Genomic DNA, 72,089 nt, shown 5'->3' on the forward strand with positions numbered 1-72,089 from the left:
ATGGAAGACAAAGTTAGTAGGGTGATGCGCACACACAAAATAATAATTTTAGCCAAAATTTAAATCTTGATAAATAGACACTTATAGAACTTAGGCACTGATGAGAGAGACGTCAAGGACATCCTGATGGTACACTTCATATAAATCCTTGAATTGCATCCCCAGGAGTTTCTTACCTTCGCAAAAGAAAAATCAATCGGTTTAACACGAAGAGCTAACATGAGCCTTTCCTTGGCAGACTAGTCCATATACCATTGATGGAATTCGTACATCTTCGTAGAGAGCTTACATACCAATTCAAGCCTTAGTAGAGGCTTGCCTACCTCAAAGGGCCATTTAGGTACAAACTTTTCTGGAGCTGGTGGTTCAACTTGCCCTAGAACTTCAGCAAGCAACATACCTGTATCTTGCATAAATGTAAGGACTTGGATTTCTTGTTCTAAGGGCATTGCTGCTATAGTTTGAGCGTCTTTATCTGCGCTCCCGAGCTAGGGGATAGTACGACTGGAATATGATTCTCCTCAATTTTTCTTCTGATCAGACTTCACTAACAAATGCTCGTAGTTTGATAGTAAAGTCCTCTTTACTTCTTTTGACATGCCAATAAAAAATTTTTAGTTTCTTTGGATCTACTAATTTTGGCTCCATCTCCTTTGTTTTTCTTTGTTCAGTGCATGTTTTGGAGAACTCCCTCACCGTTGCTTGCGTTGCCTCCCGCAATTCCTCAGTAGTCATATCGGCTGGTAGCTTCTGAATGGGTTCAGACTTCTTTGTTTTCTTAACAGGTTCTTTCGCCTTTGGCTACCTTGGCTTGGAAGGTGGTGGTTACAGCTTCTTCAGAGGTGTTGTAGGTTCCTTGCTCGCACCAGAGTTTAGTCCCAGTGATGGTGATTGGGGAGGGGTATTTTGGTTGTCGTCGCTCGCACCATCAGGATTCGATGAAGATGGAGATGGTGATCGAGCAGGATGCGACGGTCCTAGTGGTGAAGACGGTTCTGGAGGTGGATGTGTTGGAGATGATGGTCTTAGGTTTTGAGGAGATGGTCAGTGCAGGTGATCTACGGGGAGCAATGATGCCTCCTTGGTGGGGATGATGATGTTGCATTTGTGCCATAGAATGATCCCATCAACTGCATCTCCTAGTGTCCTTTCCCCGTCACCTCTTGGGAGGTCGAGCTTTAGGTCTTCATATTGACTATCACAAATCTGCTCTAGGCCAATACTGGAGTAGCCGGTAGAATCTCCATGCCATGGGTTTTTTGTCCTGGCAGAATTAGTAAAGCACTTCCGTATGCCACCTGTACATATAGGAGAAATAAAGAAGTTATTAAACTCCCAAGGCATGGATCAATTGAGAAGATTGCATAAATTATATATATGTATACCTTAATAGTGATGTTTCCAAATGGTCTATACAGCTCACATGAGGTGAGCTGAGTGATGTCATCCATAGGGTACCATTGGTTGTTCTACGCAACCACGGGTAATCTTGGCATGTTCTCATCGGGGACCCTGTGGAAGCACAGCTGCTTCGGGAATGAGAAGGGCTGACAATGTTGGGATCCGGTAGTGCTCCAGATTGGGCCATCTCAGTAACTACCAGGGCCACTCACCAATTAATTTCTTCCTCCATTCTTACTTCATGTGAATGCACCTTAGCTTCTAACATGCGCCGCCAGCTCTCCTCTTGCTGTTCCTTTCTGCCCTTGCGGCTTCTGTACATGTTGATATCCCTACGGAAAGCAAACTTCCACAAAATGATCCCGAAACCTCGGCAACGTCCTGGGTGATCGGGATTCCCAAGCGTCAAAGTGAGCTCATCGTTCTCTCTATCAATCTTCAACTTTCCCACTTTAGCATCTTCAATGTTTTGGATAAGCCTTTCGGCCTTCTAACATTTTGTTTCATTGAACATAAGTGTCCCATCCTCTTGTCTCAGGTTGCCTTCGTGAGCATAATACCAATTCTTCGATCGATCGGGACAGTCAATAGTCGCTGGTATGATACCTCGATCGAATAGGTCTTGTTCCATCTTTTTCCATTTGGGAATTGGACTCAATTAACCACCTCGCCCTAGACGATGATGGTACTCCTTCTGGGCATTGGTTGAGTTGACACGAACCTTATTCGCACTACTTTCACTCACCTTGTATTCCAGAAATGAGTTCCAGTGATCCCTTAACTTTAGCCACTCATCAAAATCTGGAGTTCGGCCCTTCTTGATAGAGTTGGCATTCAGATTCTTCTTGAAGGTCTGGAATTGGGTTGCCATCTTCTTTAGCATCCACTCTTCACAACTTTTTCTTCGACACCTTCAGGAAGTGTGAAGTGTTTCTTGACATTTGCCAACAACATATCCTTTTGTATCCGCGGGAGCACGTATGGATCATTTTGTTTACCCTTCCATTCCCTAATGTTGATGGGCATGTTGTCCCTTACAATGGCCCCCGCATTGACTCACGAACTTTCTAGCTACATTTTTAGGAGCAATTGGCTGGCCCTCTTCTGCCACTTCGATGATGTGAAGCCTTCCGTCCTTTATCTTTGTACGACTTCGCGGCTTATTTCGCTTCATCGATCCAGAGGGCTAACAGTTAAAGATTCTTTAATTAGTACATAGTAATAATGAATACAAAATTATAGATGGGGTAAAACAATGAAAATGATATATACCTCGCTGGAACCTTCCATCACAGTAAGGTTTTGTTCCGCATTGTCATCAACGTGGTGCTCAGGCTCATCATTGCCATCACCGGACATGTTGAGGAACATGTCCGCCTAGCTACCCTCATCCTCAGTGTAGGTTATTGGAACGTTGGAGCTGCTACCACAAGCAATAATCTACTCCATTATATACCTTGCATCCTCTTCGTCTCTCATCTCAACTAATAATGACATTAGTTAAATACACATGTAATCATAGATACATTAAATTAAAAATTGTATCATAAAACGTACAAAAAAAACTTGTGAAATATACACATGAAATATAGTTGAGACCCATTAATTTGGAAGGATAAATCTTCACAGTAAGCTTCTAATAAGCTACTTATGAAATATAGCGTTGCTTACATCCAAACATTAAAATTGTCTTAGTTGCTCTTGAAAATTTGTATACAAGATACTGTGAAATATATGATGCCTAATATTTTGACATTGATGCCAAAAAAGCCAAGTGCATGACTGTATTTTCTAAATGACCTTCTGTTCACATTAACTACCAACAAGTTCTGAAAATCAATATCACACTAATGACATGTATATACAATTAAAAGAAACTTGTGACATATACAATTTTCCTAAGTATTTAAACTAATTTGTACAATTTTTCTAAGTATTTAAACTAATTTGTATAATTTTTCTATAAGTAGTTAAACTAATTTGTACTAATTTCTCTACGTATTTAAACTAAGTTGTACAATTTTTCTTAGTATTTAAACTAATTCATACTAATTTTCTAAGTATTAAATGTTATTTATACAAATTACACATTAAAAACAGTAATTACACATTAAAATAGTGATAAAAAGGGTGCTTGCGTCAGCAAGCTTCGGTGCTTGCATCAGCAAGAACCCTTTCGGTCAGGGGGCATGCCCGACCGACGGAGCGAACGGACGGCAGGGCGGCACGGCGGGCAGGTGCACATGGCGGCTGGGGCGCACGACGGGCTGGGCGGACGGGGTGCAGGCAGACGTCGGACGGGGCGCAAATGACGGCGAATCGGGTACGGGCGTGGGCTGACGGCGGATGGGGCGTAGGCACGAGCTAACAACGGACGGTAGCCGGGGCGACCGCGGATCGACAATGGATGGGGTGCGGCTGACAGGGCGTGGGGTGTGGATGGCGGTCGGGGGAGACGGCGGACGGAGACGAGTGGACAAGCGTGGGGAGTCGGAGATCCAGCAGAGTGAGAGAGACGAGGCAAGGGAGAAGGGGTGGATGTTTTAAACCCCCTAGTCCCGGGTTGATTTTGCAACCGGGACTAAAGGGCCTTTAGTCCCGGTTGCAAATTCAACCCGGGACCAGCAAAGTGAGGGAGATGAGGCAGGGGAGAAGGGGGCGGATGTTTTAACCCCCTAGTCCTGGGTTGACTTTGCAACCTAGACTAAAGGGCCTTTAGTCCCGGTTGCAACTTCCAACCGGGACTAAAGGTGCTTTTCGCGTGGGAGATGAAAAAGCACCATTTAGTCCCTATTGGAATTTGTAACCGGGACTAAAGGCGCCCCCTTTTCATTTCCTGCTGCTTTTGCAATTTTAATTTATATATGTTTTAAGTTGTTTTGCACTTATTTTGTTAAAAAAACTAAAAACTTTACATATTTTGAACATGCAAAAATATATTAAATTAGCATGTATATTTAAAATAAGTTTAAATCATAGTTGATTAAGTTTCTAAATAATTATTTTAATGCAATACTATCATCAACAAACTCTTCAATTAAATAATTTCAACGCGCAAAAAATGCAATTGATGTATGTGAAGTTAACACTGTTTATATTGATCGAATAAATATTCACCATAGAGTATTACAATATAATTCAAAGGTTCTGATGGCTATATAGGAATACATAAAGGTGTACCATATTTAGTTCATTACAATGTAACGTTAAAAAGTTATTGACGAAAGTTCGTTGGTCATGATCGCGGCATAAGTACAGAGTTTCTTCTTTGGCTAGCATGGTGTTTGGGTCAACTTCGACAGCGAATGGAGGCATGCCATCAAACTGATCATAATCATCTGAATAGTTTGTTTTGTCCTCGACTCCCATGATTTTTCTTTTACCTGGAAGAACTATGTGGTGCTTTGGCTCCCATAGTTCTTTTAATTTTTCCTGGGTTTGCTAGACATGTCCTTCACATAGAAAATCTGATGCACACCATTGGCAAGGATGAATGGTTCATCATTGTATCCAATTTTGGTCAGGTCCACTATTGTCATTCCACACTGATCTTTCATTACACCACCTCCAGTTAGCTTCACCTATTGGCAACGAAATAGAGGGATGTTCAGCAGTCCGTATTCAAGTTCCCAGATCTCCTCTATGAAATCATAATACGAGTCCTTGCTCATGTTGCTGTCTATGGCATCTATGCGGACACCACTATTTTGGTTGGTGCTTTTTTTATCTTGGGCTCTCACGTAAAATGTATAATCATTTATCTCGTAACCTTGAAATGTCACGATTGTGGTAGAAGGTCCCCTGGCTAACCAAGCGAGTTGTTCGTGAATCGCGGAGTTACCCATAAGGTGTTGACACAACCAAGAGGGAAAAGTATCCTTGTGATGACATATAATCCAGGCATTGGATTTCGTCGGGTATTGGGAACATAGAATATGCTTATGTTGGTCGATATACGGAGCCACAAAGGATGATTGTTGCAGAACAGTGAAGTGTGTTTTATGGAACAAATCAGTATCATTGCTCAAACTTGATTTCCTTCAAAGGATGCCCGTTCCCCATAGCCTCCCCTCGTGGTGTGATGTTGGAACCCCAATCAATTTAATTGAGTCAATAAAATCAACATAAAACTCAATAACCTCCTCTATTCCATATCCCTTGGTGATCCTTCCTTCTGGACGGGCACGATTATGAACATAGATTTTTAGGACTGACATGAACCTCTCAAAAGGCTACATATTGTGCAGGAATACTAGACCGACAATAATAATCTCTTTGATTAGGTGAACCAGGAGGTGCGTCAAAATATTGAAGAAGGATGGTGGAAATACCAACTCAAAGCTGACAAGACATTGTATCACATCGTTCTGTAGCTTTACTAGCTTGGTTGGATCTATTGCCTTCTGTGAAATCGCATTGAGAAACGTGCATAGCTTTACGAGCGCCAATCGTACATTCTCTAGTAGAATACCCCTCAGTGCAATCGAAAGCAACTGGGTCATTAACGTGTGGCAGTCATGAGCATTTAGATTTGTGAACTTCTTTTCTTTTATATTTATTATTCCCTTTATATTTGAGGAGTACGCATACAGAACCTTGATACTATTCATGCATTCAAACATGCTATCCTTCTCTTCCTTGCTAAGAGTGTAACTAGCAGGATATAAGTAGTGCTGTCCTTTATCTCGCTTTTCCGTATGTAGGTCATCTCATTGCTTCATACATTTCAGGTTCTATTGTGCTGCCAATGTATCTTTTGAGTTCCCATAACAACCTATGAAGACTAGCACGTTCACGCAAAGAATCTTCATCAGGTGCATCACGTCTATTGCGGTCAGACCTCTAGGATTTCCCAATAAGGTAGCTCACAAAATATAGACTTCTTCTACATGGGTGCACGTCTGTTATCATCATTCGGAACAGGTTCACTACCAAGACCCTTTCCAAAGACTACCCTTACATCTTTTATCATCTCAAATACACGCTTTCCATTACGGTGTGCAGGTTTTTTACGATGGTCTGGTGCCCCTTTGAAATGCATTCCTTTCTTTCTTAACAGGTGGTTAGCAGGAAGAAATCATGATGGCCCATATTGACAACCTTCCTATAATATTTCAAATACATGCTATCTGTGTTGTCTAAATAGTGGGTGTAGACCCGATATCCCTTTTTTGTCTATCTTGAAAAGTTACTCAGCGTAGACCAATCATTGATGGCTATGAATAACAATGCTCATAGGGGAAAGCTCTCTTGTTTATTCTCATCCCACACACGTACATCTTCTTCTTTCCAGAGGAGTAAAAGTTTATCAACCAACAACCTTAGGTACACGTCAATGTTGTTGCCAGGTTGTTTTGAGCCTTGGATAAGAAATGACATCATAATGAACTTCCGCTTCATGCATAGCCAAGGAGGAAGGTTGAACATACATAGAGTCACAGGTCAAGTACTATGACCACTACTCAACTCACCGAATGGATTGAATCCATCAGTTCTTAAATCAAACCTTATGTTCCTTGCGTCACTTTCAAAGTCTGAGAATGCTCTATCAATTGATCTCCACTAGACCCCATCCGCGGGGTGTCTCAGCATATCATCTTGCTTACGTTCTGCATCAACTTAGCATTCGTCTTGTTTCTGAACAAACACTTCAAACGTGGTATTATAGGAAAATACAACATCACCTTTGCAGGAACTCTCTTCTTGGGAGGTTGCCACTCGACATCACCAGGATCATCTCGCCTAATCTTATACCGCAGCGCTCCACACACAGGACAAGCATCCAATTTCTCATATTCATCACCATGATAGAGGATACAATCACTAGGGCATGCGTGTGTCTTCTGAACCTCCAATCCCAGAGGGCAAACAACCTGTTTAGCTTCATATGTTGTGGAGGGCAATTCATTATTCTTGCGAAGAATGTTCTTTACAATTTTCAATATCCACTGAAATACCTTATTGGACACACCATTTTTTACCTTCCATTGCAGCATTTCCAGTGTGGTACCTAGTTTTTTATACCCCTGCTTGTAATCTGGGTACAATAATTTTTTGTGATCATCTACTATGTGCTGCAACTTTTTTGATTCTTTCTCAGTTTCGCAATCTCTCTGTGCATCCCGTAGCACCTGACCAAGATCATCAATAGGGTTGTCTTCTACAAACTCTTCTTCATTAGCCTCGCCCATTGTAGTATCTGCAAAGTTTGGCCTATAGCCCAGTCTGGAATGTTATTATCATCCTCCTCTTTTTCGCCATCTTCCATTATAACCCCTCTTTCGCCGTGCTTGGTCCAAACCAAATAGTTAGGCATGAAATCATATCTAAACAAGTGGCTGTAAATAGTCCCCCAAGAAGAGTAGTCCTTCTTGTTATTGCATTGGAAGTATGGACAACATATGAATCTCTTCTATGGCTTGCTAGCTTTGGTCACTTCGAGAAAATAATGCAAGCCATCAACAAACTCCTTGGTACGTATGTCCGCATTATACATCCGTTGTCCATCCATTTGCATTGTATTACATGAAAAATGGACATAGATCTTCGTATTAGATAAATAACTTGATCAATATTAGGTAGGGGAAAAAATAGAGTAAATGTGTTTATAATATTTAGTCCTTGCAATAAACATGAAATAAATAAATTATTACGTGAGAAATGGACATAGTTCTTTGTATTAGATAAAGAACTTGATCAATATTGATAATTTACACCAATCAACCTTCATAAATATAAAACAATTCACATGAAAATTACACCAATCAACATTCATAACATTCACTAGGTCGACAAGACAATAAAGATACATATGCACTAAAGATTACAGATGCTCCATAGTGGACTTCATGTAGTAAATTATCCTAAAATATTGGTACAACATAGTAGAATGTTCGTCCTCCAAACCATCTCTGCACATGACTCAATCTTGTACGAAGTATATGGAGAGTCACCTCCGCTCCTCTAGTACCAGAAAATAATGGTACAATAGAAGATCTTTGAATCCACATACTCGGGCTGAATATCATAGAAGAATCTTGAAATAATTGTCCAAACATCTCTTGAAGCAAGTGCCACATTCTCATAATAGAAGTATGGTGGCACACACACAATAGCCCATCCAGGCAAAAGATCTGTTCACTGAGCATGGCCCATGGTGGCAAGCCAAAACCAACCAAAAGCTGCTAGGTCAAGGTCAGTCAACAAATCTCTGCCTGAAGAGGATATTGGGCCAACATACTTCTATTACGACAATTAGGCTCCAAAAGGCGTTTGGAATACTATTTCAAGATTCTTTTATGATATTCAGCTCAAGTTTGTGGATTCGAAGTTCTTCTGTTCTACCATTATTTTTGGATTTTTGACTCCATGAAGTCCACTATGGAGCATTTGTATGCTTTATTAGTGTATCTTTGTTGTCCTGTTCCACAATTGTAGCATTAACTTGACCAGTGTAATTTTCATGTCACTCTAATTTAACATGAAAACTTTCCAAAAAATTGTAGCAATGACCAAATTCTTTTTCATATGCCTACAATATATTTACAAACTAATCATACAAACTAAAATAATGGTACAATATAGTAGAATGTTCGTCATCTAAGCCATCTCTACACATGACTCAATCTTTTACGAGAATCACCTCCGCTCCTCCGATACCAGAGAATAGTGTAAGCACATTCATGCCATGTGCAGACATTGTTCTCTGGTATTGAAGGAGCGGAGGAACCAGCTCTTTAGAATTTTCCTCCAATACCAAAGAATGGAGCGCCACCTCCGTTCCTCCAATACCAGAGAATAGTGTAAGCACATTAATGCCATGTGTAGATACTGTTCTCTAGGATTGGAGGAGCGGAGGTGGTACATCCATTGCCGATCCATCTGCATCGTATTACGTGAAAAATGAACATAGGGCTTCGTATTAGGTAAAGAACATGATCAATATTAGGTAGGGAAAAATAGAGCAAATATGTTTATAATATTTAGTCCTTGCAATAAACATGAGATAAATAAATTATTGGTCAAAGAAATAGAATTATTGTTAAATTACAGTGACATGAAAAATTGTAGCAATGACCAAATTCTATTTCTTACACCTACAATTTATTTACCTTAATTTTATTGCAATGACTAAATATTAAAAATACATTTACTCTATTTTTTTCCATATCTAATATTGATCAAGTTCTTTACCTAATATGAATCATATAGAACAAGCAAGCTATCCATCCAATTCTAGCTGAAAAACATGTATAAATAAAAAGCCTCTCCATTCTCCCTCATTCTAAAAAACTCATTTTTCTCTATCTCTAAAGCATAAAACAAAGCATAATAATAATAAATGAAGGGAGGATGAAGTAGCTAACCTTTACAACACTTTGGATGAGTGAAATCCCCACGAAAATGAGGAAAAAAATTGGGCAGCACCTGCCCTAAGGTTGCTTCCTCGCCATGGAGAGGAGGAGGAAGAAACTCTCGATCTCTGGTGGAGTGGCTCGGGCTCGAGGAGGAAGAAGAGCTCTTAGTCTGGTGAATTTATAGGCGAGGAGCTTTTGTCCCGGTTGGAAATTCCAACCGGGACAAAAGCCCCCCCCCTCGGGAGGTTGGAATTACGAAATAGGACTTGGGGGGGGGGGGGAGGGCGAAACGGGACTAGGGGGACTTTTGTCCCGGTTGGAATTTCCAACGGGGACAAAAGCTCCCACTGTCGTGTAACGACCCCGGTTAAATCTTTCGAGTTAATCTTAATCCAAGTCCCAAAATTCCTCTGTCTCAGCACTTCCCGAGCAGGAGTGCTCCACTCCAGTTCCCAGTCCCGACCCCTGAAGACCCCAACCCACCCCGCCAGTTCCTTCTAAGTCTCAACAACAGTGTCCCTTTCAATCTGGAGTAGAGGAGAAACCGAGACTGACGGGTGGACCCGCAATCTTTTCCCCGGATCTCCCGAAGCAGACGCACTCGAGCGGCCTACACCGCTTCAGAGCTCCCCCGCCGCGTGGCTCAACTTCTCCGATGCTCGCCGCTTCGCCCAGTCGCCAGCCGCGACAGGATGGATTCCTGCGCCCTCCTCCCCAATCGCAGCGGAAGCCCCTCTACACCCCTTTCTGCAGCGCCTCGTCTCGCTCGCGCCCTCGCCGGCCGCGCCTTGGTGCTCTGTCGCCGCTGTGGCAGAGCTTTGCCGCCTGCTACGTCAAACCGCCTCGTGGCTCGCGCCCATCATCATCTCACCGGATCCCCGGTTGCAAGGCCCGATGTCTTCCAGCTTTTCCGCCGCCTCTACACAGTCGCGCCGCCCACGAACTCGCTACGCGATGATTCCTCCACCACCAACCCCGACTCCGGCCGCGACAGTTCCTTGTCCGCCTTGCCAGAACTGCGCCCGGCAAACCACTGTTTCGCGCTCGCCCGAGCAGCCGTAGCCCGCCTGTCTTCTCACCTGTTGCAACCTCGCTTGTAGCGCGGTTCTCCCTGTCACACCAATCAGATCCACCGCACGATGACGCCCGCCTCCGCCAAATCTCAGCCCCGGCAAAACCGCGCCTGCGCCGCCCTATCTCCAAGTGCCCAATAGCCGAGGACGCTATCTCCGAAGTCCTGTTCCGCCGCCCATCGCTGCTCAATCACAGCCATGGCAGCGCACTCCCTCCTTCTCTTCCGATCTCCGTGCCACTCGAAATCTCTCTCTTCCGCGCCGCTATAAAAAGGGAACGCCAGAGTTCCACCGGAGTTCCTTCACTTTTGCTGTTTCGCCGCCCCTACTCTGAGAGCACTTGAGCAATCCCACTGAACCTCTTGAGAGTTCTCCTTCTCGGCTCAGACCCGCTTCGTCCCAATCCACCCAGCCGCCTGCTCCTCCGCACTGTGCTAGAGCTTCCTTGTTGCTCACAAGAAGCTCCGCCGTCGCCGGAGCACCGCCGGATATCGCCCCTCCCAAGCCTTAGTGCTTAAAACCTTCCGCCCAAGTCTACTCCTTCCCGACCCCAAAGCTCCACCTATAAATCGAAGGTAAGCTGCGACCCCTCACCGGTTCGCTCGACCCCTTTTCCGTCTCGCCCGACCCTGTCTGTTAGCCGACCCTTATCTGCCTTGCCCGAGGACTCGGCTGTATCCTTTCCTTGACCTGAGGGTACATGTGTAAAAGAGCGGGGACTTCTCTACGTTAAGTCTGAGGACCCCCAGCACAGCTATTCCTCTAGTTTAAGGGTCAGATCATAAGTTTCTTCCCATCCGACCCTTTTATCTTGCTCTCCACCAACGAAAGTAAATTTCCCCACCTTTTTTGTAGCCTTGCTGCAAGTGTTCGAGCTTGACGGCAAGTGTTGTTAAAATAACCGTCTAAACACTAACTCCTGCATTGCATTCGTGTAGAGTTTCATCTTGCTGACGGCATCTACGAGCTACACCCGGTTCCAGAAGACGGAGCTGTAGCTGAGCTACTAGTTCCAGAAGCCGAAGTCACCCCAGCTGAAGACCCACTTCCCTCCCCTCCACTTGAAGTCAAGCCCCGGAGCATGAACCCCAAATTTTTTCCCAAACTTGCGCATGCCTTCTTTCTCATGTTTGTGCATTTACGTATAGGAGTTGTTTGCAACCTTAGATGCATGACATAGTTCCTTTGATCTGAACACTAGTTTGTTGGGTCGAGTAGTTGCACTGCTTAAATAGGTATCGGTAAAAGCCGAGTGATTTCCTGTCACTCGCGAGTTATAGGAGTTGGTTGTTTTCCCTCCTGTTACAACTATAAGGACGATGGACGGGGCAGGGTTTTGGTTAACTCTTTTGGTGGTCGGCCAATCGTCCCGTCTGTCTATGGAATCTATTAAGGCCCGACAGTGGTGGTGTTCGTGATCAAGTGTTTGAAAGTACTAATTTCATACCTAGTATGGGATGGGGAAGCCTAGTACCTGATTGAACTAGGGCATGTCTTATACCCCTGCTGTCCCTGGAACGAGGTTCCCATGGTGCATCATGTGGGTGCAAGTGCGGTCACAGTACGGTAGAGGCCGGGACTGTGGAGCATTGCATGCCAAGGGAAGTTTGGACCTGACACGTGCCTGGGAATTGATGGGGATGGCCGACACAGGAAGCGACCCTTGTGGTGCGCGGATGTCGTGAGATTAGGTTCGCCATGCATGGTTAAGAAACTCGAATCGATTCATCTGCCTCTCACAGTTTGAGACTGCTTGATCGCTATGCTACATTGAGTAATGAAAGAGTCTGATGATGACATGGTCTTGATGATGAGCTTATATACATAAAGTTGGATCTATGTTTGCTTAGAGTAAGCTGCCAACGTAGACTGGTTAATGAACTTAGAATTTGAGCTAAAACTTGAAAGCAAGGACCTAACATAGTAGCTTTTGGCAAATAAACCCCTCAGCCAAAGAGCCTTGCATGTCTAGACGTGGTGGAGTAGTTTTACCACCGGTCGGTTAAGTCTTGTTGAGCTTAGCAACTCATCCTTGTTTGTGGCTTTCTTTTCAGGTGAAGTCGCAACTCCTGAGTTTGCTCCTGTTGGCACTTGGTCGCCCCAGCTCCCTCCGGGTTGGACGGTTGAGTGGGGTCCTTCCTCGGACGGCGAGGAAAGGGATCACTGATGTCCTGATCGGCCTCGTCAGGGACATCCGACCCCGGCGCTAGCTTCCGCAATTTTACCTTTCCGCTGCTTTTGAATCTTGTAAAACTCTGACTTTCGTTTGATGTTGAACTAAATTTGTCAAACTTGTTTAACCCAGTGGATCTGTTGTATTCCCTGGAACCACCCACCTTCGTGTGAGTTTTGCTAATCCGGTCCTGTTAAGTGGTTAAATCGGATGAAATCCGACGGCACTTCGAGTTAACTTGATTAAGGCATGAGTGTCGCGTGTCAGGCGACTTAACCGTGCTTTAATCAAGGTAATCCGAGGTGGTTCCGCCACATGTCGGTGCCTGATTTTTTAGCCATTACAACCGTGACTAAAGCTCCCTCCGTCGGTGGCCTTCGGTGGCTCATTTTTGACCCAGGACTAAAGACACTTTAATCCCGAGTCCAAAGTCGACTGGGACAAAAACTCCTAGATGGAAGGTGAGTTCTCTAGCAGTGAGGGTTACTTTATGATATATTCATAATGACAGATTTAGATGTTTTTTTAGAAAACACAATATACATCTAATGGCTATGATGATTTAAGACTATCAGATTGATGGCAAGATGTTTATGATTTTTGTAAGAATTTATATGATTTTTTTCAAATGCGTCATGTGCGGATTAACATGGGGACTCACTACGGGAGACGGGAGATTTGCTGAGTGCCCCAGGTACTCGGCAAAGTCCTAAAAGCACTCAGCAACCACTTTGCCGAGTGTTGCACTCGGCAACCAACACTCGGCAAAGATGTTAACGGCAAACATATTTTTGCCGAGTGTTTTTCTTCGTGCACTCGGCAAAGCCTATGCCGAGTGCCAAAAAACACTCGGCAACATTTTTTGCAAAAAATAAAAAAAAAACAACCACGGTCGGCACCACTGGCCGCCGCCACCACCGGCCGCCGCTGCTACCCCACGCCGCCACCACTGGCCCCCGTCACCACCGGCCGCCGCTGCCACCCCACGCTGCCACCACTGGCCGCCACTGCCGCCCCACGCACATGCCCGCCGCCGCCGAGCCCCCTCCTCGAGCACACGCCGCCGAGCTTGGATCTGGCCGCCGGTGGGAAGAGGGAGGTCGAGGGACCTCGCCCGGCTGCCAGATCTCGCCCACCGGTGGGGAGAGTGAGGGGGCGGCGGGAGAAGGAGGGGAGGGAGGAGGGAGAAGGAGGCCGCCGAGCTCCGGCCGGATTTGGCCGCCGCCAAGCCCCCTCCTCGAGCTGCCGCCACCGGAGCCCCCTCCCTCGAGGCGCCTCGCCCGGCCGCCGGATCTTGCCCGCCAGTGGGGAGAGGGAGGGGCTTGGCCGCTGGATCTGGCCCGCCAGTGGGGAGAGGGAGGGGTCGGAGATGGAGGGACCGGGCTGGCTCAGGCATGAGGGAGGCGAAGGGGCGCCGGTTGCAGGGAGAGGGAGGTGGGGGAAGGAGGGGGCGCCGGTGTTGCGGAGGAAGGAGGGGGCGCTTGGGGAGGTGGAGGAATCGAGGGGGCGCGTCTGGGCGTTGGAGGGGGGGTGGGGTGCTGAAGTAGATTTTTTTGATGTTTGCCGAGTGTCCCGATCTGGGACACTCGGCAAAGGTTTCTTTTTTCTTTTTTTCTTTGAATTTTTTTTGCTGAGTGCGGAAAAGAAAATACTCGGCAAACTCTTTGTTTGCCGAGTGCTAAAAAGAAAACACTCGGCAAACCTTTTGTTTGTCGAGGTAATTATTTTGCTGAGTGTTTTTCACGAAACACTCGACGAAGAGAGCTTTGCCGAGTATTCGAAGGAATACACTCGGCAAACAAAAAACACTCTGCAAATTAGAGGTTTCCGGTAGTGACTGTAAAAGGTTTCTCCAATTAGTTATAGCAAAATACATAACTGTTTACTAAGGTCGGCAGAATATTAGATCTTAAAACATGCCAGTGGTCATTGGGTAAGATCGAAATCATAATGTCTTAAACACAAGACTATAGGCATGTTTGCTTGAGACCCTTGGAGACCTTTTTAGTCGAGGCAGCAGCACGAGACGTTGGATTTGGAGCGCCTATGGTCGGATATAGCCACAAGCCCTAAAAAATGGATTCTATTAACTATGATTATGGAATCAGATCCTCCGGTCCAAAGCGTGTAGATTCAAAATCGTGCGATAGAATCCCAAATTTTGATAACTAGACCGTCATACCTCGGTTATGTTGCATAGAATATCTGCCTTTTATCGTTCGTTTCTGGAATCGGTACCCCCCTCTCCGTTCCATAATTAATGGAAGTTGCTGTGAATAAATTGTCCTGTGCATGATTGTTCTGATCCGTTTATTTTTTTTCTTTTATAAAAGGGTCCTGCTTTCCACAAGTGTGCATGTAGTACAATTAATTCATGTGACTTTGATATCATAATGAACAGGAAATAAACATTGAACTGTAAATTCACTTGTGCGGAGTATATAACTAGTATTATTGTGCAGCTAGCTTCCCACACCCTTTGTTCTCTGACCTATTTTCTCATCACTGACCACACTGAACTGATGCCCACTCGATGAGTCCAGAAGCATGTTTGCTACCTTGGGAATGAATTGCATCGAGGAAACATTTTCCACGACCATAATGGATCTGACAATCTCCACAATAGTAATCAGGTGCACTCGATCCGATGATGAAATGACCGATGCTCGCCACTCATCCGCACAAAGGAGTGCTCCCATATATGGAACGTATTAGCGCTGCGAGGTAGTGGGTAGTGACAAACATGAAAGTAGTTTATTGCTAGCAGATCGTAGCATCCATCTATTTTTTGCTGAAACACTTGTTCTAGTGGGACGTACGAGTCATGTTTGGTATTCATATGTCCAAAGCATCATGAAGCATCAAACTGTTTGCAAATTGCAGCTATTTGTGATTGTAAGCTTTTTTTTTTTGGCTGCTTCCAAAGCTCAGTATAGCCTTGCATAGTACAAATGGTGAAGAAAAGTTGGACATTTCAAGTTTAAAATGTGATAATGATGAAATACTAGTGACATGCGTAGGAAACTTCTCAATTCAAAATGTGGAATGTGACATTGATGAAATAATTGCCATCATCGCCATGGCTTGTCTTCCTCAAAACCAGGGTGCCCCCAACCGTCGTCACGACGACGCTTCTGTACTTGCGCGTTATCAACATTATGCCATCATCATTTCTTTTTAACTCCTCAGTAAGACTGGATCGCGTAAATCATGTTTTCTTCATGAATTCCATATTGTTTTTATGATTCCATATTATTTTTATTGTCAAGTAGATCTATGGTGTATGGATATGTTCTACACATGATTATATTATACTCATCCATCCTAAGTCATTCCAAGAATCTTGGACAGTCAAAGTATCTCAAATTTGATCAAATTTATATGATAATATAATAACATTTATGATGTTATCTATGTATCATTAGATTCTTCATCAATTATATTTTCATAGTATACCTATTTGATGTCATAAATCTTATAATTTTCTTTATAATTTTGATCAAACTTGAGATGCTTTGACTCTCCAAGATTCTTGGAATGACTTATAATTTGGGATGGAGGGAGTATTTTTCTTACATGAATATGCTACTTAATCTCTTTATGTTTATTATTTATCCTTGCATTAAGTTATATTCCTTCCATCACAAATTATTATTCGTTTTAGCTTTTCTAGTTACATAACTTTTACTATGTATTTAGACATACACTATACCACAACCCAAAATTACCGTCGGATATCCGACGGTATAAGTACAAAAATACCGTCGAATAGTTAGTCGTTATAACTCTACGTTGGATCATTAGTCGGTATTACATGTTGTAGCAACTAGAGATCGGTCGGTATACAAAATTATGTATTCACATTGAACCATCGGTCGGTACAGCTCAAAAATTACGTCCAACTATTCGTCGGGATACGTAGCACACAGGCCATGAGCGCTCCCCGCACACTTCCGGCCCAACTTGCGCGAAAAAAGGCCCACCGATCACTCCCAAACCCTAGTCCTCCGAGATCCTATCTCCCAGACCAGCCGCCATGACCTTGCCTCTCGTCTCCCGGCCCTCTCCCTCCGTCTCCGTCTCCCTCTCCCTCCATCTCCCTGCCGCCGCCGCCCCTCCCCTCCCTCCCTCTCCCTTCCCCCGCCGCCGGCGGCCGGCCCCCGCTGCTGGACTGGACAGGGACAGGACCCTAAGCCCGGGCGGCGGCGCACCCCTGCCCCGACGGAGGGGACGGCACCTTAAGCCCGGGCGGCGGTGCACCCCATGCCCCGGCATCGACAACCTCCTGCATTGGCGCGTCGCCACCCCGGCTTCACCCGCAACCAAGGCGGCCACCACTTGGAGTCCAACCCTCGCGCCGACCCTGAGCTGCATGCCGGCACCTCCCCGACTTCGACCCCAAGCTGGACGCCGATGCCTTCACCACTTTGACCCCGAGCAGGACGCCGACGCTTCCTCAACTTCGACCCAAGCTGAACGCCAGCGCCTCCCCGACTTTATCCCCATCCAGGACGCCGCCGCCGCCTCCGCCTCCCCAACCCATCTGCCGCACCCTCCCCTACCCTAAAGGTGGGTTGGATCTTTGATTTGTGGTAATTGATGCCTGTTCCTCTCTTTGTGCTACTGGATTTTCGAGCAAACAGATCGAGCTTTTACAGTGGATTTGAGTTCTAGAGTTTGATCATGGTGGATTAGGGTTAAGCATTGTCTCTTGTCAGGTGTAATCCTGGTTTGGTTGAGTTGGAAAAATAATGGGTGTCGATAAGATTTGATTAGTTCCGTTTAGGTTCTAGATCACTGGCCATAGTACATGCTTTGCAATGGTGGTTGTGTAGTATAGTACTCAAAACATTGGGGAAATACCTTATGCTCCAGGCTTTTAGGTTCCAACTTATTTGGTGAAAGTTTTTCTTAGTTATTCAATGTTCATTTGTGATCATATGGTTCAATGCTTCATATTCTTCCTGTTAAACAATTACTGGGAATTAATTGTGGTGTATTGTGTAAATTCAGAGATATTGAAAGTGGTGTTGTTAGCCTGTTAACTGTACAGTTCAAAACCGTGTTGTTATTATTCAGTTACTTCTTAACTTAGAGCTGAACTTCCATGTTTTCAAAAAACAGAGAAGAAGATGAACTTCTCAAAAAGCATAAATTTGTATGGCTTATTGGCTTAGAAAAATTAAGATATAAAGCAGCCAAGGTCATACTAATGCTGATATATGTTGCGTGAGCAAGAGTAAATATCCTTGAGTATTTTTTTAATTCCTAGAATTCCATCTGTAGAACTTTGACATGAGTACATGACAATATTTTTTTGAGTATTTACTTCCGCTTATTTTTGAGTTACTTGTGGATGCATGCCGCAAGATCCTGAAAGCCAGCTGGAATGCAAAAGAAAGGTTTTCTTTACTTTTCACACACTCCTTTATTTCCATGTTCACTAGATATTCTCTATGACATGGAAAAACTTGATGCCTGCTGTTAAATTCACTGTTTATTCTGATCTTTTTTTACTTAATCCAAAACAATAGGGTATGGATGTTTGGATGCTGGGAATACATTTAATCATTTCCAAAGATAAAGATACCATCTATTTCATTCTTATATGTTACCTCTAGTATGTATTTGTTTTTTATTCAGCTCCATGTGCACACATAACTAGTAGATTCAGTATACTTAAAGTTTTGACTCATTTTGCACCTCTGGATTTTCTATGCAAATACCTATCTCTCAAATACCGCTACCTACTGTGAGCAATTGATAGGGAAATTTGTGGTAAAGTTTGCCTAAAGAACGAATAGACATCTATTTGGTAGTTGTCAGAAAGCCTGAAAGCTATGTATCCATGCATGGTCTGAACTCTTGCCAGTGGTACAAATTTCATTTGTCCTCACCAATCTGAACTCAAAGAGATCCTTTATTTGGAGCACTGTACTTCTGGATTTATGTCTGTGGAGTGGTGTTATATTGAGCTTAATTTGTTGCTGTTCATGCAGCGGTATAATTGCTCCATCACCAGATGAATACCCATTTCTGGGCCTTAATCTTCTGAGGCTGTTGGCTGAGAATAGAGTTGCCGAATTCCATACTGAGCTGGTGCCTAATTTGTGCTGAAGTGGATAATTGGGAAGTGCTCTGTTCAATTGTGTAAATTGCTATGTCATATGTACAGTATTAAGTACACTGAATTCATCATTTACCTATATACTAGTTTAATGGTCTCTGATTGTTTCTCTTTTGCTTGTTCCTATATTGTGAATTTAGTGCTGAAAAGGGATGCAATTCTGCCTCGACCCTATGCTGAAATAAGCACTATGGCTGATGCTCAAATGATGTGAATTGCATGGCCATATAGAAAAGTAATCACCTGAACTTGTCTTTGTTTATTTTTTTCCATCTCCAGTGATTGACCAAGATGCTAACTGATGGTATGTGTTGTAGTTGAAAGTTAGCAAGGCATCAAAATCCTTCCAGGGTGCTGCAGCTAGTGCAGGTATTTATAGTTGCTAACTGATGATATGTCACATACTTATGATTTAGATTAAGCATGACCTTGCAAACATAGAAGAAGCATGGAATGTACCATATCTTCTAAAACCATAGAGATGGTTGGGTGCTGTATGAGCTACTTTGATGACATGGCATTTTACTTTTCTGCTACTTTGCTCAAAATTATCACTAATTCCATGACATTGCTTTCAGGCAGTTTTGGAAGAAATGCTAGAAGGGTCCCTTGAAGCTGGTTGCAAGCTAATCAAGTGTTCATTGATTTTGTGTTGTTTTGGAGTATGTATAGATGACATTTTGCCCTCAACCTTGGCTGCGAGCTTGGATGTTTGGCTGTGAGCTGAGCTTGGTTGTAGTGAATTTTGATATTTTGGTCTCAAATAGTAGTTGCAGAAATGGTCTCAAATATTTTGGCTGTAAGCTGAGCTTGGATGTTTGACTTTTAATGAATGTTAAGAAGTTGTAGCTGTGTATGATTGATGGACATGATGAGCTAGTGATGTTGTTATGTGGTTCCATTAATTGAATGAAAGCTTTTATACCTAATATGGCCGCTTGCTTTGTGATTTATGTGTGTACATGGATATTAGATTAATCTTTGTTTTCGATTTTTTTGATATATCCAAACGATCCTGTCGAACTGTTGGTCGCTATAAACTCGTAAGAGCATTGAACTATTGGTCGGTATAAATGCGTAGAGAGCAACCGACTATTGGTCGGTATAAATTCGTCGATCGTTATAGACTTATACCGACGCCACTTATAACGACTAAAGGCTGCGATCGGCATAACGCTATAACGACCGATGATCCATCGTTACAACGGCTTATACCGACCAAAACGAAGTTGCTACATTGTGGCTGTGGTATAGTGATATTACATATCTTAATGCATATCAAAATCTATGTATCTAGAAAAATCAAAAAGAATACAGATCTAGTCCATCAAGCAGTGCTAACATAAGTAAAAGAAATCCACCACGTGTTCCGTCATGCAAGCACTGTAACTATCTTCAACCCTCAGACCTCACTCTAACTATCCTCAACCCTCAGACCTCAGCCGTTGTAACTATCTTCAACCCTCAGGCCTCGGCCGCTATAACACCTCAAATGTTTGGTGCCTAGCTTTCCAACCTACTTTTGCTTCTTAAAAAGTGAATAACTAAACTAAAGGGATCTGGAGGAGACAGGTGCTGTCACAAGGTAGCTTTTGTGCAGTTCAATTTTACCAGCAACCTTGAGCTCGCTTTCGGGGGTGTTTGGATACGAGGTGCTAAACTTTAGGAGGGTCACATCGGATGTTCGAACGCTAATTCGGAGGACTAAACATGAGCTAATTATAAAACTAATTGCAGAACCCTATACTAATTCGCGAGATGAAACTATTAAGCCTAATTAATCCATCATTAGCAAATGGTTACTGTAGCACCACGTTATCAAATCATGGACTAATTAGGCTTAATAGATTCGTCTCACAAATTAGACTCCATCTGTACAATTAATTTTGTAATTAAACTACATTTAATACTTTGGATAGTAGTTTACGAGGGTGTATCCCCCTTCACCGGCTGCGAGACTTTCGTCGAAATTAGCCACTGCCGCTCATTAGGTGCGTACCGATTCGTTTATCTCCGTCGTCTTCCCCTTTCCTCTCGGGCGGCAGAGCACCGCAAGGCCGCAACCACCCGCACGCCGCTAGGTTCCCCCTGTTCTCCGGCGGCACACGGGGTGAAACGCGGCGGCCGGCCCTCTCCGCCCCCGCACGCCCCCCCACCCCACCTCTCTCCTCCTCCTGCCTTCAGAAGTTCCCGTCAGACGCACTCGCGGTGGCCGGCGGATCCAGGTGCCACCGATTCCTCTCTTTCTTTCCTGACGCCGCCGCTTCCCCATTTTCTTCCTGACGCCGGCGCTTGCTCATTTTGTTCCTGACGCCGCTGTCGACTCTGCTGCCGGAGCTCCCTCGCCAGCGCCAGGAGGTCCCCTTCGGTGGCAACCTTCTCCATCCCCGCTAGCGCCATCTCCCCTGGCCGCTTTGCACCCTGTTCGCCTCCCCTGCGAGATCTTGCATCCTTGCCTCCCCCCTGTCTGATCTGCAGGTAATCTCCCCCAACTGCCTCGCGTCAGGTCCAGCACGGTGCACGACGACGCAGCTGCCAATCTCGCGCGCCCTCCCTCAACGGCGAAGATGATGACCGAGGACGCCTTCCTCCCTGCGGCCCTGCGGGCTTCGTCTCCCTGCAGCACGTCAGCATGTCATGTGTTTGATAAAATGTTCCTATCAGATACTGTGTGTTGATTTACTACCGGAAACAGTAACTTTGCCGAGTGCCTGAAGAGCCAAATACACTCGGCAAAGGGTTTGCCGAGTGTAACACTCGGCGAACTCGACTCGGCAAAGTTTCCCTCGGCAAACAGTGGGTTTGCCGAGTGTCGACCGTCGGGCACTCGGCAAAGCCTTTGCCGAGTTCTGCAAAACACTCAGCAAAATATAACACTCGGCACAAAGGCGATAACGGTCAGCGACGGTAACAGCTACTTTGCCGAGTGTCAGACGGCAGACACTCGGCGAACCCTTAAATTTTGCCGAGTGTATTTATACTTTGCACTCGGTGAAGGTACACAGTTTGCCGAGTGTATTTCAGATGACACTCGGCAAACAGAATATCTTTGCCGAGTGTATTTTATGCGGCACTCGGCAAAGAGGCTCCACCCGCCAGATTTCTTTCAGCCGTTTGCCGAGTGTCTCCCAGTGGCACTCGGCAAAGTTGCATAGTTTGCCGAGTGCCTTCCTCATGGCACTCGGCAAACAGGCCAATCCCGCAAAAATGTTATGACGCCTTTGCCGAGTGTTTTGGCAATGCACTCGGCAAAGACGTCGATGTAACAGAAAATGGCCTCTTTGCCGAGTGTTAACACTCGGCAAAGTGTCCGAGCTCCTGCTACAAAACAAAAATGTTACGTATAAAAGACCCCTCTCAAAAAACAACCAGAGAAGCACATGCATATAAATTACACCACAGGCATATAAATATCACCACAAGCATCACAAGCACACAAATAACATTCACAAGTTCTCGTCGAAATAGGTAATTCACAAGTTTTACCACAGCTAACACCTCTAGTTCACAAGTCACTGAGGAGGATGAGGTGGATGAGGAGGCTAAGGAGTATGTGCAGGTGGCCACTGCCCCCAAGAAGATTCTGCATTGGACGCCGCCGATTGATTCTGCACAAAGTTATAGAGATTGCATTAGTCACTTTTCTAGTGTAAGTCTGTAGTGCCTGTAGTTTCTAGTTTAACTCTAGATTGATTGTAAGGTTGAGAGTGACTCACAGGAGTAGCTGCAGGAGGTGGTGGAGGTGGCGGGAATAGGTTCGGTGGCATAGGTGGTGGAGTCTGACCTAAACTGTGAAAGACACTCTGCATGTATTGGAACATCTGCTCCGTCCTCTGCCTTTCTAGCTGCCGATCCGCCTCGATCCTTGCCTCTAGTTCCTCCCGGCGCTTTCGTTCTACCTCCACCTGGGCCTACAATATTTCATCCCAATGTCTTATTGCCAATGCCAAGATATGTACAAAATGAATGAAAAATTAAAGAAACAGGAATAACCTGCAGAGCCTGCATCTGTAACTGTGCAGCGGTAGGCCGTGCCCATATCGCGGGGCTCGAGTCCGTGCTCCTTGCTCGAATCTGGGAGAGGGTGGGAGTACTGGTAGTGTCGATCACGCTATCTCCAATCCAATACTTGCCATGCTTCTTCCCTCCTCCCACCCTCATCACAATTTCAGCATCAATATCCTGAGAGCTCGGATCGAACTCTGGCCTATGAACCTCCCTCGCCATTGCTGTGTACTCGGTGACGCGGCTGTGGATGCTGGGATGGCTGTATGCCTCGGGCGGGTCCTCCGGGTTGAGGTCGATGTCTGCCGAGGCCTTGCCCTTTTTGGACATAACCCATGCCTTGAACCGGGAGCACTCCTGGCCTTCATGTGATGACGTCTGCGGCAAAAATACAAAAGGATTATAAAATATGCAGTATTATGTGCATTATGTGTGAGAATAAAGAAATGAATTCACGTACCCATTTTTCCTTGTATTCATCAAGGCTCAGGCTGCCTTGATGGTGTGGTGCATATGGCATCTGCAGACGCCACTCCCGGCAAGCAATGTGGTTCTCCAACCACCCCGGCTGCAACCACACGTCCACCATTTGTTCCCAGCACTGGGTAAAGGATCGGCACCACCACGGAGGCACCTACATCATCAAGTGTGTGACATATAACAAAAGAAGTGAAGTGTAATTAATCTCAGAAATACTAAATATTAACTTTCTGTACGTACCATCATGAATTCTTCCTTGGTCAGGTTCATTGTACTGGCCTCTTCTTTTCTGACCCTCATCCTTTTGTATTCATTGTCCGGTGGGGCGGGCTGCGGGGAAGGGGGCGCCGGGGCCGGGGTCGGGGCGTCGGGGCGCCGGGGCCCGGGCGGCGGTGGCGGGCGGCTGGGGGCGCGGCGAGTCGGGGCAGCGGGGCGGGGCGCCGGGGCCGGGGGCGAGGGCACCGGGGCGAGTGCGGCGGGCGGCGGCAGCCGGCGGGTAGCGGGCGGCAGCGGCCGGCGGGCAGCGGGCGGCGGCGGGCAGCGGGGGGCGGCGGCGGGCGAGAGAGGAGATCGTTTCGTTTTTGGGATGGATCAGGCTGGGCCGCGCGTGGCGGTCGGCTGAAAACATAAGTCCGACGCTTTGCCGAGTGCCCGCGATCTGGCACTCGGCAAAGTAACATTCATTTTTCTAAAAATCCGGTGCTTTGCCGAGTGCCTTGGATCTGGCACTCGGCAAAGTAAAGATTCATTTTTTTTAACCTGTGCGCGACCTGCCAGGTACATTGCCGAGTGCCTTGGATCTGGCACTCGGCAAACCTTCTTTCTTTGCCGAGTGCCAGATCCAAGGCACTCGGCAATGCCACGTTTTTCATTTTCTAAAGAGGAGGAGAATACTGCCAGGTGGGCCTGTGTACCCCTTTTTGCCGAGTGTCTGTGGAAAACACTCGGTAAGGTAGCTTTTGCTGAGTGTTTTTTTATACACTCGGCAAAATAGACTAATATTTTATGTACCTTCTTCGACAACCTGTTTTACAGGTTGTTTTTCTAATATACTTGGGCAAAATCGTGTTAACATCACTCAACAATGGTTAAATTATTTTTCTACAGATAATGTTCTATTATTTCATGCAGTTATAGCGCAAATTGCATTTATATCTACTAAAAATCTATAATTGCATTTAATCAATAAAAAATAGTAAACGCATCCGAAAAATTTCCAAATTTTGACACGAACCAATCTGTGTTGTATGTTGCCTATACAAAAAGATTTGAAGCCAAACCTTGACTCAAGTGTCACTTGGACTATAAATCTTATTGTGTCCTCTCTAACTTCTATGAATCCTTCCAGGAGATGAGTCAGCTTCTAAGCATCCTATGTCAGAAATTGGGCGAAACCTTCTCAATTTTTTACCACAGCCTCCACACATAATATCACGACATCTTGACAAATCTTGTGATTTTCAGATTTCGTTTGCTTTTTTTAGAATTTAACAACCATTCAACCACACGTTCGTGGTCGTGTTTTTTAAAAACAATGTTGAAAATTTGTTTTCATTTCCTGGTTGAGAACTCAATCCGGACTCCATAATATGGATATAATTTTTCCACTGATTATAAACCATCATTTCATGTACCTGCAGTTAAAATATGTCATGAATAAAAAAATTCCTATTAATGCAATCATTTCATTAAAAATAGCAAACAGACCACAAAATATACCAACTTTTATTATGGATTACAAAATCTCCTACGTGGGGAGTAGAAAAAGTGTGGAGGCTGGGGGATGAAATTTTTTTTTTTTGGTTCGCCGAGTGCCAAATTTTTACACTCGGCGAAGTAATATGTTTGCCGAGTGTCCAGGGTTAGGCACTCCGCGAAGTGACACGTTTGCCGAGTGTCTTGTGTTGGCACTCGGCGACCTTTTGGATTTGCCGAGTGTGGAAGGGTGGCACTCGGCGAAGGGCCTCTTTGCCGAGTGTCGGAGTCCAACACTCGGCAAAGGACTAACGGCCGCCCCAGTCCGGTGACGGACGGTGCACGTGCGATGCACGCGCTGTTGATTTACCGAGTGTCGGACTTTTGCCGAGTGTCACTGGGAGGTTTGCCGAGTGTCGAATTTACGGCACTCGGCAAACGACCTTATTGCCGAGTGCTATATGTTTGCCAAGTGTCGCGTTTAATACACTCGGCAAAAAGGTTGTTTGCCGAGTGCTCGAAGGAAAGCACTCGGCAAAATTTTTACACTCGGCGAATTTACTGTTTCCGGTAGTGATTGATTGGATGAGAAATTGATAAGTTGGTACAACTGATGTCCTCCTGTTTTTTTATGCTTATTTCCATTGATGATGATGCTGTTCGACAGCACCACATTTTATTTCTTTCTGTACATAGTGATGTATAGAATCCTCCTTGCTGACTTGAAACTGACCTGCAGTTCTATCTCCATGTAAATGTAAGTATGAGTTAGTTTCAATGCTCTGAATAACTCTAAATAGTAAACACCATTGTTCTTCCCTGAAAGTTGTCACAAGCAGAAGTGGCGTATTTTGAAGGGCATTCCAAAGTTTTCCAGTTTTCCTACTCGTACTAAGAAGAGGGAGATAATTAGTGCAAGAGGGAGATAATTATGTTGACGAAGGACATTGTTATATGAACCATGTATCTTTTGTAAAATTCTATTACTCATCCCAGCGCTCCTCTCTCCCTCTCCAGCTCTTGTGTAGACAACTTCATATGCGTCGTGACATGAGGGTGGCGCGGATCGGGTGGGTGGGTTATATTTATTTCCTGGTGACGGTAATTACTGTAGAGCCTACCGTTCAATACTAGCGTGCGGATCGGACGCGAACATACATGCTATAAATAACCTGGCACGTGTGAAAGGTGCATGATCCGAGGCACGTTCCATGTGAAAGGTGCATGATCCGAGTCTATCTACTTGAAGCAGTGCTAATATACGTAAAAGAAATCCACCATGTGTTCAGTTACGCATGTACTGTAACTATCTTCATCCCTCGAGCCTCAGCTCAATCCCCACACTCTAGTTTTGTGTGCCAGCTCCGTCACCTTCTCCGCTCTTTTACCTATATATTTTCTTCCTACCAACCAAGCTTGAGAATGTGCGGCACCGGGAAAACATATTTGACGTTGGGAGCAGCATGTTGCTGCCACAATCTGTGTTTACCTGCTGGGTGGAACACTCCAAATAAGGAACATATTGGATCACTTCAAATGGTCAGTATTTTCATCTAACTCCACTTGGTGGTCTGTTGAAGCACATATTGGTAACGCGGTAAACTCATGCATGCATATTTATAAAATATATAGTGCGCCGGCGGCGACATGAACAAGCAAATCGATGGACGAGCGAACCACAATGGTTTAGCAATTCTGCTAGCTAGGAAACACTCACTTGATCGTGCTCCCACCCATTTAATCTCCTTTGTCTCTTCGTCAGTTTGTTCCTTCTCCCTCGCTCCGACTGCACATCCTGATCCATCTGCATCATCTTCGCTACAAAATTGTACATTTGGACACATATAGCTTGTTACGTAGATAGATCTTGTGGTTGGGCAATTGAAATGTAGTATCTGTAGGGCTGTAGTACGATCATTCTCATAACTAACTTATTGTGTCATCATGCATCTAATCTGATGTTCAAATGCTGATGATTTGACGCCATGAATCTACCATTATTATATATATATATATATATAGGATGTCTTTGAACAAAGAACTAGTGCACGCAGCTAGCCGCAACGAAACAATTTGCTCGTACTGCAGCAGTCTTGTCATCCAAATATTTCACCAATTGAAGGTGAAAATACTGATGAATTTGATGCGATTCTTATTCTTATATTGTGTCGTCATCTTTTGTGGTTGGTGAAATGGCAATATTCTAGAAATGCTATAGAACATGCACTGGTTGGTGAGTAATTTTCCTATGAGGCAACAACATACTTCTGCTTAGTAGAAACAAAGAAGCAATGGCCGTCGATGCGTTTTACAGAGCTTGAATAATAAGTAACCCGCTTATTCAGTAAATTAGATAGAAAATGCGAAACTGAGAGGGTTGTATATTTGTGCAGTTGAGTACTGCGATCCATGTATTTAGTGACGAGTTCTAATCATCCGTCCGTGTCAGTTTTCATCATGGACGAGGCTCCGAGGTCTGTTCATCCGTCTGTTACGAGAATGAGCGAGATGTAGGGGCAGTTATTTATTCGGAAAACAAAGTTACTAAGTGCATCCCAAGAGTGCGTAACACATAAGTAGAGTTCTGTTAGAGAGAATAGTAACTTACTGTAATATAGAAAAATATTAACGTAATGTATACATGCAAGGAGAGCGACGAGAACAACGATTTCAATGTTAAACACATAGCTCAAACTAAGTGCTTAATTAAGGACATGAAGGTGTGATGCAAAGCGAAAAAAAGGTAGAAATGTGGATGGCGAATTACCCATGTGCTAATCTGCAACGTTAGGTGTAGCAGTTATTGTGCAGAATTACTAAATAAAATTTCAGCAGAATTACACCACTAGTGGCTGTTGGACGTAGAGTCCAGCTGGTTACTACCTTCAGAACCTTGAACTGTAAGCTAGTGTCCGCAGCAGATCGACCTCTTATATCGTTCAGTTATGCTTTTCTAATAAAGCTGGCAAATGTGTTTGGTCGAAAATTACTGGGGCTTCTTGGAAAAAAAGATTGGGTAAGTACTGGGTTGTCACTTGAAACTTATTTTTATGAACCTTATTTCATCAATAGGGCAAGCACCGCTTGGAGGACAGCCGGCTAGTATCGTCGGTTGCTTGCCTTTGATTAGTTTATCTCCTCTCTTAATCTATTGGAGATGCCAATGTAAGTCAAAGGTACCGGGTATCTTGGGTGTCCAAATGTTTTAATGAACATAGTACAGCTCAGAGTCTTTGCCTACACTATCTTAATTACTAAGAAAGCAAACATTTTCAAACTAATACCTACAACATCTATAAATTCTCTCTCTATTCCTATTGAATAATATGAATTTAGTATAACCAGGAGGGGCTTGCGCGGCCTTATAATAATGTGTCAGACATGCTAGGTGTTGACTTGTACTCCCTCCGTTCCAAATTATAAGTCATTCCAACTTTCTTGGAGAGTCAAAGCATCTCAAGTTTGACTAAATTTATACAATAAAGTGCTAACATTCATGATATCAAATAGGTACCATTGGTTTCTTCATTAAATATATTTTCATAGTATATTTATTCGGTGCCATAAACTTTTGTAATTTTCTCTATAATTTTGGTCAAACATAAAAATGTTTGACTCTCCAAGAAAGTTGGAATGACTTATAATTTGGAACGGAGGGAGTATTCATTAGGACCACCAGCAGCTCGATAAGATTGGTTGTCAATCTAACTGTGGCAATGACATAAAAATTTATGACAGCGTCAGATAAACACTAACGTCTGAACAGTTGTAATTTCACTGTCGTTCAAAGAGAAATGATAATTTCACCATCCAGTACATAAAAATGATAATTTGTGTGGCTATTTTAAGAATAAATCCTAGTAGACCAAGTGGGCAAAAAATGTTTTTGCGCCCATTACCTACAGCTTTATTTACCTTTATGCATCCCAACAAGGTTCGTCAAGAAGACATGTGCATGACTCAATTTTCCCATCTAAAAGTCCTTGGTTTTATATCAAAGCCCATATACATGTACGTTGTCAACACTTACTCCATGGTCAGTAAGACATAAGCGGCCGGTGATTCTAATTAATTATAGAGCATCCTGCAGTGATCTGTAGAGATTTCGTGACATGAGAAGAGAGTATTTTAATGTTTCGAAGGTGGAGGATCAATTCGCACAAGCAATCTGCAAGGGATCAAATTATGCCCAAATGCATGCTCCTACATCTAACATTTGTTTGCCATTATCCATCACCCTAAATATACACAAGCAAAATTCTAGCAAACAACAAATTGGATGAGATCAGAGTATACGTGTCTGAATTGAGAATTCAATATGTGAACCAGTGAATCATACATTAGCATCTGGTTTTTTGCCCTGCAATGAGATCTGATTGAAAGTCCCACTTTCTTTTGTTCGCGCGCGCTTCTCAATGATGGTTTTCTTTGTGAGGATTAGCAAACGTACCTTACCAGCAGGATTCAGATGGAGCTAGTTTCAGTCCCGCTCTCTTCACTGTGCCCAAAAAAACACTGAAAGTTGAATTCAACAATTCCAGCCAATAAGTTTTCTTATTGTCTATCCGATTTAACTTAGTGGCGCACTAAATTTGAGTATGCCTGACTACACTACTCCACAAATTAAGAAATTTGTGAAGACGTCATCAGTTGTTTGGCTTGCCAAATTCCACAACTTTTGGCCTAAGTAATGTATAGCACTTCTATAAGTATGCAGTACCTGAACCCCAATCCCAACCATATGCAAAACAATCACAGTTCCTCTTATTGACATTTATATGTTAACAACTGCACGTACATAATTGGTTAAGACTATAACAATCTGTTATATTTTCTCCCATATGTTGGGTAGGGATGTATTTGTATAATGAAAGTCTTAGTAATTCATATCTTAGCTGTGATCCACATGTCAATAATTGTAAGCTTTGTTGACCCAATCAGATATAAATCAAAAAGGCATGAAATCATTCTTCATCTTATTCTCCAGTAGTGATTATGTGTTATTATCCATTCTCCTAAGGGCCCGTTTGTTACGCAGGAATTGGGTTGAATTGGAATTCTTTTCTTGGGCCGACCTGTTTGGCTGCACGTGGAATTGGAAATCGTCTTTCCAGTGATTTCCATGGGCCAATTTGATTGCCTGCGACACATTCCGAGCCTAAAAGGAAGAAATCGTTTCCATCCCGACTCGCCTCCCCTCCCGACTCGCTTCCTTTCCCCGCCGCCGCGCCGCCTCCCTCTTCCGACTCGCCTCCGTCGCCTCCTTCACCGGCCCCTCCTCCGCTGCCTCCTTCACCGCCCCCTCCTCCGCCACCCCCTCCTCCTTCATTCAGATCCGCTCACTCGGCGCTGCCAGCCCCTCCTCCGCCTCCCCATCTTCCTCCTCCTCCGCCCCCTCCTCCACGAAGAAGGCGACGTCTACCTCCTCCGCCACCCCTCCTTTGACGCCCCCGTCTACCTCGCCACTGTCCCTGATTGCACTTCGTCTCTAGGGTTCGTGCAACATCTCTTCTCCTCCCTGATTGCACTTTGCTCTTACTATTTGTGCTTTGATCTGGTTGTTGCGTCCTCTAATTTGAGGTAATTTGTTGTGGATTTGAGGTAATTTAGGTTTTAATCATCTCGTGTTGCATTTGACATTGCTTATGCATAGCTACTCAGCATATCACTGTTTACCTACTGATTTTGAGTGAAAATAGAGATGTAACTCCACGTTTAGATATTTCTTTGTCATAGTGTCTTGTACTTGCTAAGTTCATATTAATGTACCCTTCAAATACTTGTTGCTATCCCCTTGTCAGTGAAATGGAACCCCTGTCCAAGCCTTGAGGTTATCTATCAGATCTTTAGTGTTGGATCAAATTCATCTCAGCTTACAGGGATATTTATCTATTTCCTAGACCTACAGGGATTCACTTGCTATTCAGCTGTAGTGGTGCTGAGAAATTGTATGTTATTGACTTATTGCTAATGCACGATTTGTAGTGGTGCTGGGAAATTTTCTGTGCAACACTTCTTGTTCTCCACTTTGCTTGCACTATACTGCTGACTACAGAATAGTTCTTTCAGTACATCACTTGTATTCTTACTCCTCCTTTTATTTTCAGTTGTAGGAAACCAGATAATGAAACTGCTTGTTGACTGTGGCATGTTAGTTTAGTTATTTAAGAACTGTAGATAATGAAACTGCTTGTTGACTGTGGCATGTTAGTTATTTAAAAAAGTCCTTTTCCAGTTTAATAGATTTGGTAACTAAGGTAATGGGCATTTTTTTTGAATTCTTAACTGGAGCATGTGGTGTTTCTTTCTTCTGTACATGTTAGGGCTCTTCTGAACCTCAGTCCTCCAATTCCAATCAACATTGATTTGCAGAGGCTGTGGTTACTTCCATTTCCATATGCTAGGATGTTAGCAAAGTTGCAGGAAAAAGAAACTCACTAATCAATTGAGCTCACTGGTTAGCATTTTTTGGGTGATGTTTTTCAAAATCAATTGGAGGTGTCTGAACCGTTAGATTCAGTTTTGATAGATGCGCTATGTTTTGTGGGCAGAACCAGAGACCTGTCTTTGCCATGTTAGTACATAAAGATAACTGTTGTCAGCTTTAGATCACAGAAAATGATTTGTAACCGGCATGGTTAATGACCTGTTCATGTTAGAAGTTTGCTTCTTAAATTATTGTTGTCCGCTTATACTGCTGGCCAAAAGTAATTGGTCTCAGATCAGTTGGATGGGAGTTTACTAGTTACTGCAGCATATGGGCCTCATTTCTTTTCCAATGCTGGGTGCTAAGTTAGTTAATTATGAACCTTTTTGATGATAAATTAAAACATTCCTTTTTGCATATGTGCTTTAGATGCCTGACAACAACATAGACTTGGTTAATACAAGCATGGAGCAAATGAGAGAGATGCGTAGGAAAAAGAGAAAAAGAGTGGCTGCTTTATTTGTTTCTGCTGTCACGAGCATGATTGTGCATTGGTATCAGCGTAAGAGACCTAGACATATCGTTGATCCAGATGAAGTGGCTGAGAGAGATGTAGCTACACGCAAACAAATGCTAAGAAATCTGTACCAAGGATCAAATGTCTATTGCTATGATAGTTTGCGCCTAACTAAGAGATCATTTTATGACCTATGTGCCATCTTACGTGAGAGATGTGGTATGTGTGATAACAAGAATGTGTCGGTAGAAGAAAAGGTAGCAATCTTTTTGCTTGTAGTGGGTTATGGCACTAAGATGAGGATGATTCGTAGCTCATATGGATGGTCACTTGAGCCAATCTGCCGTCACTTCAATGAGGTGCTTAGAGGTATTCTATCATTATGCCATGAATTTATCAAGCTTCCTGATCCATCAGCTGTAGAACCTGAGGATTCCAAGTGGAAGTGGTTTGAAGATTGCCTTGGAGCATTATATGGTACACACATTGACGTTTTTGTGCCTTTGGCTGACCAAGGGAGGTATAGGAATAGAAAGCAACAAATTACCACCAATGTTTTAGGGGTTTGTGATCGTCACATGAAATTTGCTTATGTCTTAGCGGGATGGGAAGGATCAGCTTCAGATTCATGTGTGCTACGTGATGCAATATCTCGGGACGATGCATTTGTTATTCCAAGTGGGAAATACTATCTAGTAGATGCCGGATACACCAATGGACCAGACTTTCTTGCTCCATATCGATCCACTCGCTACCACTTGAATGAGTGGGCTTCTCAAGGGCATAACCCATCCACTACCAAAGAACTATTCAATTTGCGCCATTCAACTGCTAGAAATGTGATAGAGAGAACATTTGGGCTATTGAAGATGAGGTGGGCTATACTAAGAAGCAACTCATATTTTGACTTACAAAATCAAGTATTCCGTAGTTAGCAACCTAGCTTGAAATTCATCTCTGAATGACCCTAGCTAGCATGTAACTCATTTCTACTAAATTCTTGCAGATTAGGATCATTAATGCTTGCTGCATATTGCACAACTTTGTAATTGATAGACAGAGAGATATGGATGACTTACTTATACACCAAGTTGATCAAGTAATATCTTTTGAACCTCATGAAGTTCAAAGTGAAGTGGGTATGATTACCAATGTTCAATCAACAAATGAATGGAGCAATTTTAGGGATACCAAAGCTAACCAAATGTTTGCTGATTACCAAGCAAGACGTGGTCAATGTATGATAAATTCTATCATCAATGCATGCTCAAACTTATGATATTTGGTTTTGCTCCTTAATATTTTACTAATAACCTTTTGTGAACTTTTTTCCTGTAGGATATGGAAAAGGGCAAGAAGTCAGGCTCGGGCAGGGGTTACATTTCTTGGAATGACGACATGGACAAGGCTCTTCTTGACACATTTGTGGAGTACTATAATAAGGGTGGCAGATGCCAGAATGGGTGGAAGTCTCATGTCTATACAGCTGCTATCAAGAATGTCCGAGAAAAGTGTAATGTGAATATCTCAAAAGATAACATCATGGTGAGGAACAAGACCTTTGACAAACACTACACTATCATTAATGGTATGCTGGAATCAAGTGGATTTGGTTGGGATTGGAAAAAAACAAAATATCTGTTGATACTGATTCTGTATGGGAAGAATATGTGGCGGTAAGTTTCAAAAACCACTGATTTACTTAAATTTGTGTTAAGTTCAGAAAAACTAAATATTGCTTGGTGGCAACATGTGGTGACTGGCCGACTGCTGACCTGTTCTTGTGGTGCTGGTGGTACTGTTAGAATTAACTTAGTGGCTTATCTGAATGGTCTCTCTAGTTGCAACTAGTTTGAGATTGATTTGAAGTAGATAACAAAATAGACATGCTGACTCCTGCGACTTGAGCTTCTGTTCTATATTTTCATCCTGACTCTAGCTTGCAGTAAATTGGGTTGGCACTTTTTTATCTGAAAGTGTTGGTAGACATGCCTAAAACTTTCAGTTAGGCTAGTTCTTGGAAATTTCTTGCAGTAAAGCAATATTTTCTGTCTTGGTTCCATGTGCATTAAACCTATAATGCTACCTGTTTGATAAGCTCAGTATTCATGGGTTGGTCTAGTCTGTCAAGGGGAAGGGTAATTCAAGTCTTTTTTCAGATGCAATCAACCTGGACAGTGTGCAATCCACAACCTGGACACTGGTTTGATGCAAATGAGCCCTTAATAGGCTGATGCTATTGATTCCCTTGTCATGTGCATGTGGATGTTTGAATAATTTCTAGGATAACTGACCAAGTTCTTGTTCCTATCTGAACCTGCTCACATGCATGGTTTGACCATCTTGTGTCCTGTGTCATTGCAAATGGCACTCCTGAACCTTCTTTAGTCATAATAGTGGAGGGGATTATTTGGGTCTTTAACATAAGCATTGGATTGTGGGGGGAGTGGAATGGTTCTAGGGATTTATCATTGTGTCTCCTTTGATTGATTGTCAATTTGAAACAGTTCCCTTTTTGCTTTCATCTTCCTTTGGGGCTTATTTGGCTAATAGGCTAATACCACTAGTTACCGTTTAGGTCTTATTTCCTTTTGTGTGTCCTCCTAATAGGCTAATTCTACTTGTTACATTGACATGCATTTGAAAACCTAAAAGGTTTATAGAACCAATGGGTCAAGGTCTTGTTCTTTTCTGAACCACCTTATTTGGTTTGACCATCCTTCCTTCCTAAACATGGCACGTCTGAACCTTTTCCTGCTGATGACAGTCGTTAGGATTATTTGGGTCTCAAGCATCTGCAGCAATTCAACATTGGATGGTGGGGTACTGAAATGGTTGTAGGGATTTCTCATCGTGTCTGCTCTAGTTATCTAAGAATGTAGTTATCCTCCTACAATTTTAGTCAGAAGATATACTTGCTTTACAAAATATCATCATTATCTCTGCAGTGTTCTTTATTTCTATACTGCAATTACTTCTGATGTCCTGCTCTCCTCACTTTAGGATGAACCTTATTTTCTGCTACCTAAACTTGTGTATAAAATAGAGTTTAGGTTGGATATACATGTGTTAACCATTTGCTTTTTTAGAAAAACAAAGAAGCTTTTGGGTATAGGCACAAGACTGTCTTGTACTGGGACTCAATTAGCTTGGTGTTTGGCAAAGACCATGCTACCGGTGAGGCGGCAAGGACTGCAGCTGAGAGCTTAGAAGACATAAGGAAGATCTTAATAACAAAGAGCCCACATCATCGGCAACTTCAGAAAGTTTAAAGAGGCAACGGTGAGGTGACTCTTTTACCTCTATGATGGCTGAAAAAATGGACAAGTTTGCTGAAGCACTCAAGGAGGAAGCACCTAAAGGCCCAACATCAAAAGAAATTCTCAACACACTGAATGAGGTACAAGGATTGGATGAAGACACTTTGTTGGACCTATTTGATATCCTGACCGGTGATGCACGCAAGTATGAGTCTTTGTTGGCGCTTCCAGTGGGGATGAGGAAAAGGTGGCTCTTAAAGCAACTCAAAAAGTGATGCATGCTTAGATGCTGATTACTATCACTATGCTCATTAGTCATGTCATTTTGAGTGTGTATCATCATAATGTATGACTTTGTTTAGACTTTAGATCAAGTTCTCTGTGTTCCTGACGTTTCTGTGTTCTCACTAGTCAAGTTCTGGTAGTTTGCTGCTACTGGATCTTGTGTTATCTTTCTGTGAATAAACTGGCATACTGGATATGTGTGAACCTTCAGCAACCATACCATGAGGATGCTCTGATCTTCTCTTTGTTCATACCATAAAAAATTCCATATTTAGCTATCACTGGTAGAGAATTGGCCTTTAGTCCCGGTTGGTAGGGTGCATATCTCTCGGATATCCATCCGGGATAAACCAACCAGGACAAAAGGGGGGGGGTCTTTAGTCCCGGGTCTTTTAACCGGGAGTAAAGGTCCCCCTTTAGTCCCGGTTGGTGTCACCAACCGGGACTAAAGGGGTCCCCTTTAGTCCCGGCTGGATTCCAACCGGGACTAAATGGCGCTTGCATGGCACTGCCGTGACGCCTGAATTTTTCATGCATGCATCACGTATACGTAGTACCGCGGCCCTTTTAATTTGTTAACCTTTAGTAGTTGAGATTTTTTTAGAACGAAATCAACTAGTATTTAAACGAATGGGATTTGTAATTATACAATTACTATATATATACACAATCCTTATACACAATTCATATACACAATTCAACTAGCTTAGTACAAATCGATCATAATTAGCGCGTATTATATATACAAATAAATCAAAGTATCTTCCTACAATCTTCCCGTCGTGGTGTTGCTGATCGGAGTGTCTAATTGTCGTCCATCGTAATAAAATTCTCCTTTTGGATTTACCACCTCGTCCATTATGAATCCAATGAGACCTTCACATATTGCCGCTACTCTTTCTTCCTTCAAGAGTCCTTGTTGAATATTTAACATCTATAATTTGGAAATTTGTGAATGTTACATGAACAAATACATATAAGGAGCTAGAAAATAATTAACTAGTAATAGTTTTATTTTACGTACTTTAAAGTTGTGCGGCGTCATCTTCGGTCCCTTGGGTCCCATAAAACTGTGCATGTGCTCACAGATGTAGTAGCCACATAGATTATTTCCGGGTTCCTGTCTTAAGCACTTCAGTGCGGAAAAAAATAAGTTATGAAATATTCGTGTTATACAATGTAATAAATGTGCAGACTGCATACGTACCGGGAAGTCTGTGTTCCATGTAAGTGTTTCTTTGAATGGACCTTTGTGTGTCCTTATGAATTGTTTCCATGCGCTGCGGATTAGAATAATGAATGATATAGTGTAACAAGGATAAAATTTAGGAAATAAATTTTTGCATAGAGATAAAGGTCCAGAATTATTACAAGCCTAGCATGTCTTGCAATTCTTGGTAGTCCACCGGATCTTTCCTTAACGAATCAAAGATAGTGACGTGGCTTCTTTCAGGCTCAATTATAATAAGGATCCAGTGGAAGCTGCGTGCGTAAAATGTTCTTGCATATTAGAGCTAACTAACATGTAGAGATAAGGAAAAAGACATCGAAAGTAGACGGTATACACACACTTACTTGAAGTTGTATGGAAGTAGTATGAAATCCTTGAATGTTTGTTTGTGTAGAAAATTGTATATTTCTGCAAAGGTTTTTTCCGGCGCTAATTGTATCTGTTGTTGGTTAACTACAGATGGATCCATGAAGCCTATATGTAGGTACGCATCTCAGCGGCATGTCTGAATTAGCATCCTACATGAAATGGAAGATGAAGTTAGTACGGTGACGCACGCCAAAATTTACATGTAGAGATAAACGGACACTTACAGAATCCAAGCGCTGATCAGAGAGACGTCCAGGGCATCATGATGGTACACTTCGTATATATCCTTGAAGTCTAGCCACAGCACTTTCTCCCCTTCACCATGAAAATCTATCAGTTTTACCTTCATGCCGATCATCTCCCTCGAGTCGGCGGATGCCATCATGTACCATTGATGGAATTCGTACATCTTTGTTGATAGCTTCCGTACCAATGAAGGCTTTACTAGAGGTTTGCCTAGCTCATAAGGCCACTTCGGCTCAGGGGGCGGTGCAGTTGGCGTCTCAACTTGCCCTATGCATTCATCAAGTCCCAGACCTGTTTCTTCCATGAACTTCAATACATTTGCTTGTTGATCCAAGGGCAATGATAATACCCGTTGAGCATCTTTTTTTGATAAATGGCTGAGGTCGGGGACTGGACCGCTGGAAGATGACTTTCCTTTCCTTTTATCCTTTTCATCAGCCTTTACTAGAGCCCGTTCATAGTTTGACAATAGTGGTATCCTTTTCTTGGCTCCTTCTTCCATCCTGATAAAAAAGTTTAAATCTCGCCGACTTACTGGCGGTGGCTCCATCTCCCTTGCCTTTTTTTCTTCGGCTTGTTTCTTGAACCACTCACTGGCCTCTCGTTGGATTTCTGCCCACTGTTCTGCATGAGACATTGCCTCAAAGCGTTCCTTACGAGTCACTTCAGGCTCCTTTGTTTTCTTCTTTCTCTGTCTTTGCTTGGGAGGCGGTGCTCGTGACTTCTTTAGTGGTGGTGCAAGTTCCTTCAAGGGGGCCGCTCTTGGTGCCGGCGACGGTGATCGGGGAGGGGTGTTGTTATTGTCGTCGTCGCTCCCAGCACCAGGATGTGGTGGAGATGGAGACCTTGATATAGATGGAAGGGACGGTCCTGGAGCAGGAGATGCCGGTCTCGAGGTATGAGGAGAAGGTCGCTGCTGGGAATCTACGGGGAGCGGTCTTGAGGTCTGAGGAGATGGCTCCGTGCCGGGAATAATGATGTAGCGTTTCTTCCATAGAATGATCCCATGAAGCGCATCTGCCAATGTCTTTTCCCCATCGCCTCCCGGGAAGTCGAGCTCTAGACCTTCATACTGGGGATCAACTATTTGCTCTACGCAGACGCTGGCGTAGCCTGTTGGAATTTCCATGCCATGACTACTCTGCCCTGCCAGGGTTGCTAACGCACTCCCGTACGCTACCTGTACATATAGCAGAAGTAAACAAGTTGAACTCCGATCTCGAGGCCTGGATCAATTCACAAGATTGCATAAATATTATGTATAAGTATACCTTAATAGCGAGGTTGCCGACCGGTGCATGCAGCTCACATGAGGTTCGTTGCGTGATGGCATCCACGGGGAACCGTTGCTCCTCCACGGGTAACCTGGGCGTCTGCGCATCGGGGACCCCTGTAGAAGCACAACTGCTCAAGAGGCGTTGCGAAGGGCTGGCGGTGTTAGGATTCGGCATTGCTCCAGATTGGGCCAACTCCGCAACTGCGTGGGCCACCCGCCGATTGATTTCATCCATCATTCTTTGTTCTAGCATCTGCCGCCAGCTCTCCTCGATCTGTTCCTTTCTTCGCTTCCGGCTTCTGTACGAGGCGCTGTCGCCTCGGAAAGCGAACTTCCACGGAACCACCCCGAACCCTCGGCAACGTCCTGGGTGCTCTGGATTACCGAGGGCCAATGTGAGCTCATCATTTTCTCGGTCCACCTGCAACCTCCCAGCCTTAGAATCTTCAATGTTCTTCATGAGATGCTCGGCCTTCTCACGTATTGTGTCATTAAAAATCAACGTCCCATCCTCTTGGCTTAGGGAGCCTCCATGAGCGTAGTACCAATTTTTTGATCGTTCGGGCCATTCAATAGTTGCAGGTACGATTCCCCGTTCGATCAGATCTTGTTCCATCTTCCTCCACTTGGGAATTGCTGAGCCATACCCACCTCGCCCCAAATGATGGTGGTAGCCCTTCTGACTAGCATTTGCTGTGTTGGTCGTGATCTTTTTCACACCTTCTTCACTCCTCTTATATTCAACAAATGCATCCCAGTGGTCCCTCAACTTTGGCCACGCGTTGAAGTCTGGAGTTTTGCCCTTCTTGATGTAGTGGGTATCCAGCATCTTCTTGAATGTCTGGAATTGAGTAGCCATCTTCTTAAGCGTCCACGCTTTGACATCCTTCTCACTATATCCTTCGGGGAATGTGAAATGTCTCTTCACGTCTTCCCACAGCATATTCTTTTATGTCTCTGGAAGGGCGTACGGATTAGTGCTTCTGCCCTTCCATTCTCTGATGCTGATAGGCACGTTGTCCCGGACGATTGCCCCGATTTGACTCACGTACTTCTTTGCTACTTTCTCGGGAGCAACCGGCCTGCCCTCTTCTGTAACTTCCGTGATGACAAGCCTCCCTTCCATCACCTTTGTACGACCTCAGGTCTTCTGCCCTTGTGTCGATCCGGAGGGCTAACAGTTCAAGATTCGTTAATTAGTACGTAGTAGTAACGGTGGCGTGAAACAATACAAGAATGGTTGTATATACCTGGCCGGAACCTTCCGCCACGGCAAGTTGTTGCTGCGGCTGTTGCTCTTCATTCCCATCGGCGGACATGTTGAGGAACATGTCCGCCTGGGTGCCCTCTTCATCCGCGTATGATAGTGGAACGTTGTCGCCACTACCATCACCAGCGATTATCTGCTCCATGATATACCTTGCGGTCTCATCGTCTGCCATTTCAACTATTGATGGAAACATACATGGAATCATACATGACAGTCATAGAAATCATCTTACTACAAATTTCTACAAAGTCCTACAAAGTCCGGAATCATACATGTATATAATGAAATCATAAAATAACATGAATCCTACAAAGTCCGGAATATTTATACAAATTTCTACGAATTTCTACGAATTTTGACGAATTTCTATGAATTTCTACGAATTTCTACGAATTTCTACGAATTTTGATGAATTTCTACAAATTTCTATGAATTTCTACAAATTTCTACAAATTTCTACGAATTTCTACGAATTTTGACGAATTTCTACGAATTTCTAACAATATCCACGTGCGGTGCCTAGGTTGTGATGGCGGCGATCAGGGCGGCGGAGGCGGGACGGCGGCGATCACGGTGGCGGGACGGCGGAGGGGACGGCGGTGCATCCTAGCTACGAATTTCTAACTTCATTTTCTAACTTAAAAATCTAACTTAACAAACTAACTAAAAAATCTACGGTACAAATATAACTTAATTTTCTAGCTTAACACTCAAAATTAAAAATCTATCGTAAAAATATAACTTACTTTTCTAACTTAAAAAAAAACCCTCCCAGCAGTGGACCTCTCGCGCGCGGGGCGGCGGGACGGCGGCGGCCGGTGCGGCGAGGACGGCAGCTGCCGAGGCGACGAGGACGACGGCGGCCGAGGCGACGACGACGACGGCGGCGTAGGCGGGACGGCGACGAGACGGCGACGAGGGGCGACGAGGATGGAGCCGGTGGCCGGAGGCGACGAGGTGGCCGGGGGCCGGGCGCGTCGACGGACGAGGAGGGGATCGAGGCGGGCCGGCCGGGGGACGACGACGGCGCAATGGGGGACGTCGACGGCGCAATGGGGGACGACGACGGCGGCGGCCGGCGAGGGAGGCGGACGGGTGGCGACGGCGGAGAACGTGCGGGACTTGGCGAAAATTTGGCTAAGTGTGTAACTAGCGGGGGGTAGAAGGGAGTACAGTGCCTTTTAACCCCCCCTTTTATCCCGGTTCGTAATGGCACCCGGGACAAAAGGTCCTTTTGTCCGGGGTCCCGTCACCAACCGGGATAAAAGGCCCCCCCTTTTATCCCGGTTGGTGACGGGACCCGGGACAAAAGGGTGCCCCCGCCAGGTGGGGCTGGGAGCGTACCCTTTTATCCCGGATCCCGTCACCAACCGGGATAAAAGGCCCCCTCCTTTTATCCCGGTTGGTGACGGGACCCGGGACAAAAGGGTGCCCCCGCCAGGTGGGGCTAGGAGCGTACCCTTTTATCCCGGGTGCCACCACCAACCGGGATAAAAGGGGGTGCCTTTTATCCCGGTTGCAGTTGGCAACCGGGATAAAAGGGTACGTTCGGGCGGGAGACGAAACGTACCCTTTTATCCCGATTGCCGTTTGCAACCGGGATAAAAGGGGGGCCTTTTGTCCCGGTTGCTGTTAACACCCGAGACAAAAGGTCTTTTTTCCTATTTTTCTTCTCCCGCCTATTTTTTGGAAATGGATTTTATTTTGTCTTTTCACTACATTTCAGGATGAAAAACAAAACCTTCACAGATTTTGTACATGCAAAAATATATTTAATTAACGAGTAAATTGACAATAAGTATGAATTAATCATTAATTATGTACCAGTTCATTTAGCCTGTAAAATATTTATTTTACTGCATTGCTGTGATCAAGAAATTATTCAATTAAATTATTTCAATGCGCAGAAAAATCCATGTTAGTATGTGGTTAACAATGTTCATGTTTATCTAAAAAATCTTCACCTAACAAATTTAATAACACATGAAATCATACATAGGGTAAATTACAAATTGTATCAATTAATACACAAAGGTCATGTACATTTAACGCATTACAATACAATGTTGTAAAATTTCTTCTTCACGAAAGTTCCTTGATCATGATCGCGGCGTAAGTACGGAGCCTCTTCTTTGGATAGAAGGATGCTTGGATCAACTTCAACGGCGAATGGAGGCATGCCATCAAACTGATCATAATCATCTGATTGGTCTATTTTATCCTCGACTCCCACGATTTTTCTTTTACCTGGAAGAACTATGTGGCACTTTGGCTCCCATGTCTCTTCTGGATTCCTCTTGGGTTTGCTGCACATGTCCTTCACATAGAACACCTGATGCACATCATTGGCAAGTACGAATGGGTCATCACTGTATCCAGTCTTGCTCAGATCTACTATTGTCATTCCGTACAGATCTTTGGTGACGGCAGTTAGCTTCACCCAATTGCAAAGAAATAGAGGGATGTACAGCGGTCCGTATTCGAGTTCCCATATCTCCTGTATGAATCCATAATACGACTCCTTGCTATTATTTCTATCCATGGCATCTATGCGGACACCACTATTCTGGTTCGTGCTTTTCTGGTCCTGGGCTCTCGTGTAAAATGTGTAACCATTTATCTCATAGCCTTGGAATTTGACGATTGTGGTAGCAGGTCCCCTGGCTAACCAGGCAAGCTGTGGGTGAATCTCAGAGTTACCCATAAGTTGTTGGCGCAACCAGGAGGGAAAAGTTTCCATGTGATGACGGGTAAGCCAAGCATCGGATTTGGTCGGGTTTTTGGAAGCTACCATCTGCCTGTGCTGCTCGATATACGGAGACACAAAGGATGACTGTTGTAGAATAGTGTAGTGTGCCTTGTCGAACAAATCAGTATCATTGCTCAAACTTGATTTCCTTCCAAGGGTGCCCATTCCTCGGAGCCTCCCCTCGTGGCGTGAAGTTGGAACCCCAATCGAGTCAATTGAATCAATAAAATCAACACAAAACTCGATCACCTCCTCTGTTCCATATCCCTTGGCGATGCTTCCTTCTGGACGGGCACGATTAAGAACATAGTTTTTTAGGACTGCCATGAACCTCTCGAAAGGCCACATATTGTGCAGGTATACAGGTCCGAGAATACGAATCTCTTTTACTAGGTGAACCAGTAAGTGCGTCATAATATTGAAGAAGGATGGTGGAAATAACAACTCAAAACTGACAAGACATTGCACCACATCGTTCTGTAGCTTTGATAGCTTGGATGGATCGATTGCCTTCTGCGAAATCGCATTGAGAAACGCGCATAGCTTTACGAGCGGCAACCGGACATTTTCTGGTAGAACACCCCTCAGTGCAACCGAAAGCAACTGGGTCATCAACATGTGGCAGTCATGAGCCTTGAGATTTGTAAACTTCTTTTGTTTCATATTTATTATTCCCTTTATATTCGAGGAGTACCCAGACGGGACCTTCGTACTATTCAAGCATTCAAATATGCTATCCTTCTCTTCCTTGCTGAGAGTGTAACTGACAGGACGTAAGTAGTGCTGTCCATTATCTCTCTTTTCCGGATGTAGGTCATGTCATTGCCCCATGGCTTTCAGGTCCTGTCGTGCTTCCAATGTATCTTTTGAGGTTCCATAAACACCCATGAAGCCTAGCACGTTCACGCAAAGATTCTTCGTCAGGTGCATCACGTCTATTGTGTTGCGAACCTCTAGGATTTCCCAATAAGGTAGCTCCCAAAATATTGACTTTTTCTTCCACATGGGTGCATGTCCGTTATCGTCGTTCGGAACAGGTTGGCTACCAAGTCCCTTTCCGAAGACTACATTTACATCCTTCATCATCTCGAACACACGCTTTCCATTACGGTGTGCAGGTTTTTTACGATGGTCTGGCGCCCCTTTGAAATGCATCCCGCTCTTTCTCAGCTGGTGGTGAGCAGGGAGAAATCGACGATGACCCATATAGACGACCTTCTTACAGTGCTTCAAGTACATGCTGTCTGTGTCGTCTAAACAGTGGGTGCATGCCCGATATCCCTTATTTGTCTATCCTGAAAGGTTACTCAATGCAGGCCAATCGTTGATGGTTACGAACAACAGTGCTCGTAGATTAAAGATCTCTTGTCTATCCTCATCCCACACACGTACACCTTCTTCCTTCCAGAGCTGTAAAAGGTCATCAACCAACGGCCTTAGGTACACGTCAATGCCGTTGCCGGGTTGTTTTGGGCCTTGGATAAGCGCCGGCATCATAATGAACTTCCGCTTCATGCACAGCCAAGGAGGAAGGTTGAACATACAAAGGGTCACAGGCCAAGTACTATGGCCACTACTCAACTCACCGAATGGATTGAATCCATCAGTGCTTAAACCAAACCTTATGTTCCTTGCTTTACTTTCAAAGTCTGGGAATGTTCTATCAATTGATCTTCACTGTGCCCCATCTGCGGGGTGTCTCAGCATCTCATCTTCCTTACGGTCTTCTTTGTGCCATCGCATCAACTTAGCATTCGCCTTGTTCCTGAACAAGCGCTTCAAGCGTGGTATTATAGGGAAATACCACATCACCTTCGCGGGAACTCTCTTCTTGGGAGACTGCTCCTCGACATCACCAGGATCATCTCGCCTGATCTTATACCGCAGGGCTTCGCAGACGGGACAAGCATCCAATTTCTCGTATTCATCACCACGATAGAGAATACAGTCATTAGGGCATGCGTGTATCTTCTGAACATCCAATCCGAGAGGGCAAATAATCTGTTTAGCTTCATATGTTGTGGACGGTAATTCATTATTCTCGGGGAGAATCTTCTTGACAATGTTCAACATCCCCTGAAATGCCTTATCGGACACACCATTTTTTGCCTTCCATTGCACAAATTCTAGTGTCGTACCTAGTTTTTTATGGCCCTGCTGGCAACCTAGGTACAACAATTTTTGGTGATCATCTATCATGCGCTGCAACTTTGCTGCATCCTTCTCAGTTTCGCAATCTTTGTATGCATCTCGTATCACCTGACCAAGGTCATCAGTAGGGCTATTTTTTGCAAACTCATCTTCATCAGCCTCGCCCATTGTAGTACCTGCAAAAGCTTGGCCTGCAACCCAGTCCGGAATGGTGTCATCTTCCTCCTCCTCCTCGCCATCTTCCATTACAACCCCTAGTTCACCGTGCTTGGTCCAAACCAAATAGTTAGGCATGAAACCGTATTTAAACAAGTGGCTGTGAATAGTCCCCCAGGAATCCTTTGAATACTCCTTCCTGTTATTGCATTGGAAGCATGGACAACATACGAACCCATTCTCTGGCTTGTTCGCTTTTGCCACTTCGAGAAAATAATGCAAGCCATCAATAAACGCCTTGCTCCGCCTGTCTGCATTATACATCCATTGCCGGTCCATCTGCATCGTATTACGCATGAAAATGGATTACACTTGACAATGGATTACGTGTGAAAATCGATTAAAGATCCAAACAACATGGTACAATACAACAACATGAAGATCCAAATACACATATTTAAATTAAAGTCCCAAACAACATGATACAATACAACAAGCCATCCACTGGTTATTATCAAGGAGGACTTTAAGCATCCTTGGACGGTGAAGACGAAGGTTCCGCTGACCCAACCTCATTCTTAGGTTTATTTGTGCCGCCTGAAACGGTAGTACTAAGTGGACGTGAAACACCCGGGACTGAGGGTGGAGCATAACGACCACCAAAAGGAGGTTCCTGACCCGCGGCAACAGCTTCTTCATGACGTTGCTACAAATAACGAAGCATTGCTTTTTCCAGCGCGCTCTTTTTCTTCGGCTTATGCTAAGGGCCAACTATGATTGGAACCTTGCCATAATAGGAACCACGATCGCCCCCACCATCGCCACTTCCTCCAGTAGCAGAAGCCATCTATGTACAAAAATTATTATCTTAACACTGCATAAGTTGTTGAACTTGAAGACCGTGATCATCTCGCGAGGATGTCCTCAACTGGGCGGCACCGCACTTCGTCATGAAAGAGGTTAGATGCTACGAAAAAGGGAACACGGTCACGATGTCCGTATCCACTCTTTCTCGTAGAATCGAACCTCCTTCTTGACATACGTTGCTACTCGGCGGAAAACATCCTCGGAGAGATGAACACGGTATGCAAGTTCAACAAGTAGCAGAAGTCATCTATGTACAAAAATTCTTTCCTTACCACTACAGAAGTTGTTGAACTTGAAGACCATGTTCATTTCGCGAGGATGTCCTCAGCTGGGCGGCACCGCACTTCGTCATGAAAGAGGTTAGATGCTACGGAAAAGGGGACACGGTCACGATGTCCGTATCCACTCTTTCTCATGGAATCGAACCTCCTTCTTGACATACGTTGCTGCTCGGCGGAGAACATCCTCGCCGAAATGAACACGGTATGCAAGTTCCACAAGTATGGATTTAAAAAACCATATTGAATTTGATAAGATAAACCGTCTAGACAAGGTACCATCATTTTTAAACCACTGCAATAATGCATACTATATATGACACATCAATCTCCCTCACATTCTAGCTCAAAATACCTCTCCATTTTTCTACTTCATCATCACATTCTAGCAAATAATCTTTCCATCTCCAAAGCATAAATCAAAGCATAACATGAGGATGAAGTAGCAAACCTTCGCAACACTTGTGTTGGCCAAGTGAAATTCCCACGAAAATGAGGGAAAAAACTTCGGGCAGCACCTTCCTTGCTTGCTTCGGCACCACTGGAGAGTAGGTGAAGCTCAGCTCTCTCTGTCAATGTGCTGGACTGGCTCGGGCTGGAGGAGGAAGAAAGTCCTCTATCTTGGCCGTATATAATGGGGATGAGTTTTTATCCCGGTTAAAAACTCCAACCGAGACAAAAAGGAACACCTTTTGTCCCGGTTGGAAGTTTAGGCCCGGTTGGAAGTTTAGTCCCAGTTGGAGGCTCCAACCGGGATAAAAGGTGAACCCTTTTATCCCGGTTGGAGGCACCAACCGGGACTAAACTTTTTATCCCGGTTGGTGCCTCCAACCGGGATAAAAGGGTTCACCTTTTATCCCGGTTGGATCCTCCAACCGGGATAAAAGGGTCCCGCCACCGACGCCCCCCAGCTAGCCGTTGCAACCGGGACTAAAGGGGGGCCTTTAGTCCCGGTTGCAATTACCAACCGGGAGTAAATCTCCCCTCCAATTTTGCCAACCGTGGCGCACCCCCTTTTGTCCCGGGCCAACTTTAAACCGGGACAAAAGGGGACGGATCGAAAGCCAATTCTCTACTAGTGTATCCAAACAGAATATAGAATTAGATTCATGGAGAAGAATTCCATCAACACCCAAACAAAAAAATTGAATTGAATCAAATTCTGAGTACTTCATTTCCGGTGGAATCCAATATCTAGAATGTATTTCTTGGAATGGGTTTCAATTCCTATGAAAAAAACGGGCCCTGAGGGAAAATGATGGGAGGTCGCACATATAAATACCAAACAGTTCGTCTATTCTGTTGCAAGCAAAGGCTTGAAACCTTGTCCAAAGTGTCAAGCAAGGTTTTTCTTTTCTGTCTTCCAATCTGTGGACATGTACATCGTGGAGAGCAAAGGCGGTGCAATCGCCCTTATTCTTGTTGCAACCCTATGTGGTGGAAGTTTTGTTCCTGCCATGTTACTCATGGAGCGTAAAGGCCGATGGCCTCAGCACATATATCTCGACTACTCCATTGCCAACTTCCTTGTAGCTGTCTTGCTTGCTGTTACAGTAGGGCCGATTGGAGAGAGCAAGGCTGGAATGCCAAATTTCTTCACTCAGCTCGGCCAGGTATGTCCTTACACACAAGTCTTTACTGTTAGTAGTGCAATACTCAGATGATTATATTTCTGAGCAATCATTTTCCTTTTCTCTTCTTTCTGTTATGGGGCGGGAGCGCCTAGGCTTCAGCTGGTCTCAGTGTCTGGTTGTGCAGGACTCCATTTGGTGTCTCTCGCTTCTGTAATTTCTACCGTCTTATTAATATATGCTCGCAATGTTCCAGGCCTTTGTTTTAAAAAAGAAGATTAATTTTCACAATCTCAAAATGGATGCTTCTGTGGATAGTTTTTTAAAGAACATTCTTAAATATGTGCAGTTCAATAACCATTAGAAAAAGCTGGTGCACAAGTGCTACTTCTAAGAGCTGAGTTATAATTCAAAAATAGTGAACCACAACTATGAGTTATTTCAGAAGAATTCTTTTATGGTGCACAATACTAGGCTATACTAGTGCTCGAAAAAGGCTAGTATAAAAACATCCGATGGTCAAGATTAATTGTATGCTATTGAAAACTTCACCTGTGATATAGGTTGTATACATAAGTCATATAGATAGTTTTTTTCTCGAACACGCAGGAGAGCTGCGTATCAATATCAATATATTAAATATATTAAGAAGGAAAAAGGGTATAGAACCCAAACAAAATTACACAGGTTTTTGAGACAACCTGAACACCACCACACTAAAGAATTCTATTATACTTCCTTTTTCTAGCCGGACCTGACCCAAACTTGACCAGAAGATGCATCTACAATTCTACATAAGGACAACCTATGTATTTGGCATGAGGGCGAGGTATAGGTAGTATAAGGGTATCACGAAAAAGAACACAAATAGCATCACTGTAATATTTTTTAACACTAGCATAAAGTCTACAAGATGATTTCATTTGAAATCTCACTTTTTACAATATAATAATTACAAAATTATCCATAATAATGGACGATATACTATATACCACTAAACAGAAAAAAAATTGTTGCTCCCATCCAGTCACAACTCACAATCTTATTCTTTTAGTAGTAGAGAAAAAAAAGGTTAAAAGGGCTACCAGCTAGGCCCTGAAATAGTGAAACGTATTTCATGTTGTTTGATTAATTATCTCGTAGAAAAGGCTGGTTCTTGCAGATTCGGTGAAATAAACAATTTACCCTTCGACGCACATTTATGGACAATTTTCAACTGGAGCAGCCAATTGTCCATGGCTTCTGTATGTCCAGTGCTGTGCTGCTTGTTGCTCTGGTGGTCGATGCGTCGAAGAGGGCTCACCGTCTCGACGGCCCATAGGAGCCCCGGCGTCGCCTGCTGGCCAGCCGCGAGGCAACCCCGCAATGGTGCGCGCTCCTCCCATTGGCCATCATGAGCACAGCCCTTATGCCGGCAGCGTGCGGGCAGTATGTGACATATGCGAGATCAGGGGGACGGTCCACCCTGCCACCGTCGATCTCAGCCCAGGACCCGGGTGATGGACTGATGCGGGCGACAGCGTGGTGTCAGCTGGGGATGGGCACTCAAGATGGGGGTGATGCTGTGACGACCAGTGGCGGAGACGATCCCACCCCACCCACAAAAAAAAAAAAATCTCTACAGGAGAAGCATGTTGCCACTACCAGGAACCAGCAGCACATCATTCAACTTATGCGCTGATGATTGCATTCTATATGGCCGTATTCCTCCTCTTCCTCGACCTCAACCAAAGGAACGAGTACACGGGTGTTATGGTTTGCCCGATGCTTTTCCCAGCCACTGACATAAACCACCAGCTGTGTAGCGCCTCGCCTCTCTCATCCCTAACGTCATTGTCGAAGTTTGCACTCAATACACAGAGCATGGCATTTCCTGTCATCGGTCGCTGGCCAGTCACCATAATATGCGCGCGCATCTTCCTTTGCCATTTTTCTGCTAGTTACGGAATGCTATAGCATGTAGTCAACTGAAATAATCCACTAACATTTGTTTCGATAGAGAACTCAAGATGATTGAGGATGGTAGCTTTTTCCTAATTTAATAATAATCTACTTTGCATATCACGTAGCTAAACTGTATAATTACTATATGCAAAAATGATTAATCCCCCACCCCACCCCTTACTGGTTTGCTCCGCGACTGCCGGCAGCAGAAATTGTTTACTGGCAGAAATCGACTTAAGCAACTATCAACACACACAAATGGTGGTTTTTTCTAGCTGTAGCTCAAGCAGACCGCCAGCACAAATAAGTGGCATTGTGCTAGCGAACAAATTTTTAGTTTCTTTTTTCAGTCGGATGGAGATATTATCTATAACAAACTTGTAGTGGTTAAGGATGTCTAAAATATTGTAGTTGATAACTTTTTTCATTTAGGATTGTTATGGTGCTAAATACATAATATAAGATTTGAAGAAATGAAGTCAAAGAATACACCGACTAGTGAGATATGTTTTACTTGTGAGATGGTAAGGATGCTATGACTGGAGAGAGACATTCCGAGTTTGAATCATATATAAGGCACATGTGCGCATATATATTTTAAGCGAAAAATTGTACCACTTGTGCCTTGCTACATGGTCGTCTGTACATGTCTGGTAAAATGTGAGATATTAACCCTTCAAAATAAAATGTGATATATTTTTTCAGGATTTCTAACTGCCTACACAGATCTGTTTTGACCGTCAACACAAATCCTTTTCATAGTAATGTGGCTGGAGATGCTTCAAGACTTCACCTATGCCTTTATATATGTTTCCCACAAAGACACATTTGTCAATTGATCATCAAGTGTGTGATTATATATATGGTTCGAAACTAATTACTGCTCATTGTAGTTGCAAGATAACTGGCGTTCAGTTCTAGTTGCAATGGCTGGTGGGCTTGCTCTCAGCATCAGAAACATTTATGCGTGGGCATTTGTTGGTCTGTCGCTGGCGAACATTATTGGGTGCTGCATGAGTGTTGTTCTAGGTAAGGACAAGCAGAACTTCCAGAAGGTTTTAACGGTATGCATCACTGGACTCGTGTTTCACTCTTGTGCGTATTGATCTGCAGGAACAACAGTTAACTACTTCCTCGATGGCCGAATAAATAGAGCAGAGATTCTATTCCCTGGTGTAGCGTGCTTCATGGTTGCTATTGTTCTCCGTGCTGCAGTCCACTCTTCTAACGCCAAGGATAAGAAGGAAAAGCTAAACAATATAAGAGACGGTTTCAGTACTAAAGGGTCAATAGTTCTTCCTTTCTAGCTTACTTTATTAGAACCTTTTTTTCTTGGCAAATGTTTGAGAAGTGCAGTTTATTTGTCGCAGGACAAATACAGACATAGAGATCAGAACTTTATTAGAACCTTTTTTTCTTGGCAAATGTTTGAGAAGTGCAGTTTATTTGTCGCAGGACAAATACAGACATAGAGATCAGCAGGTGCATCGATGCTGAAGGTGCTGCATTTTGATATCTGAAAATTTGACATTCGATTTAGTGACCGATAGTCCACCTAGAGGTATCCAGATGGTTAATTTGTAGGTAGAGAGGATCGCAAGACCATAAACTTGATGGTAACGCAAGGCACAAGATGCAGAGATTTATATAGGTTCGGGCTACTGGTGTAGCATAATACCCTACGTCCTGTGTTGGAGGGATTGTATTGCGCATTACGCTTGGGTGTTGGTTGTAGTGTTGAAGTATTGAATATCCTCCTAGGGGTACCCCTACCTCCCCTTATATACTCCGAGAGGTAGGGTTACATGGCAAGTCCCCTAGTTGGTTACTATAGATGGGATCTAGTTAGATTACAACACGTGGGGAGCTCTAGCCGAACTATCTTCCGCCTTGTTCATCAAGTCCGGTCGGCCCATTAGTGGTCAGCTGGGCTCTCCATGAGGGTACCTAGGTATCCATAACTATCAAGCCTCCAAGCAGTGTGGAGTCGAGTGGTAGCCTGACGTGAATGCTGAGTTGGATAAGATTCACCCTGTGCTTTTGTCGTCTGGTTGCCGAGAGGCTGCGTAGTGCTCGAAGAAAAATCCTTGTAGTCTTTGTCTTCAGAAACACCATGGGCGCACGTCGAGTGATATGCTGTGCCTAGCCACCGAGCCTAGGAGGTTGGCAGAGTCGCAGGAAGCACACCAAATGATCTCCTGCGCTCAGCCCCCGAGCTGGGAAGTCAGCCGAGTTGTAGGAAGCACGCAGAGCCGTCTCCCACCCTAAGCCTGAGAGGTCAGCTGAGTGGCAAGAGGCACGCCGAGTCGTCCATGGCACCTAGCCCCTGAGCCTGAGAGCCGGCCGAGTCGCGAAAGTACAATGAGTCGCCTCCCGCCTGAGCTAGAGAGGTCAGCCGAGCAGCGGGAGGCACGCTGAGTTGTTTGTGGCGCCCAACCCCCGAGCCTGGGAGCCAGCCGAGTCGCGGAAGTACGCCGAGTCGCCTCCCGCCCTGAGCCAGAGAGGTCGGCTGAGCAGCAGGAGGCACGCCAAGTCATCTGTGGCGCCCAGCCCCTGAGCCTGGGAGCTGGCTGATTCATGGAAGCGCACTGAGTCGCCTCCCGCCCCGAGCTAGAAAGGTCGGTCAGGCAACGGGAGGCACGCTGAGTCATCTATAACGTCCAGCCCCCGAGCCTGGGAGCAAGCCAAGCCACATAAGCACGCCAAGTCGCCTCCCGCCCTAAGCCAGAGAGATCGGCAAGCACGCCGAGTGGTTTCTGAGCTGTAAAAGGACAATACAAACATTATGTAGCATAATGTAGAATATTGAATAACTCGGAAGTTTAATCGGCGTAAAAGTAAATCCTTGCGCGTCCTTCTCTTGTAGGCTATGTAATTTCCTCGGGTAGTTAGCTATGTTTAAGCACCTAGCCTTGCTTAGGCAACAGTCTGCTGAGAGCGGATCTTGAGCTTGTATACATGGCATCATAAGATGAGTCGAGGTTTCATGAATTAAAGCATGCGTTACCGGAGTACTTTAGCAACCGTGAAGAGAGATGGACAAGCCGCAAAGCAGTTGAAATTGTATGGGAAAGCAAGAGCGTGCGCTGGGCACTCATAGGGCGCAGCCTCAATTGCTCGTGTAGTGGACGGATCAAGCTGTATAAGAAGTCGGGGTGTGACCGAGGTGGTCAGCAGAAGTCATGGAGATATAGAAAAGCTGAGGCGTATTGAGATATATGGAAGCTGTAAATATTTAATTGAATATATGACTATTCATGGTCGAATTGGAGAGTCAGTGTCATGCCCGAGCGGACCGCCATCGGTGAACAGTTGTTGACAAAGCTGATGATGCTGGGTTCGGGTGGTAGAAGCGGTCGGCTGTGCTGGTTGCAGGGGCAGCCATGCGTGGTTTGCTGCTGCCGAGTCAATCCGGCCATCGGGTAGTCTCTGCACTTGCAGTAGGGTGCTTGTGGTTGTGCTGTTGACCCGCCTTCGAGCGCACCATTGCATGCGTGAGCTCTGAGCTCTGATTTGCACTGCGAGACAGCTTCATGTTTCATCCCAAAGCACGGCAAAACAGCTAGGCATGCACCACGTTAAAGTAATAATAGATTATAAAATAAAGGAGCGGGTCGGATCAGGTATATAGAAGAAAAACAATGAAACCAAAAGAATCTCTCTGATACGTGCGTATATCCTGATCCATCCGCCACGCACGTGCTAGAGGCAATCGAATCACCCACGCATGGAGGCCACGATGAAACTTGCCAACACAGAGTTGCATCTAGGACACGGCACTTGGTGGTCGGCATGTAATGGAAGAACGACGGCACATCAGGAGACACTTGATCCAGCGATGGAACTCGTGCGAACAGATCAAAAAACGAGAGGCCGGTGTGTGATTAGCCACAGAAAAATCAAATCGATCTGGCAACAACAATTGAGAACGACTCACCCAGTTTGTTGACGGTTAGTGCCATCAAATTCGCTAGGAGGATCTCACGATCACCCCTACCTAGCGCGCCAACTGTCAGATTTAGTGACCGGCAATCCACTAAGGGGTACCCAGATGGTTAATTTGTAGGCAGAGGGGATCGTAAGATCACGAACTTGATGGTAACGCAAGGCACAAGACCAGAGTTTTATACAGTTTCCGGCTGCCAGTATAGCGTAATACCCTACGTCCTGTGTTGGGGGATTGTATTGCGCCTTGCGCTCGGGTGTTGGTTGTTGTGTTGAGGGATTGAATGTCCTCCTAGGGTACCCCTACCTCCCCTTATATACTTCAAGGGGTAGGGTTACATGGCAAGTCCCCTAGTCGGTTACTATAGATGGGATCTAGTCGGATTATAACACGTGGGGAGCTCTAGCCGGACTCTATCTTCTGCTTTCTTCATCAAGTCGGGCCGACTCATTAGTGGTCGGCAGGTCCTCGATGTGGGTACCCAGGTATCCATAACTGTCAACTCTAATATCATGAACCTTATTGATTATCTCGGTTGTGATATTGTAAATTTGAGGAGCTCCAAGAAATGGTGATTGCCATGGTCAAAATGGTTCCAATGATGCACAACCTGGCACTGCTGAGTTCATTGCACAGGTCGAAAAGAGACGATCAATAAAGGTTAGAAAATAGTTTTAGAACTCTGGAGCCCAAATTTATGTGTTTGAAGTTCCACTATCTGCAGCACATACAGGTTCCAACATGGTGGTGATGCAGGCAGCAGGTTCCAGCACCTTTATAGGACTCCTGATCGTATTATTTGCTGGCTTCTGCTTCTTCATCTACTCCCCGGCGTTGAACCATGCCACCAATGACCAGTGGCATGCCTTAAAGAAAGGGGTGCCCATTATACCGGCCAATAGCCGGCGTGCCATCATCAACTATCGGGGCATATTTCAGAGACCGGAATGGCAGGCAGTGGGGCCTTCGATCCGGGCTACTATGTGGATTTGCTAACGGTTTCCAGTTTATGGGTGGGCAAGCTGCCGGATTTGCCACTGCTGATGCTATCTTGGTAATCTTTACGATCTTCCATTTGATTTCATATATACTATTCTATATGATTTGCTTTGATAGTTTGAATGACTTAGAAAATGTTATGATTAGGCATCGTCCCTCATCTGCACGATTTGGGATATCGTCCTCTTCGGCGAGTACCGGAGGTCATCAAAGAAGACATATTTCTTGCTTGGTACCATGCTCAGCATGTTCATCATTACCATCGCGGTTCTCTTGGCTTCAGGTGGACATAGGAAAACTGCGTGAACTGGGTCACTCTATCAAGGTCAAACAGAAGAGATGTGTGCTGGCGGTGCTGGCACATCGTCTTGGAAACCTAAATATGCTACTGGGACATGATGCAGAACTCCTCATTTTATATAAAAGTCCAAACTTGTTGATGCTAATAAAGGAGATATAGTTTTTTCATCCTTGGCAAAAAAAAATCTCCACACGTCATGTATTTCTTCCAACTGTCATGGACGTTTTACAAAAGGATCCATTATTTTTTTCATAATTAACCCTTAATCCTAAAATTCTGAATGCTCCGTATCTACGCCTCTGTCCCCACACGTCCGTGCTCGACAGCAGGCACGACTCACCGTTCGCCCGTCACTCCCTGTCCTAGTTCGTCTCCACCGCAGCTCCTGACCCAACATGTGGCACCCGTCTATCCCTCCACCACAGCTCCTGTCCCGACACCTCGAGTGGGCATCTCGACCCTCTTGTAGCTCCTCTCGCAGCCACTAGATGCAGCACTGCAGCCCTAATAGGGAGTGAGAATGTGCCTAGCCATGCCACCATGATGCCCTCGATGAACACCTGCGTGGAGAGGAGGAACACGTGTGGGGTCGCACGGCGGCACCAAGCGTGTCCCCAGCTTGAAGCCCATCGAGGATATAGAGCATTGGGATGACAAAGCATACTGAAGCGTCCCCACATAAGTAGAGAGTAAATGTGATCCAATTATCAGTCCTAGGAGGCTGATAACACATTTATTCAACAGATAGTTCAGAAACCGTACAACTCCCGAAGGAGCGGGCGGGCAAGCCACACCCAAAGCAAGACTAAGGCGATAACAATACAAATCCAAGTTGCAGTCCAGTCGAACTCCGGGCTGCAATCGGAACTATGCGTCAGCGGAAGCATCCTGCAAAAGGGCCAACACCGCAGGCAGCGTTGGGTGCAGACGCAACCTCCTACTCGAAGTCCTCGGCGACGAAGTCCGGATCCTCTTCTGAAGCAACAACACAAGGGTGAGTACAAAAGTACTCAGCAAGTCCAACCCCATCCACGGAGGGGGAATACAACAAGAATATGCATATGATTCAACAAGGATATAGCTATGGTCTATTTGCAATAAAGCTGAATTTTCGACATGCAGGGTTTCATTTTAAAGAAGTTTCATGAAAACATTTTCTTAATAAACGGTATATCAAGTGGGGTTGATCCTACACAAAGGATCCAAGTTTTATCGCTACCGGACTCCCCGTCCGCCGTAGCGCACGGCACAACTGCCGGACACTTCCAAAATTCCACACACCCACACACACAGTAAATACCAGTCATCCCCAAAAGCTAGTTGTGTGACCGAGCTGTAACTCGTCCAATGCCGTGGACACGGCTACCCGGATAGGTTTTAACTCTGCAGAGGTTGTACACTTTTCCCACAAGTAGGGTACCGTATCGCGATCACCTTAGTGACGGTACGGATCCTAACAAAGCCATTACCCACCTTAGCCAACACTGACTAGTCAACACGGAAGCACCCAAGGGGTTAGCAACCCATCCACGGGGCCGAAACCGGGACCTAAGTCACCAAGAGCTTAGTCCTTTTCCAAGGGCTCCCGTTGCTCACCAGCACACCTGAAGCCTAGCAGTTTAGCTAGTGGGATTTATGCTAAGCCGTTGCCCATACAACGGTCGAGTGGTTGCACGATGATGGAATTAGGCAGGATGACACATCAACTCGGTCCTTAGCCATGACAAGATGGATAACTCCTACTCTGCTCAACCACTAAGGTACGAGCCCAACAACCCGGTATTCCACACAAGAAACACCCATCCATCTCATCCACCACCTCTCTTTACACCCGAAAACCCAACTCCTCGGTTAAACATACTTACACATTTATTTTCCGAATAAACAGGTGTAGTCATGATTGAATTTGGACAATGAGTTCCTAAGCATTCTAGCAGTATTTATCATCTAAACAGAGCAACTCATATTTAGAGATAAATATGGGACAACAAGGAATAATCATAACAATCAAGGGGTGGCTATCCAACCATGTCTTGCGATAAAACAATATGCATTTTATAAAACAGGCCAATAGGTTGTGTCTGAAAAGCTGGGTATTAAATATGCATCAAAGGGTGAGATTGGACTTGCCGTTCTCAAAGCCTTCCGGGAGCTCCTGCTCGCGGTACTGGTCCTCGGGCTCGGGCTCGCAGTCGATCTCCTCCTCGCGCTCCTCCTCGGGTACTCCGCGATCTACGGCACACACAAACGAGCACACAATAAATAAAAAAGGAAAAAGATTTTACCCGTTGAGCTCCGAACAGGAAATGTTAACGGAAAATAGATAGGAATGGTATTTTTATGAACTTTGGATATGCCTCGGCGGAAACATATGAGAGGGGGTCATGGTCGAATTTGGGATTGATTGGAGGAAGTTTGGCACATGAAATGACGGGTTAAAGGAGTATTAGGGGCTTCAAAATAGCGTTTAGGACTAAATTGTGAAAACCGAGGACCTATTTGTAATTTCTCTAAAGAGTGGATGGGCTTATTCGTGGAAATTCCTGGAGAGAGGTGGAGGGACCGGGTTGTAAATAAAGGAAACTAGAGGGGCAGATCGAAACTCGGGCCTTCTTCCTTCTTCTTTCTTTTGCTCTAGAATAGAGGAAGGGGGGGGGGGGCGCACGGCCGGCGGTGGGCCGGCCGGCTTGACCCGCCGGCGACGAGGCCGGGTAGTGCGGGATGGAGAGGAGGGGTAAGGGGGTCCATTTGACCCCTTACCTTGGGCGATTGGGAGGCGGCACCCAAGGGGCGGCGGTGGCAGGGATTCGGGCGGCGGCGGGAGCTCGGGTGGCGGCGGCGGTCAGTGCCGAGGAGGCGGAAGGAGGAGGCCGGCGGCTTGGGGATGGTGTTGGTGGCGTGGGGAAGGTGGCAGGGCTCGGCCTACCCTTTTATAGGCGACGGCAAGGAAGGCGTCGGCGCCCGAGGCGGCGGGGCCGGCGATGGGACGGCGGCCGAACTCGTCCTGGTGGCGTGCCGGAGTGGATCTGCGCGTGGTTGGCGTGGGGTGCGGTGGCCGAGGGTGCACAGGGCGGCGACTTGCGCGGGGAGGCGCGCCGGAGGGTGGAGTGCGGCGGCGCCCAGCGCGGCACGCGCGGCCTGGCGGGCCGCGGGGCGCAGCGCAGCGCGGCGAGCATGAGCGGGTCAGGCGGCACGGCACGGGCGACGCGGGGTGGGCGGCGCGACGCGGCGCGGCGCGACGCGGCCCGCGCGCGTGCGGTGCTGGGCGCGCAGGAGAGGGCAGCGCCCGGGCGCGACAGGGAAGAGGGCCGGCGCGTGAGAGGGAAAAGGAGGAGAGAGAGAAAGAAGAATGGTGGAGGGAGAAGAAGAGGAAGAAGGAAAAAAAATGAAGGAAAAGGAGAAAGAGAAAAGGGAGGGAGAAAGAAGAAGAAAAAGGGGGAAAAAGGCGGTGAAAGATTCGGGACTTGACCGGCGTGCGTGATGGATTGGACAGGCACGCGGCGAAATTTACGGGGATGGAAAAAGAGGGTTTGACGAGCTGGGGCCGGGACGGGCACAGCTAACTAGTCCGAGTGGGATATGCTTCTTGCCGCGTAGCCTCCTAGTCTTGATTGTGTCCGAGTACATCCCTTAGTGGGCCGCACAGGGCCTACTCATGGGCCTAGGATGCATGCCCGACAAGCTCCCAAGTACTTTGTAGTCGAGTGTCTCAGTTCTGAGTACTTTGAGACCACCATCCGAGTAGTTCTCAGTAGTGGTTGTAGTGTCCAAGTACTCGAGTAGTGTCGCGTGGCTAGAAGGTACTCTTTTTCCTTCGAGTTGCTTTTGTTCTGAGAAATTATATGGTAGTGCGATGACAATCGCACTCCATATGGAGTAGCTCCCGAGCCTTAGTTTGAGTTGAAGAGTCAGGCTTAGGGTCAAATCCGCTTTCTGGCTATTTCTCTCTAGTAGTCTGAAAAAGAAAACTTTGTCCAGCGGGTACGGTATCCGCAGCTCCCGAGCACTTAGGTGATTTTGTTGTCAATGAAGTGGTCAAACCCTTTGATTTGAGTAGCCGTTGGATATTATGGCAATAAATCTTGTTTATATCTGACCGTTGCTTAACTAATGCTTGGAATCCGGAGGTGAAGGAGATATAACGAGAGAGCCTCCTTATGGTTAGGGTTACGTTTCATTTTAGCAGATTTGCTTTGTCCCTTCCCCCCTTTTTTCCTGTTCCTTGTCCCGCCGTCGCAATTTTCCAGTGTCGCCACCGCCATTGCTGCTTTGCTTTTTGAGAGAGATCAAAGGTTGACTCCTCTCTTCTTTGCTATCTCCGAGATCGTCTGATGCGCACCAAGAAGATGGGGAAGAAACCCGAGAAAATTCAAGGCCAGGCTACGGCGGCGGGTAAATTGAGATCTAAATCCAAGAAGGGGAAGGAGCTAGTGCTGCCGGCGTCGAAGGTTGGTCCGACGAACCAGACTGCACCGCCACCGCCTGGGATCACATGGCAGAATTCCGTGATGAGGGAGGCGGCTGTTCAGGTGCTAGTTGATGCCAAGCTTCTCCAGCCAAAGCAGGTACTCGAGTGGAGACCTGCTTTTGGTAATGCGTGGCAGTTCGAGGAGCATCCGAATGAGACTGTCATGCTTGCACATTTTGTCGAGAGAGGTCTGGCAGTACCTACTTCCAACTTCTTCAGAGGTATTCTCGAGTACTATAAACTCCAGTTGGTTTACTTGAACCCCAATGGTGTACTCCATATCTCTATCTTTGTACACTTGTGTGAAGTATACCTGGGTGTCCCTCCTAGTCTTGAGCTCTTAAGGAAGCTATTTCGCTGTAAGCCACAGCCTAGCGTGATTAGGACGGAGGTTTTTGGAGGTGCCGGGTTCCAGCTTAGGAACTCGGGCGTTTATCTTGACTACAATCTGACTGACTCGCATGGTGACTGGAAGAGAAGATGGTTTTATATCGGGAATCATAACCCTTCTTTACAGGTAGTCACTGGACATGCACCAAAGCATGCGGAGAATTGGGTGAGCGAGCCTGAAGATACTCCTGAGATTGACAACTTGTTGAGTCAGATTGCTGAGTTAAAGTCACTGGGCTTGACTGGTATTAATGTGGCTGCCAGTTTTCTTAAGAGGAGAGTTCAGCCTTTGCAGCAGCGGGCTCACTCAGGTTTGGAGTACTCAGGATTTAATGATCTGTCGCGTATGTCTCCTGACGATATATCTGATGATGACGTGGAGGCACTGCTAGCAAAGTTCTTTAGGAATTATTAAGGAGTACCGATGATTCCTGGAGCCCTTCGCCAATTTGATGCTTGGTATGGCCACAAGAGTTATGTTTTTTTGCTTGACTTGTATTTTTTGAGATGTTGGGACATCTTTGAGTAACAACTCATTTGCAGTCCCGGGTTCTCTTCGGCTATCTGGCGCATTCTGAGGACGAGTTAGTTGTTGAAGAATCAGAAGATGAGCCTTCTCCTCCTGCAAAAAAACGTCGAGTAGTTCGGAAGAGGCGTGCTGTGAAGTCTGCTTCAGCCTCGAGTTTGACTCCCGAGAGGTCACAGAGTACCAAGGTATGTAGTTGTGCATTCATTGGTAACTTTTTGGTAGAGTTATCCTGTAGTCCTTTGATGATTTTATTTGCCTGAGAAGGTTGTCGACGCGACCCTTGGTGGTGATGAGGCTACTTCTGATGAGGTAGTCGCGACCACCAAGGATGATGTTGGTGTTGCGTCTGTTGAAGAATTGCCGGTGGGGGTGCCGCTAGCGGATTCTGGAGCAACCCCCGAGCCAGCAGTCCCGACCTCGTCGGCTATCGAGTTGTCGGTCCCTGATCAGGCAGTTTTAGGTTTGCCTGCTAGGGTGGCGGATGCTGCGAAGGCAGAATCGCCAGTGATTGCTGCTGGCTCTTTATTGTCCAATGTTATCGCTAGTGGTGAGTTTTTTCTGAATATCTTCGTTAGTCCGAAATTGTTGTAGTTTTAACCTTGTCTTTGCAGGATTTGGCAAAAATATCGCACCTTCAGTTGATCCTGTGGTGCCGAGTACTCGACCGTCTGTTGCCGAGAAGAAGCGCGTGCGATTGCCTCCACGGTCATCTCGGTAAGTTTTTGAATCTTGCTTTGTAACGTATCTTCAAATTTTCTGAAAGGCGTGTGATGACTTTGTATTTTGATGCAGGGATGCAGAGGACACTATCCCTGTGGTGGCAGGAGTGGAGTCTTGTCCTTCGACTACTCTTTCTGCTCCCTTGGTTGATTTGTCCGTTGATGATGTCCATGCTTCAAGAAGTAATTCGCTCGGCGGAGGATCCTGCGGTTCCTTCAGGTTCTGGTTGTGTACCCTCCTCGATGTCTACCGGTGGTGTTCTGGCTTTAATTGATGTGGCTAAGGCCAATGAGGCAGGTGCACCAGGTATGTAGTCGGGATACTGGTGTTGTAGTCGTTGTATGGTGTTCTGAAATGACTAATGTGTGTCATTTCAGGCACAGCCTTGGGTGCAGCTCCAGAGCCTCATGTTGTAAAGAGTGATCAAGGTCCAGTACTCGAGCTTCCGTCGGAGTCAGAGTTTCGAAGAGCTATCCAGAGCTTTCAAGTGTGTTGTTTCTTTTGTCTGACTGTTTTTTGCTGAAAACTTGACGATTTGCTTTTATTTGCAAGATCTATATGACAGAGCTCAAAGGAATGCTCAGGCCCTCCAGGAGCGAAACGACTCTGTGCAACGGCTGGCACAATTGGAGCAAGAGTGCAGCCATCTTACTGAATCCTTGAAGGTTCATGAGGATGCTGCAAAGTCCTTCGCTGTTGAGCGGAGGGATCACGAGGTTTTGCAAGAGAAGATGGAGAGCCGCTATAAGTCATTGAACAAGAAGTATCAAGGTAGGTACTTGCTACTCTTTGAGTATGTCCGACTGTACTCGGGGTTTTTGAACTTGTTGGTTTTTTGCAGAGCTCAAGAGGAAAGAGGCTATTGCGAGTAGCCAGCTCCTTAATTGGAGGAACGCGCATGATCGAGTAGCTGACGATGCTAATCGTCTTCGGGCATCACTGGCTGAAGCTTAGGCTGCATGCGAGCATCAGAGAGATAGGAAGAATCAGAACGGAGTTATGCTTGCTATGTAGCATATAGGGATCATGGCCAGACCATAGGAAGGCTTCGAGGTGAGCTCCAAGAGTTGCCTAATGCCGCTCAAGATTTTGTTAATACCATTGCTCCTCTTGAGGATGACGCAGAGCCCCGTTCACTAGTTGAGCGGTTAAAGACTGCTCCGGGCAAGGTTGCTAGCCTCTGCAAGGCTGTTTGTAAACAAGTCCTTGCGGTGGTCAAGTCTTATTACCCGTGGGTAGATTTGACGCCAGCTGGTGACGGCGTTGCTCGGAACTGCACGGAGTAAGCTTATGCGCAATACCTCGAGGAGGCTGAGCCAATTGCTTCGAAGATGTCTGAGTTTGTATCTTTGGAGGAGCCTTAGGCTTGTGTAGCCTTGTAATCTGCTGAGTACTCGAGACAATGTGTTGTTTGAAATGAATGCTTGTCCATCCTTTGTTGTTGGGAGCAATTCCGAGTGCTTAGTCGAGTAGTCGTGCGGTTGTCGAGTACTCTGTTCTTTTATTCTTGGAGGGGGGTGCACGGGTGTACTGTACTCTTTTGTCTTTTGTGGCGTGAATGCTTTCACGTGGACGGAGTCATAGAGCATCTTGACTCATCAGTACTTTTGTTGTCACGAGAGAATAGTAACTCCCAAGTGGTTGGTAGTTGTGGAGCTCAGCTATAAATAGACTGCCATGGAGGTCGACCCGGATCAGGCTTGAGTAGCGATGGATTGCTTTCGGTTACTGTTATTTGATTGTAGAGAGCCTTCAAAGAGTACTCTGGTGCTAGAAGATTCCTTGTAGGTTAGAGCCACCTTCCCTCCACAGACTCTAGCACTCGTAGGGATAGCCGTGATGCTAGAAGAATCCTCATAGGAGGGTTCATCGCGTGCCTCATCTTGCAGCTCGTGATCCAGCTAAGTCCGTGCTAGAACTCGCGAGTGATGGGTGATGAGTGCCGCGGTCTTTATCCAGCTCTCTTAGAGGTGGAGGTGTGGCATGCAGTGTGGGATGGCTCGCCAAGGCTAGCAAGAGAGCAGCCTTGTTTTTTCTCCGTTATGCAGCATTCGGGATTCATCATTGCCGCTATCGAGGTAGCGGCGGTGTAGGAGTTCCTGGTGTTGTTTGGGAGGAGGACCTGGATATGGCTGCGTTTTGCGCAGCTTCCTTGCGTGTGGGCCCTTCCCTTTGTAGTAGTCAGCAGGCCTGTGTGGCTTTGTGATATTGTAAAAGCCTGAGGCTTAAATGCAGACCGCTAGTAGGCAATTGCTTGTAGTCTTTGCTGTGTTGTTATGTTGTATTTTGAGTACCTTTACTCTATTATGAGTAATCACATGTAACTTCAAAATTTTCTGCTTGAATCAGACTCGGGTAAAAAATTGCTTTGTCCTTTTGAAGTTTTGGGACTCGTACTGAGGCTGGGATGCCTGCTGAGCTTTGACAAAGTCTTGTGTCAAGAGTAGAGCGTCTGTAATCGGTAGTCGGGCTGTCGGCTCCGAGTAATTGGGATGAGTTTGTTTTTGAGCTGCTTGAGGCAAAGGGTCGAGTACGTTTGTCTACTATGGGTAGTAGCGACAGAGATGTTCTATATTCCAGGAATTTGGTACTTGTTCTCCTGAAAGTTCTTGTAGTCTCTAAGATCCGGGTCCTGTGACCTTGGATACGATGTAGGGATCTTCCCATGGTGAATTGAGTTTATGCAACCCTGACGTATCCTGGATTCATTTGAGGACCATGTCGCCTAAGTTGAACACTCCTTAACATTGCGGTCGTGGTATCTTCTTAACCCATCGAGGTATCTGGCTGATTGAACTAATGTTGCGCATCTCGTTTCTTCTAGATTATCCAGATCCGTGCGTCTTGTTTCTTCTGCCATTCCTTCATCGTATTGTTCGACTGGAGGAGACTACCACATGACGTCCGCGGGTAAGATAGCTTCTGAGCCATATACCAAAAAATAGGGGGAGAGCCCGGTAGTCTTGCATGGTTGGGTTCGTAGTCCCCACAGAGCATTAGGTAGCTCTTTGAGCCATTTGCCTCCTTTTGTATTGCCAATATCGTGTAGCCTTTTCTTGAGAGCTTCGAGTATCATGTCGTTAGCACGCTCGACTTGTCCATTGGCTCGTGGGTGAGCAACTGAGATGTAGCGGACATCAATTCCACTATTCTCGCAGTACTCTCAGAAGTCATGATTGTTGAAGTTGGATCCCAGGTTTGTGATGATTCTATTTGGAAAACCGTAACGGTGTACGATTTCATCCAAGAAGTCGAGGACTCGGTCTGCCTTGGGGCAAGTGACTGGTTTGACCTCGATCCATTTGGTGAATTTGTAGATGGCCACGAGTGCTCGGTTGAAACCTCCTAGCGTATTTGGCAATGGTCCTACCATGTCTAGCCCCCAACAAGTGAAAGGCCATGTTGGAGGGATTGTGACTAGTTTGTAGGCAGGGATGTGTTGCTGTTTAGTGAAGAATTGACAGCCTTGGCATTTTCGGACTAACTGTTTCGCATCTGCCAATGCCATGGGCCAGTAGAAGCCTACTCGGAAAGCCTTGGCTACTATTGTTTGTGGAGATGCATGGTTGCCATAGATTCCTTTGTGAATTTCTTCTAGGATTTCTTGGCTATCTTCTCGGGTGACACACTTCATGAGCACCTCTGATGATGCACTTTTCATATAGAGCTTATCTCCGACTAGAACGTAGTTTTTTCCTCATCGGGAAACTTGCTCAGCTTGATTTTTGTCAGGTGGTAACTTATGGTCTTTGATGTAGTCGATAAACGGTGTCCTCCAGTCAACTTCTATCATCATGATTTCCCAAGTAACTTATGTAGTTTTGACCATTGGTATGGATGGTTTATGGAGTTTGTGTACAAAAATTCCTGCTGGAACTTCTGCACGAGTCGAGCCCATTTTTGATAATACGTCAGCAGCTACGTTGTTGTCGCGGACGACATGATGAAATTCCAAGCCTGAAAACTTGTTTTCCAGTTTGCGGACTTCTTTGCAGTAAGCGTCCATGTTGTCCTTGTTTCGATCCCATTCATCATTGACTTGGTTTATAACGACTAGTGAGTCTCCGTATATGAGTAGTCTTTTGATTCTGAGGGAGATTGCAAGACGAAGGCCATGTAGCAGTGCTTCGTACTCGGCTTCGTTGTTTGAGACTTCCAAAAGATTTGCAGTACGTATTTGAGTTGGTCTCCTTTTTGGGAAATGAGGAGCACGCCTGCACTAGCTCCTTCGAGTTTGAGGGAACCGTTGAAGTACATTACCCAGTGTTCTGGCTTTTCGACTGGTGTTGGTACTTCGTTTTCAGTCCATTCAGCCATGAAGTCGACCAAAGCTTGAGATTTGATAGTTGTCCTTGGTTTGAAGTCCAAGGATAAAGCTCCGAGCTCTACTGCCCATTTGGAAATTCTACCCGTGGCATCTCTATTGTGGAGGATTTCGCCGAGCGGGAAGTCGGTGATGACTGTAATGCTGTGTTCTTGAAAATTGTGTCGCAGCTTCCGTGAAGTGAGCAAAATTGCGTAGAGCAGCTTCTGCATTGGTGGGTACTGAGTTTTGGAGTTAGAGAGTACTTCGCTGACGAAGTATACGGGTCTTTGACTTTATAAACATGGCCTGGTTCAGACCGTTCGACTACCACTGCAGTGCTGATGACGTGAGTAGTAGCCGCTATGTATAGGAGCAATTCCTCCTTTGGAGATGGAGTAGTGAGGATTGGTGGTTTTGACAGAAAGTCTTTGAGTTGCGTAATGCTTTGTCTACCTCTTCTGTATATTTAAACTTGTCTTGTCATTTGAGAAGCTTGAAGAAGGGTAGTCCTCCTTCTCCAAGTCTTGAGATGAATCGATTAAGGGCTGCCATGCATCCCATGAGTTTCTGCACATCCTTGATGTTGGCAGGTGCGTGCATGTTTGTGATGGCAGATATTTTCTCCAGGTTGGCCTCAATGCCGCGATGGCTAATGAAGAACCCGAGTAATTTGCCGGAAGGTACTCCAAAAACGCATTTGGTAGGGTTAAGCTTCCATCGGAAAGCTCGTAGGCTTGAGAAGGTTTCCTCCAAATCGATGATTAGATCCTCCTGATTTCTTGTTTTGACAACTACGTCGTCCATGTAAGCTTCTACGTTACGATGCAATTGCTTTTTGAAGCACATCTGTATAGCTCGTTGGTAAGTTGCCCCTGCGTTTTTTAGTCCAAATGACATTGTTTTGTAGCAAAAGGCCCCAAATGGAGTTATGAAGGTTGTCTTAGCTTGATCTTCTTCTTTGAGGCTTATCTGATGGTAACCCGAGTAACAGTCGAGAAAGCATAGCAAATCGCACCCAGTAGTAGAGTCGACTACGTGGTCGATCCTGGGTAGTCCAAAGGGGTCCTTTGGTTAGTGTTTGTTGAGGTCCGTGTAATCGATGCACATTCTCCATTCATTGTTTTTCTTGCGAACGAGTACAGGATTTGTCACTGGCGGGTTTTGAAGTCTTGCTCACTGGCGGGTTTCACCTTTGTAGAGCCCGACTTGTTTTCCGGGATCTCTAGTTCAGTTGGCTGGAGCTTCTTGGAAGCCGTGAAGACTTGCTGCATGGGACTATGAGATTGAGTAGTCGCAGCGATTTCCACAGCTTCGGTGTCACACTCGTAGGATCTCTGGAGATCTCCTCGTAGCGTGAGCTCCCCTTTGGGGCCTGGCATTTTGAGTACCAGGTAGACATAATGCGGTATGGCCATAAACTTGGCGAGTGCTGGCCGTCCGAGTATGGCATGATAAGATGTCTCGAAGTCGGCGACCTCGAATCTGATGTACACGGTGCGGTAATGTTCCTTAATTCCGAAGGTGACTGTAAGGACAACTTGTCCGAGTGGTATGGCTGCGTTTTCGGGTACAATGCCGTAGAAAGGTGAATCCGTTGGGGTGAGCATTTCAGTGACGTCGAGGCACATTTTCCTTAATGTCTTGGCGAAGATGACGTTGAGGCCGCTTCCGCCGTCGATGAGTACTTTAGTTAACTTTGAACCTGCCACGACTGGATCCAGGACTAGTGGGAAACAGCCTGGTTCTGAAAATTTTGTCCATTGGTCTTTTCTGCTGAAAGAAATTGGAACTTCTGACCATTTTAACGGTGTGGGGTCCGTAGGCTCGATGGCCATGATCTCCCTGAGTACGAGTTTGTTAGCTCGCTTGGATGCAGTGCCTGGAATGCCACCGAAAATGACATTGACGGTTTTTGCAGCTGTCTGGAAGTCGCCTTCGTCATCTTTGTCATTGCGGGCTTTATTTTTACCCTTATCTCTATTTCTGGTGTACTCTTCGGGAGTTGGTGGTGCGGGTAAGTCTTGCATGACTCGGCGCATGCTGTAACAGTCTATTGCGGAGTGTTTGCTAGTCGGATGCCATGGGCACTTCTTTTTGAGTAGCTCTGTGAAGGTTGGCCCTTCGTCGTTTTCGCGATGTCCTTTTTTGCCGGAGCTGGTCATGGCGGCAACGGTGTTGTCGGGCTTCCTTTTGCGATTGTGATTACTCGAATAGGAGTTCCGAGCGTTGTTATGCCGAGTTCTTTCTGTTTCATTGTTTTGGTTGTTGTCGCATCCACGGTTACGGTGGGAACCGAACCATTCTCGCTCTTTGTCCTCTTCATCAGCCCACTGTTGCACCATGACTTTGAGCTCTTTGACATCAGCTGGTCGTCGGCGACCAAAGTATTGGTATGTTCATCGATCATAGAGTCCGTTTTGGAAGCACTCAATGACGTCTGCTTCGGAGATGTCTACTATGGTAGCCTTCTTTTCGAAGAACCGTCGCAGATAGTCGCGTAAGGTCTCGCCCTCTTTCTGCTTGATTTGTCTTAGGTCGATCTTGTTGCCTGGTCTAGCCATGGAGCCTGCGAAGTTGTTGGTGAAAGCCTTTGTCAAGTCTGCCCAAGAATCAATAGACTTGGGTTTGAGTGACTCGAGCCAGGTCAGTGGCGCGGGTTCCATGCATATGGGGAAATGAATAACTTTGGTGTCGTTATTGCCCCCCGCTGCTTGGACGGCTAGTGAGTAACATCGTAGCCATTGGACAGGGTCTTGCTTGCCATCGTATTTGGTAATTCCGGTGGCTTGAACTTTTCGGGTAATTTGGTTTTCATTACCCGGTTTGTGAAAGCGGGAAAATGGTTGTAGCTGTCGACTTCTCGTTCGCGCCGACTATTGAGAATTTCTCGCAGATCACTGAAGTTAGACATCTCACGGGTCTTTCGAGTAGGGCGGATACTTTTAACCGAGTTGGTGCAGCTGACCTCTCCAGCATCCTTCTGTCGTGTATGAACTTTATGCTTGCTTGGACCTTGGTTGTGTTGCTGGGGTTGGTTGACTACATCATTGTTTCGTGGGGCGGCATTTTTGTCTGCAGCCCCCCTGCTACCTTCTTGATGAGAAGTGATAAGAGGAACGGACGGGATTGGTGATTCTTTGTCGAGTAGCTTGTAAGCTTGCTCCGCGAGTTGTGCGATTAGTCCATTGCCGCGCTGCACGAGTTGAGCTGTGGCTGCATTATCCTTATCCTGAGGCATCAATGTTGTCAAAAGGTTGATTGAAGCGATAGCCGCGAGTGGAGTATTGTGCTCCTGAGCCTGGACTGCGTTAAAAGCCCTTTCAAGATTTGTAATAGGAATATTTGTAGCCATCGACTGTCGTCGCTCAGCTCGAGTGGCATTGCGCGCCCTTCGCTGGTTGCGCTGCTCGGAAGTTTCGACGTGAGGGGTGTCAGCTGTAGATTCATCTTCGGCGATGTAGTCGATTTGTGCCAAACACTTGGGGGTTCTGTTCTGGCTAGTACCCGGGTTGTTATTCTGAGTGATAACAAGTATCTCCCTGTCCGAGTAGTAGCTTCCGGAGCTTGATGTTGCAATCTCTGTGTAACTTTCTTCGTGGTTGGAAGTGAGTGGAACGCCTTCTTGATATGGTAGGTTGTCTATATGGGCGACAAGGCGCGAGTCGTAGTCATGGTTGGGAAGAGAGGGTCGCAATCCCGGCCAGTGGACGAATCTGCCTTGAGATGTCGAAGTGATTACCAACCCTTGGGCTGGGCCAGATAATGGTATCTCTGGTGAGTAGGATGAGTCGGAGTCGAAATCTTCGTTATGCCCGAGTTCTACTCGGGGTTGAGCAAGAAAACCTTGGTAGACTTTGGTTGCGTTGCGGAGTCCGTACGGGAACCGCGTTGAAATCGAAACCGTCTTGGATGCTGACTGTTGCCGTCGAGTCCGGAGCGAGTCTGACCCTGAGTCCTAGGGTCGGCTGAGCCCGACCCTTTGGAGGAGTAGCTCCGCCTCGCCCAACCCTAAGTCCTGGGGTCGGAAGGTTGGAGTAGTCCGAGGCGAAGTCGAATCCGACGCGTAGTCGAACTCGAACTCGTTGACTTTGAAATCTGGATTTTTTCCGATCGAATCTTCAAGTTTCTTCTCCTGAACGTCGATGATCTGGCGTCGGAACGATCCCGAGCCTTCAGCGACACAAAGCCAGGATCCAAAAACGAAGGTGGCGCCAGCTTCGATGAAGAAAGCGGGCCTGATGATGATCTTTGCCATTGAGTTCGCGTTGAGAAACTCGACCAGTCCCCCTACCTGGCGCGCCAGCTGTCGGTGTTTTAGACCGGCAACCCGCCTAGGGGGTACCCTAGGTGGTCTTTTATGCGGTAAGGGTCGTCGAGAATCAAGGAATCAATGGCGACGCAAGGAACACGATTTAGACAGGTTTGGGCCGCTAGATCGCGTAATACCCTATGTCCTGTGTGTTGGTTTGTATTGATCTTGGGGATTGTCTTGAGGGGGGCCCCTGCCCGGCCTTATATATGCGGGAGGGTAGGGTTACAAGTCTTAGTCCTAGTCGGGTACTATTACAGAGTTCTACTCAGCATCTGGCCCGAGTAGTTTTCCATAAACATACAAGACTAGTCCGAGAAGGATACACCTATCCTTGTTCTGATCTTGTCCGAGTACGTCCCTTAGTGGGCCGTCCAAGGCCTACTCGTGGGCCTAGGGAGTATGCCCGACAGGATTGGCTAGCCAGTCAGGGTGAAAGACTTCTTTGATGAACCCTGCTGCGAGTAGTTTGGCTAGCTCTTTTTTGATTGCTTCTCGTCTATCTTGGGCGAACCTGCGGAGGCACTGTCATTTTGGGGTAGCTTTGGGATCAACATTTAGAGAGTGCTCAATCAGTTCCTTAGGCACACCAGGCATGTCAGCTGGTTTCCAGGTGAAGATATCGTGGTTTGCTCGAAGAAAACTGATGAGCGTGGTTTCCTATTTAGTGTCTAGTCCTGTTCCAATCAAAGCTATTTTAGAAGAGTTGCTAGTTTGGAGATCAACTGTTTTGAAGTCTTTCTCATTTGTTGGCTTCACCTTTGCTGACCCCGGCTTGTTTTCTGGTATTTCGAGTTCTGTTGGGTGAAGTTTCTTTGAAGCTGTGAAAACTTGTTGCATAGGGCTAGGTGCTTGAGAGGTTGCGGCAATCTCCACTACTTCGGTGTCTTACTCGTAGGATCGCCGTAAATCTCCTCGTAGCGTTAGTTCTCCCTTGGGCCCTAGCATTTTGAGTACCAAGTAAATGTAGTGTGGTATGGCCATAAACTTAGCCAGAGCTGGTCTTCTGAGTATGGCATGGTAAGATGTCTGGAAGTCGGCGACTTCAAATCTAATGTACTCGGTTCGGTAGTGTTCCTTAGTTTTGAAAGTGACTGGCAGGACGACTTGTCCTAGCAGTATGGTTGTGTTTCCTGGTACGATTCCGTAGAAGGGTGAGTCTGTTGGAGTGAGCATGTCCGTGATGTCAAGACACATTTTCCATCGATGAGTAATTTTGTCAGTTTTGAGCCTGCAACAACGGGATCGAGTACTAGGGGAAATCGGCCTGGTTCTGAGAATTTTGTCCATTGGTCCCTTCTGCTGAAGGTTATGGGTACCTTTGACCATTTTAGCGGTGTTGGATCTATTGGTTCGATGGCCATGATTTCCCTAAGTACCAGTTTACTGGACCGCTTGGATGCGGTGCCTGGGATTCCGCCAAAAATAATGTTGACTGTTTTGGAGGCGGTCTGGAAGTCGCCTTCTCCTTCTTCGTCATTGTGGACCTTGTTTTTGCCTTTATCTTTTTTCTTGTTGTACTCCTTGGGAGGAGGTGGTGCGGGCAAATCTTGCATTACTCGGCGCATGCTGTAGCAGTCTATTGCTGAGTGTCTGCTAGTCGGGTGCCATGGGCACTGTTTTTTGTGTAGTTCGGTGAAGCTTGGCCCGTCATCGGTTTTGCGGGATCCCTTCTTCCCTGAGTTAGTCATGGAAGCGATGGTGTTGTCGGTTTTTTGTTTGCGATTTTGATTACTCGAAAAGGTGTTTCGAGTATCGCTGTGTCGGTTTCTATCCTGGTCATGGTTGTTATTGTCGCATCCGCGGTTGCGATGAGAGTCGAACCGTTCTCGCTCTTTGTCTTCTTCATCTGCCCATTGTTGCACCATGACTTTTAGATCCTTGACATTGGTTGGTCGTCGTCTGCCGAAGTCTTGGTATGTTCGTCGATCATAGAGGCTATTTTGGAAGCACTCGATGACGTCTGTTTCTGAAATGTTGACTATAGTGGCTTTCTTTTCGAAGAATCATCGTAAGTAGTCCCATAGTGTTTCTCCTTCTTTCTGTTTTACTTGACTTAGGTCGATCTTGTTGCCTGGTCTAGTTATGGAGCCGGCATAGTTGTTGGTGAAAGCTTTTGTCAAGTCTTCCCAAGAGTCGATGGATCTAGGCTTGAGTGACTCCAGCCATGTTAGAGGCACGGGTTCCATGCATATGGGAAAATAGATGACTTT

At 45.5% G+C, this 72,089-nt stretch overlaps 2 pseudogenes; both read left to right on the forward strand.

Moving 5' to 3' along the window:
* The first annotated feature begins 944 nt into the window (after positions 1-944).
* Positions 945-35,983, forward strand: LOC117834366 (uncharacterized; annotated as a pseudogene).
* Positions 35,984-47,707: 11,724 nt separating this feature from the next.
* LOC117834367 (ureide permease 1-like) lies at positions 47,708-55,159 on the forward strand (annotated as a pseudogene).
* Positions 55,160-72,089: the final 16,930 nt, after the last annotated feature.

The sequence above is a fragment of the Setaria viridis genome, chromosome 8, assembly GCF_005286985.2.
Source record: "Setaria viridis chromosome 8, Setaria_viridis_v4.0, whole genome shotgun sequence".
Lineage (NCBI taxonomy): Eukaryota > Viridiplantae > Streptophyta > Magnoliopsida > Poales > Poaceae > Setaria > Setaria viridis.